General features: G+C 42.5%; 1 long non-coding RNA gene across 1 annotated transcript; it reads left to right on the forward strand.

Annotated features, from left to right (window-relative positions):
* Positions 1 to 29,981: 29,981 nt before the first annotated feature.
* Positions 29,982 to 46,511, forward strand: LOC140707701 (uncharacterized). The gene is made up of 3 exons (XR_012087885.2): positions 29,982 to 30,156; positions 31,264 to 32,770; positions 38,639 to 46,511. It is a non-coding gene; the product is annotated as an uncharacterized LOC140707701 (long non-coding RNA).
* Positions 46,512 to 72,089: the final 25,578 nt, after the last annotated feature.

Raw genomic sequence — 72,089 nt, forward strand, 5'->3', positions numbered from 1 at the left:
CAGAAATGAAACTAATTTTATAAAGCACATGTGAAATGCCCACAGTATGTTATCTACTCCTTAATCATGGGTTGTGAAGTCAATTCTGACATGTGACAGCCCTTTTCAAGGTTTTCTAGGTAGAGAGAATTCAGAAGTGCTTTATCACTCCCTTTCTCTGGGGGCCTCATGGGACTGTGTAGGTTACGGGAAAGGCACACCGGCTGGCTTTACTCACAGGATGTACAGTGGGGAATTGAATTACCAACCTCTGGCTTTTCATGCACGTACCTAAAACACTGAGCCAGCCAGCCAGCTACTGAAGTGTTAAAAAAACCCAACCCTTTCTCATCAATTAAATAAAGTAAGAACAACAACAAAAGATTTCCAGGATAGCAGCATTAGTTTTGCAGCACAATAATACTAATGAATTCTTTGGCAATGGGAGACACTGGAAAAGTTACTTTTTAGAACTAAAGCACCCCAAATTCCCCACCCACCATGCCCACACTGAATCAGGAATCTGGGAGGTGTAGTGCAAAATTTAACTTTTGCAAGATCTTGCTTTAAACTCACAGATAGAGATTGGGTTGCCGTCTATAAAACCTTACACAAAATAAAACGTTAAATACCCTGAAAAGTCATTATGGAGTTCTCTGATCTTAAAAGGCAAAGTAGAGTCAAGCATAAAATAATTCCAATTCTGCATTTTAATTTGTTGCTATTTAGTCATTAAGTTGTTTCCAACTCATTGTGACCCCATAGACCAGAGCACACCAGGCCCTCCTGTCTTCCACTGCCTCCCGGAGTTTGGTGAAAGTCATGTTGGTAGCTTCGATGACACTGTCCAACCATCTCATCCTCTGTCGTCCCCTTCTCTTCCACTTTCCCAGCATCAGGGTCTTTTCCAGGGAGTCTTCTCTTCTCACGAGATGGCCAAAGTATTGGAGCCTCAGCTTCAGGATGTGTCCTTCCAGTGAGCACTCGGGGTTGATTTCCTTCAAAATGGATCAGTTTGTTCTCTTTGCAATCCAGGGGACTCTCAAGAGTCTCCTCCAGCACCACAATCCAAAAGCATCAATTCTTCTGCAGTCCACCTTCTTAATGGTCCAGCTCTCAGTTCCATGAATCGCTACTGGAAAAACCATAGTGTTGACTATGTGGACCTTTGTCAGCAAGGTGATGTCTCTGCTTCTTAAGATGCTGTCTAGGTTTGTCATCACTTTCCTCCCAAGAAGCAGGCGTCTTTTGATTTTGTGGCTGCTGTCACCTTCTGCAGTGATCATGGAGCCCAAGAAAGTAAAATCTGTCACTGCCTCCACATGCTTCTGCCTCCTCTGCATTTTAATAGCATTTGTTCTATCCCATTTGTCCATTGAGAGCAACAGGAGTTATCTCACATGATGTTATAGCTCAGTGGTTTAGGCATCTGGCTGCAGAGTCAGAGTTGGGAGTTCAATTCTCCCCCGGCCTCCTTAACAGGACTTGACAATCCATAGGGTCCCTTCCAGCGCTGCAGTTCTCAGATGATGATGAAGAAGAATTATAATTTGTAGCTTATGCAGTATTTTGGTTAAGTTTTTGCTCTAGGTGACCTTATCAACCGGTTCTGTTTTAAACATAGCTATTCTAAACAGATTGAGAAGGTAAGTCCTCTCCTTGCTGAAGTCCACATCAGTTCAGACAGTGGCTACAAGACAAATCAAATTCTCCCCCCCCCTGCCCCCATGCAGGATACTGAAAAGCATTTGATTAATGGAAAAGGGGTCTCTGAAACCGGAGTGGGGACATTTAATGTGCAACTCTTGCCAAAGAAGGCAAAGCTGGCATTCTGCCAGAGGGTTTTTTTTTTTTTTTTTTTTGGGTGGCTGCTCATCTGCATGTAAGGAAGGAAATTACAAACTGCACCCCCTCTTCAAGATGTAGTCCAACCTAGGCAGGACATCAGATGTGAGATAAGCAATATGTCCCCCTTCCCTTATTAAAATGGGACATGGTGGCGCTGCAGGCTAAACCGCAGAAGCCTTTGTGTGCTGCAGGGTCAGAAGACCAGCAGTTGTAAGATCGAATCCACGTGACAGAGTCAGCACCCGTTGCTTGTCCCAGCTGCCGCCAACCTAGTGGTTCGAAAGCATGCAAATGCAAGTAGATAAATAGGGACCACCTCGGTGGGAAGGTAACAGCGTTCCGTGTCTAGGTCGCACTGGCCATGTGACCACGGAAGATTGTCTTCGGACAAAACGCTGGCTCTATGGCTTGGAAACGGGGATGAGCACCGCCCCCTAGAGTCAAACACTATGCTTCCATTTGTGTTTCATTCATTTTCTAAAGTGGCTTAAAATCATATTATTTATAAATGTCCATAGGAATAGCCCTGCTAGTCTGTCCTCTGTTGCAGCAAAAACAAGAGTCTTGTGGCATCTTGTGAGAAGTTTCACCCAGCACTACCAAATGCTCCTGACTAGAGATGGGGACGAATATAAAAACAGATCAGTTTTTCAGATGAATATAGCTGATTCGTCATATGTTTATCGATCCGTATTTGTAAAATTTTAAATCAGGACGAATATGGCTTGACGAATATTTCCTCGGTTTTATTCATTGATTCATTCATATTCGTCTATATTCGTGACCTCTTTTGGGGGCCTCTTTGAGCTTGCTGGTGCCAGTTTAAAGCTCTGGCCGATCAGGACAGAGATCCTGGATTGGCATGTCTGGGAGCCAATAGCGCTGCGGAAAGGTGTATCTACTTTTAGAGACGCTTCAAATAAGCTTTTCCTGTCCGGCCATTCCCCACTTCTGTTCGTGCTCTCTGGAGTGAGAACAGTTACTGCTCGCTGGCTTGCTGTTGCTCTTGTGGTTTCATTTTTGCGGCAGCAAAGCAAAGACATATATTTTTCTTTGTCATCATCATTCATAAATCATCATCAACTTTACTGGGAATTTGGGGAGGGATTTCAGGTGGCTTAGACTACTTCTTCGGAAGGAAGGGCTTAATTTTATTTCATATTCTGGAGGCGTGTGTGTGTGTGTGTGTGTGTGTGTGTGTGTGTGTGTGTGTGTGTGTGTGTGTGTGTGTGTGTGTGTGTGTGTGTGTGTGTGTGTGTGTGTGTGTGAGAGAGATCCAGTGGTGGTGCAGGAAACTTGTCGTGTGACTCTGGAATCTCTTTTTTTATATATTCAGTTTTCAAAATTCATTTTAGAGAGGGAATTTGGTGGGTGGCTGGATCCATCATTCCTTTTTCTTCTAAAACTTGTTTGGGTGTGTGTGTGTATGTGTGTGTGACTTAGTTGGCAGGCCTTTTCTTTTTGGACTTTTTTGGCTTCTCTGCCACAGTGGGTTGGGGGGATTTTCCTAATTACAATATACTAAGGAGGGGCTTTGTTTAGGCAGGCGGTCACATTTCAGTAAAAGAATTACACCATCATCATTCTCAAAATATTTATTTATTTATTTATTTATTTATTTATTGGACTTATATACCGCCCCATAGCGCTACAAGCACTCTCCGGGCGGTTTACAATGTTTAATTATACAGGCTACACATTGCCCCCCCCCAGCAAGCTGGGTACTCATTTTACCGACCTCGGAAGGATGGAAGGCTGAGTCAACCTTGAGCCGGCTACCTGGGATTTGAACCCCAGGTCGTGAGCACAGTTTTAGCTGCAGTACAGCGTTTTAACCACTGCGCCACGAGGCTCACACACTCTCTGACCCTCTATTAGTTTCCTTCCTCGGTCTCCATTGCTTTATTTGTTTAGTTGGTTTGTTAGGCAGGCAGTAGAAAATGAAAGGATTTCTTCAGGGGCAATTCAAGGGGAAGAAGGCTGTGAAGCTACGCAGGCTAGGTAGCAGCACCGTCATCACGACCACCATGTGCACAACCATGTCTACGATGACCAGTGCCACTGTCCCTCCTCTGGTGGCCTTGCAGGCAGGCAGGGAACCAAAGCTTCCAGAGATGCCAAAAGAACTGCCACTCCTCTTCCTAGAGGAATCTAAGGAGTTACTAGTTTCCGAAGATCCCCAGTTCAATTTGGAACCAGTAACAGCAGGGCAGGCTTCACAGCCCACCCCACCCCTGTCCCCAGAGTCATCTGTTCCCTCCTCCCAGACCAGCAGCACCCCTGGGACCCCAGGCCAGCAGTCAGGGGCAGTCAGTGGATCCTCGTTTGGGCAAACATGTCAGAGGGGCCATGTGGGATCATTTCACAGCGCTCAGCGATGACCCACGGCTGGCACGCTGCAATACCTGCCTTGGGGTGGTCCGGAGGGGGTCAGACCCCAGGCATCTGTCCTCCACCACCCTCTGCCAACATCTGGAGAGGCACCACCCAAGGCTCCTGTCCAGGGAAGGCACTTCATGCCATCTGGGAGAGGGAAAAGAGCAGCTTTTCCATGGGAGGCAGGAGGGAGGCAGGAGGAGGCACCTCCTTTCAAAAGGGCAGCCACAGGGGTTTCTGGGGCCAGGAGCATGAGGCAGGCCATGCTCCACAAAGTGACATCCATTGGGACCACCATGATCCTCTGGCAGCGGTTGAAGGGCAAGGCCCAGCAGGTGGCCACTTGTCTTATTGCCAAGAAAATTGCCCTGCTCGGACTTCTACTGTCCATCATGGAATCCCAAGCCTTCCGCCAGTTGCTGCAGTTTTTTGCCCCCTGGTATGACCTCCCCTCACAGAGAACTCTCAGTTCTAGAGTGCTGCCCCCACTCTATGACTTTGTGAGGGAGGTAGCCCATGACCATTGTTCATGGCTACATGGGCTCAAGGTGCACTTCACAGCGGACCTGTGGAGCTGAGGTCAGCACGGCTACCTCCCACTGACAGCCAGAGGACTTGAGTAGTGGCAGGGCATCAGTGACAGAGCCACAGATCCATTCTGCTGCAGGCACGGCACATGGAAGCTCAGGCAACGAAGAGGAACATCGCCGATGAGTTCCTGTCCATGCTGCAGGAGTGGGCATCAGAGGGGGAGGTGACCTGTGGCCACATGGTCACAGATGCTGGGCGGAACATGTTGGCAGCATTGAACACAGCGGGCTTTGAGGGCATCATATGCATGGTGCACAAATTACACCTTGTGGTGCACGATGCCCTTGGCCTGGGCAGCCAGAGTGGGACGCAGGCACCCAGGAGACCCAGGCTCTCCTGTAACAATGCAGCCAACTGGTGGGACACTTCTCTTGCAGCCTGAAAGCTGCCAGTCAGCTGTGTGAAAGGCAGGAGGAGTTGGGTCAGGAGACCCACGTTCTCCTGACAGACCTGCCCACCAGGTGGAACTCCACCTATACCATGGTGTCCCGCCTGGTGGAGCAGGAGGCTGTTTTGGAGGACATCATGTTCTCCATGCCCATTCTACCCGGGGGGGAGAAAGGTGGACATCAGTGCCAGAGATTGGCTGGCCCTCTCCCAGATGGTGGAAGTGTTCAAGCCGTTTCTGGAAACCATGGATATCTTGTGTGGTTGTACGGCAAGCCTGGGGCAGGTCATCCCCCTGATTCATGCCCTCGATCGGTCCCTGGAGACTGCTGTGGCACCAGGATCCTCCCTCCTTCCATGGACCAGGGCTTTGGTGAAGAGGTTGCAGGCAGGCGTGCAGAAGCAACTCCATCCTGTCTACAGCAACAGAGCTTATCTCATGGCCTGCCTGCGTGATCCCTGAATCAAAGTGGGCTTGGCAGCACGCACCTCAGATCTCGAGGAGTGGAGAATGGAGCTCTTCACTGAGGTCCACAGGGTTTTGGGGGCACAACGCTTGCGTGGGGCGATGGGTTATGTAGTCCTGGCGGGCTGTTTGTTCCACCTTCTGCCTCCCTGATTGCCTGTTGGATTATGTAGTCCCGGCAGGCTAGGTTTTGCCAAACTCCTGCCTGGCACAAGTTAAACCAAATCAGCTGCAATCTGAAGCCAGGCAATATGGTGATGGGATGATGCGCAGACAGCCTTTGGGTGGGGCAGACCCAGGCCAGCCCTCTTGGCATCCAAGCCTGAACCATCTCTTGGCACACCCAGAGCCTGTCCTGGCACCCCCAAACGTGGCAAGATGGCCAGCCAGGCCTCTTGGCAGTGGGCCTGTCTCAGGCCCACCCAAAACTGGCAGACTGTTCATTCCAGCTTCCTATATATTCTATAGCCTCAGTAGATAGGCAGAATTTGAAAAAAAAAAAAAAACTATGGGAACTCAGCTCACCAGCAGCCCCATGGATTAGTAACACCTTGGACCCTATTCTCCTGCTGTTGTTGCTGCAGTTGTGCAACCTCAGTTGTCTCATGGGGGCAAATTTAAGTAACTTTGCAGGCAAATGTGATGTTGCAGAAGAAGAAGACCAGAGTCTCTGGTGGCTGCCTTTTGCCTCAGGGCTCCTATGGGGCCAAAAAGCCTGCTTTCTGGCTGGGAACTTCCTCAGTGCCTGATGGGGCAAAAAGTCAATAATGTTGCTGGCCATTTGAACAATCTCCTAATCCTGCAGCTTCTTCCAGTTCCAAAAGCTCTGTCTGCTCTTTTCCACCCAGACATGGCGCCATCACCCAGCTTCAGACTGCATAGCTCGTCTGGTTTTCAACCCGTGCCAAGGGGCCTGGCCTGTCTAAGCCCCCTCCCCAAAAAAACTCTGAGGGCTATCTTTATCATATCCGGGCGGTCTCAGCAGCTAAGCTGCAAGCAATCCCCAGCTTTCTAGTTCTAAACGAGCATCTTTCCTGCTCCCGTGTGCCAGAGTGCTGGATGGGGCAACACACTCTACTTTGCTGCTGCCAAATTACCTCCGTGCCCCAATGGGGTCCCAAAGCCTGTTTTCTGGCTGCCAACTACCCCAGTACCCAATGGGGCAAGACACGGTACTTTGCTGCTGCCAACTACCTCAGTGCCCGATGCGGCCAAAAAAGCCTGCTTTCAGTCCCATTCCAACTCAGTAGGTAGGCAGAAGTTGGGACAAACTACCCAAACGAATTAGCTCAGCTCACCAGCAGCCCCACAGATTAACTGCTGTAGTAGCAGCGCGGCCGGGCTCTGCCCCACCCAAAGCCTGTCTGCACATCACCCGAACGTGCCAAGAGGGTCATCTAACCCTCTTGGCTGGCACACCCAGAGCCAGTCCCGGCACCCCTGAACAAGCAAAGAGGGCTGTCCAACTTTCTTGGCAGACCCAGACTGAGCAGAAAGAAAAATGAATAAATAGTTGCTCTTGTACAACTAAAGTGTACAAGAGCAAAGTGTTGGGTGATGCTCATAATGTGCCAAGACAGAGGGCTGTCCAGCCATGTTGGCACACCCAAAGCCGGGCTCTGCCCCATCCAAGCCTGTTCAGGTATCAGTCCATTGCCCCATTGCAGGCTTCAGATTGCAGACCTGATCTGGTTTATTCCACCTGTGCCAAGAGAGCCGGCAGGTCCAAGCCCCCCAAAACCTCTGAGGGCTATCTTTGTTGTCATCACACAGTTGGCAATACTTTGCCAACACAGTCTACATTGCTGCTGCCATATTTAATGTGACGAGCATGACTGGACACGGAACGCCAAATTGGTTAGTAGTACCTCCCCAATGAGGTGGAGAAATTCATCTGATGGCATCATTGTTGCTGCTTATAAGTGTTGCTTGCCTCTTTTTTGTTTTCAAAACCAGACAACACACCTCCACGACCACCTTTTGCTAATCCCCAACCAGGCCTGTCCCTGCCCACCCAACGCCTGTCCAGGCGTCCCTGTACCAAGAGGGCTGACCTGTCTCAGCCCCCCCCCCCAAAAAAAAACATCCAAGAGCTATCTTTATCATATCCGGGTGGTCTCAGCAGCCAAGTTGCAAGCAATCCGCAGCTTTCTAGTTCTAAACAAGTATCTTTGTCACCCCATCGCCCAGCTTCAGATTGCAGAGCTGATCTGTTTCCGACAGCCCCACAGCCCTGTGGATTAATCACTGTTAGTAGCACCGACCCTATTCATCTGATGGTGCTGCTGGTGCTGTTGGAAGTTGCAAGCATCCTCAGTTGCCTCCTGGGGGCAAAAACCTTTCCTTTGTGAGCAAATCTGATGTTGCTGAAGAAGACCAGAGTCTGCTGTGCTGCCTTTTGCCTCTGTGCCCCCATGGGGCAAGACATGCCACTTTGCTGCTGCCAACTACCTCAGGGCCCGATGCGGCCAAAAAAGCCTGCTTGCCTGCTGCTTTTTCTCTCAGTGCCCGATGGGGCCAAAAGAGCCTATTTTCCTGCTGCCAACTTCCTCAGTGCCTGACGGAGCCAAACAGCCTGTTGTGCTGCCAAATACCTCTTTGCCTCAAGTCCTCCTGAGGGCAAACTCTACTTTACTGGCAGATGTAATGTTGTGCTGAGCTGAAGACAAACTCAATGCCTCATGTATGCCTCTGCCAAAGGGACCTCTCATTCTGCTGGGGTTAAATATAACTTCTGTGCCGTGTTGTAAACTCTCCCGGGGGACCCAATTTGTGAGTGAATAACTCAGAGGTCCGATATCCAATCTTCACCAAAGTCGGCAGGCGTGTTGGGGAAAGACATAGGAAGCTCCGTTGTGATTCTGGATTCTCTAAGTACCTGGGGGGAGCCTTCCTGTGGGGTCCTCTTTGTGACTGTATAACTTGGGGGTCCATGATCCAATGTTCACCAATCTTTCAGGAGTTGTAGGAGAGTGTCTGAGGAAGCTTTCCTACAAACTTGGTGTCTCTAGGTTGTTGGGGGCCAATGTTATAGCCATTTAAAATGCAGATGAACCAACGGAACAACTCGTCAAAGAATATTCATATATTTGTATTCATTGATCCGTTAACCTTGATGAATAACGGATCAAAACAAATTGCCATTTTTAAAATTCATCCCCATCTCTACTCCTGACTTTGTCCAGAGTAGAAATCTATTGCACATTCCAGTACTCTCTGTTCTACCCTACCCAAACAATTCTTTCCAGATCTGTTTCCCCCGCCCTCCCTCCATCCCAGCACTTCGCTCCAGAAAAAAACTGTAACGTCTTGGGACTATCAGCTCCCAGAATCCCCCGGGTAACTGACTAACTGAGACACAACTGATCCAGTTATTTAAACTGGAAAATCAGAGATGCTTGTGCACATTTTGCATTTCTAAGTCTTACTCTTTTAGCAAGGGGATATAACTGCCACAATCCACTTGCCCACAAGGCCAATCAAGGTAGAATCAACCCAGTTTTTTCAGCTACAACTGCAGCAAGTGCTTGTGCAAAAAGTTACCCTGCCAAATAGCAATGTGCAAAGATATCATTCAAAATCAGATTTTAGAAAAGGTACTGATTTACAATACACATCCCAGGAATCTCCACCCTCACAGACGTGTTTGGTAGGAACACGAGACAGGGCTTTCTATGTCACTGCTCCCAGACTTTGGAACTCCCTCCCACAAGAAGCCAGACTGTCCCATCCCAGATGTCTTTCTACAAGCAGACAAAAAACTTTCTCTTCAGGCAAGCTTTCCGTTAGTGACTGGCTGCCTGAATGGGGTTCTGAAGTGGACTGTTGTACCTTACTGCATTTAATATGTTCTTTGGTGTTGCTTTTGTTTACCATTTTTTAGTGTGGTAACTGTTTGATCCTTTTTAGTTGTTTGTATACTCACTGTTTTTAGGTTTACATGTCACCCTTTAATAATGTAAGCCGCTTCAGATCCTCTTTAAGAAAAAAAAATGCAAGGTGGAAATATTTTAAATAGATAATGCGGGGGAGGAAAAGGATTGTCTGAAACCTTGCTGTGTAGTTGCATAAACAGCAAATTTTTAAATATGAAAAAGTTTTAGACATAAATTTTAGTCATGCAGTTCGGCATGCAAAAATAAAAACCCCAATGTCTACAGAGGTCTCTTAACTTACGACAACCCACATCTACCAGTTATGCCTTCTGTGAAACTGCGCAATTCTAGCCATTATAATTTAGACAAAAGTAGTGAGATTGGGAGTCCTTAACTGAAACACATACCTGACTTTGGCGTCAGGTCCCAGTCTGAACAGGGACAAAAGGGAACCAAGTGTATTGTGAACTTCACATTTTGACCGCAAGTTTTGAAGGATCCATACCCAGACTTTTTTTAAAAAAATTAAACAAGCTAAAGACAGTCTAAGACTGAAGAGTGCCCAAAAATATCAGGGCATATACCATACCAGAGGGGAATTCTGTTGATCTCAGTGTCTACGATACTGCTGTAAATACCCCTTCTTTTGTTCCAGTACAGCTCTAAAGAACAACAATGAAAGAAAAAGAAGTACAAAGAATGGGAGGCACCAAAGAGTGAATGCTACAGTGTTTTATTAATCCATGTGATTAATCCAGCATGCTGAGGAAGATTCTTTACAGAATCAAAACGTTCATGTTTTTGATCCACATGGATTAAGGAAATACTGTTGCGTTCACTCCTCAGTGCCTCCTCTGCTTTGTGCTTTCGTTTTTTATTCTTTAGAAACTTGCAGGGACAAAAGAAGGAGTACAGCAGCCTGGGGACTTTGACAACCACCCTCTTGCCCTCCCTTGCGCACATACATACGATGCGTCCAGAATTTTATGCCTGAGATTCAAGCCTGCCGCCTGCAATTTGCATCATTCCCTCAGAGCGATGCGAGGAGGCAACAAAAGCATTAAGAGGAACTGTTGTTGTGCTGAGGGGGACTGCCGACCGTACTTTGTGAAGTCATCAAACAACAATTATGAACAACAGCTAAGCTTTCAAAAGTGTTGGAAAATATGATAGGGCCGATCCAAATGTGTCTCTCCACCTTTCCAAGGGAGTTATTTTATTTTTGCATCTTCCTGATGGCCTGAAAAATTGCTATGACTTGGGGAGGGGTTGGATTTGGGCATGGAATTTTCCATTTTAGTACTTCAGCCAGTTGTGGTAGCTCACCTTTGCTTTTAAACTTGTTCTCCTCTGTTTAAAAAAAATCAAGTTTTACTGCTGTGGCAAACTAGCAGCCTCAATCTCTACCTTCTCTTCCAATCCAAGTCAATTCATTTCCACAATGTTCCTTGACGTTGCCTCTTTCACATTGTGCAAAGGTTGTCCCCATTCCCATGCAACAGCGTTATGGGAGCAGCTAGCTTCCCCAAAACAAGGTAGCATGAAGGATGCAGCTGTATCACAAAAGCAGCATCCTTCCTCAGCTGCTATGTTGACAAAAAATAGTTGGAACTGTGGGCAGCTAGATGGCCCAGATGTTTCCCCCGTGTGTGTTTTGAGATCTATATGTAGATTGGGACTTTTAGGCTTCCTTCTCCTTCTCTTCCCCCTCTTTCTCCTTTTGCTTCTGCTTCTGCTTAAAGAGATGGCTGCCAGCAGACCTGTACACAGAGAAACCAACACTAGCATCCTCTATAGATATGTTCAGGGTTCTTTATGCATGAAGCCATGAAATTAATAGTAACTTCTGTTTTATATTTTAAAACCAATCTCTTAATCCTCAATAATCAAAGCTCAATGTTAAGCTACTGAACCCTAGTAGTTAAATATAAACTAATTCTAACACAAATGGTCCCAGACTGGGGTGTGGGGGGAAGCAGAATAGTTGCAACTGCTTTCCTAAATGGTGGTGGGGCTATATTTGAGGATAGGGGTTGAAATATCTTTTTCAAAAGTGACTGATCCTTGTTTTTAGAGTAGCACTCTCAAAGGGCACCAAATGTTTTAAGACTGATTTAAGCCCCTTCTATTCTAAAATTAAACTATCATTAAAATGATCATGAGTTACAACCGCCGACCAAAAGGCACAAAGTTATAAAAAGACTATTTGCCCTACCCTATCAATCTGTTAATCTCTAGAATCATAAAAACTCTTGGCTGTTGCACAGTTCTGTACCTGAACTGCACCGTGAAATGTAGAATCTTGCTTCAGTGAAAGAAGTTCAGCACAGACCAGTTTTCCGAGCATGAATTGAGCATCAGGAGAAGACAAAAGTAGCTAAACGCAACTGTATATATGAATGCATCAGCAACAAAGTGATTAATACTCAAGTAACCATGGAAGTAGGAACAAAGAATGGAAAAGATACATATGAATGTACCCCATAGATGTCTCCTTGGCAGGAAAAAGAAATGAAGCAGTGTTTTCACTACTCTATCAGATAACAAAGCCCTGAAACATCAATACAACTTTAAGAGCATGATTAAGTCATCGCTATTGAAAAAAATGCAAAACATGTACTTAACTGTAACAGTGGGATGATCAGCCTCTTCATTTCAACAGGACTACAGCACTTACTGCCCTTATTCATAAAAGGAGGAGGAGGAGGAGGAGACCAAGTATCTGTCCCAAGGAGCTTACCTTAAATTGCAATGAGGTACTTATAGGGAATCTGTCAAAATCCTAACAAGAATATGCCAACAAATATGGAAAACAAAACAACAGTCCACAGACTGGCACTGTTCAATATACATTCCAATCCTCAAGAAAGGAGATGCCAAGGAGTGCAGTAACTAACTATAGGAAGATTACTTTATTTCCCATGCAAGCAAAGTGATGCTCGAGGTGTTTCAATAAAGGTTTTTACCATATATTGAGCAAGAAATACTTGATGTTCAGGGCAGATTTTGAAAAGGATGAGGCACTCATGGTAGGCAAAAAACAAACAAAACAAAAACAAGCAGAAGGAAAGGTTGAACAAGCGCTGGCAGTGACACAGAGAAAAAGGTCTGGTGGGGACATGACTTTAGTGAGTAATATGGTATGCTAGAACTTTATGCACCTTAAAACCATTGTCAAGGTGATTTGTGGAAGGAAAGGCAGAGGAGAGTGGACTGTGATCTTACTGGTCAAGAAAGAGAAAGGTTGCACACTCTTGACATGGGGAGGTGGAAGAGAAAGAGTGAGTTTGTCTGAATTAATGACTGAGTGAGTGAAAATGAATTAATTGGAAAGAGAGTGAATGGATGAATGAAGACGATGGAGCCAGAATAAGGATGTCTCTGCAGACTCTTTGTCATTTTTGTCTGTGGACCTGCCAACAACAACCCCTTGACCTTCAAAATGTTACATGGCGCACTACAGGTGAATTCAAAGCAAGGCTTTATATGCTATATACTTCTTTCTTTCTCAACAAGGCAGACTTCCACATCACTAGAACAGTAAATATTGATCTTCTTGATGGACGGTACCCCTCGCAGTGTATGGGCAACTCGAGCATCTGCTTGTTACCATACGTTATCCCCTTTTGTCTGGAAATAAAGCCAAGTGGCATTATGTGCTATCGGCTTCACTTTGTAAACATTTAAGAGAAATACATTGCTCAGCACGAAAGATGACTGCTTTAGATTTCTTTTCTGAAGTAGTGTTTACCTTCAACCTACGCACACTCCTAGCACCTGTACTTTTCAGTTTTATGCTTGCCAAGCCCACAGTGGCTTCCTTTTTAAAAAAATTTAATTGTGCGCATGAGTTGCAGTGAAGAAGCAGAGTTTGTTTTAAGAAGAAGAAAATGGTGTACACTCATCAAGGCCACTTATGCATTGACAATCCAGGCATGCAATGTAGAGCACAGAGAGGATGCAACGGTACAACAGTATGGACTTCTCCAACACTTTCAGCCCCAAGCCCTGTTGTTCCCTGGTCTCTGGAGCAGGTTTTAACAAACAAGACTCCAGAATTTTTGTAATAGATTTTGTAGGGAGAGACAACCCAGCTGAAGAAAGAAGGTGCAGGTAAAGCCCTAGTTCTGTTTAACATAGGGGTACCATATTCTAGTCAGCTGCTAAATGTATGCTCATATCTAATGCAATCTCATTAGCAAGCACAAGAAATCACACTGTTTTGGGTTGTGGTGCAACACATACACAACAGATTTTCCTCCAGCCTGGTTGTTGTAGGCCTTTAGAAAAACTGCTAGGGGACAAGGATATTTCTCTGTCTTCTCTTCTTGTGGTGTTATGTAGTGTCAAACTGTTTCCACCACATGACAACCCTAAGAAATAATGACTTCCCAGACATCCTGTTGTTAACATCCTTGCTCAGGTCTTAGAAACTATAGGTTGAGGCTTCCTTTATTGAATAAATCCATCTCGTGTTTAGTCTTTCATCTGTCTTAGCGTTATTATTTTTTCCAACTAATTTTATCTCTCATGATATACCCAAAATACAATAGTCCCAATTTAATCAATTTAGCTTCTAGTGAGAGTTTCTGGCTTCATTTGTTCTACCATCAACTTAAGTCAAGTGAACTTTTTCTTTCTTTCACCTTTCTTCACTATCCAACTTTTGCATCCCTGCCTGGATACCATACTATAGCTTGTCCTCACCTTGGTCTGAAGGATCTCTTATTGTTCCATTCCTTTCCAAAATTCTGCCTACCTTTTGATTTCTCCCTCAAGTCTTAATCTTTCTCTTAAGGCTATTCAATTAGGATGTGAGAGTTTAAGATTTTTACAATTATCTTGAGAAGATTCTTAACCTAGAGATAGCATACACATAATTTAAATAGAAGTCAATCAATAAATGGTTGTTGTGGGTTTTTCAGGTTCTTTGCCGTGTTCTGAAGGTTGTTCTTCCTGACGTTTCACCAGTCTCTGTGGCCAGCATCTTCAGAGGACTGGAGTATGAACTCTGCACATGCTCTGTTGCTGTTTGTTGAGTATTTATAGCTGTGGAAAGAGCTTTTGTCTTTTTTTCAGGAGATAGAGTGATCAGCGTGTTTTTTGTTGTGATAAGGGGGGAGAGATTATTTATCTGTTACTGGGAAGCCATTGAAATCCATAAACATCCACAGAACATCAACAGAACTTCAACAAAAGGGAAGAAGGCCTAAAACTAAACACGACTTGGCTCCCAATATGGAAAAATACAGCCTGTAAAAGGTCAACGAACTATACCCAACCACAAGGACCAGGGATCATTGCACACAAAGACTAGCTAACAACACCCATCAGTCACAGCCACAGATAATCTCTCCCCACTTATCACAAAAAAACATGCTGATCACCCTATCTCCTGAAAAAAGACAAAAGCTGTTCCCACAGCTATAAATACTCAACTATCCAACAAACAGCAACAGAGCATGGACAGAGTTCCTACTCCAGTCCTCTGAAGATGCCAGCCACAGAGACTGGTGAAACGTCAGGAAGAACAACCTTCAGAACACGGCCAAAGAGCCCAAAAAAACCACAACAACCATCAGATCCCGGCCATGAAAGCCTTCAAGAATACAATCAATAAATGATTGCTTCAATGTCTAGCATTAGCAGATAACACTTTTTCATCCATGCTGCTATCCTAAACTTAGCATTTGGAAATAATTCTTTACAATAATAACTGTTACCTCCACCAAATTGATTAGGGGGATTAAGGGAAGATAACATTACTTGGTTTATTTTTTAAAAACTGCAGTGATGCTGGTGGACTGCAGCTAGTGAGTAACTCTGTACATGTTAGTCAGTGATCGGGATTCAGGGAGTCCCTCACATTGTTCGTTTATATGGAATGTGGCTCTATGTGTTTTTTTCAGTTTGTAAACTTGTGCCATGGAGCAGCTCAGATTTGCCAGCACTTCCTGGAGTAGCTAAGCAACACGATGCTCCAGCAAATTCTAGGAATTTCTGGCTGCTGGTATATGTCGATTTATGACATTGGTGTGTCGCAGAACCTCCCATATTCAAAATAAACAACTACTCTGCAATTGTACACAACCCAATATACTCCAAGGTGTTTTGAGAAGTTAATTAAGTACCATCTGTGACTCAGAGGCAGAGTAGCACAACAACTACTATTCCATACTTTTGTGATCGTCATTTGCTTTTTTAAAGGGAAAACAGTCCTCTACCTGAAATGCTACCAAATTTGCCTATTGGAAGTGTTTTCCATTTGAAGGTCTGCCTAGTCCACGGATTCGAGAATAAAGAACCATAAGGACAATGGTCAGGGATGATTCCCAGTAAAGACTATTTGGACAACAGATTCACAAATCACCTGGTCATAGAATCCCAGAAAAGTGAAGTTGGAAGGGGCCTACAGGCCATCAAGTCCACCCCCCTGCTCAGTGCAGGAATACAATCGAAGAATATCTGCCTGGTGATTATCTGTGTTCTTCTTGAATGCCTCCAGTGTTGGAGCACTCACCAACTCCCGAGGTAACTGTTTCCACTGGCGTACTGCTCTAATAATTAGGATGTTTTCAAAATCTGGCTTCCTCTAACTTGAGCCCATTGTTGCATGTCAAGCACACTGGGATGATCAAGAACAGATCCTGCCCCTAACCCTTTCAAATATTTGTAAAGTGCTATCACATCACCCTTCCGTCTTCTTTTCTCAAGGCTAAACATGCCCAATTCTTTCAGCCTTTCCTCATAAGGCTTGGTTTCCAGCCCCCTGATCATCCTTGCTGCCCTCCTCTAAAGGCATTAGCCTTTTTTTGTAGCCACATCACACTCTTGGCTCATATTTAGCTTGTAATCTAGGACAATTCCAAGATCCTTCTCACTCGTAGTTTTGCTGAGCCAGGTATCCCCCATCTTGTAACTATGCAATTGGTTTCTTTTTCCGAGGTGCAGTACTTTGCACTTATTGCTGTTGAATTTCATTCTATTGCTTTTTGCCCAGTGCTCCCTCCTATCAAGGTCATTTTGAGGCAGAGTCTGGGAGAGGCTGGGCCGCATCAGATTTTCTGCCAAGCAGAGCAGGAGCCCAAGGAAGCCGACCAGGACTTTACTTAGCCTGGCTGGGGCTCCAAGGAGGAGAAGGAGGGGCGTGCAAGCCCTCGTTGCCGGCCACGACCCCCTCTGGCTCCTCCACTACCACCACCAACAGCAGCAGCAAGACGAAGAAGCGGAGAAGGGAGGGAGCGCTGGCAACCGCCTAGCTGGGAGGGAGGAGGGCACGACATAAAATTTTAAAACCCCTCACAGAATTGCCTTGCCAAAGGAGAAAAGCCCCCATCGGTACCCGTGAAATTAAATAGAACAGGGTGGCCATCCCCACATGTGTGCGCAGGTGCACGCAGGTGCACACACGCACACACAAACACACACACGGAGGTCCGGCAACCTTCCTCTGAGCCCCCCCCCCAAAAAGGCGCATTCAGCAGCAGCTATCCCCACCACGACAGAGGAGCAAATTTTGCAAGGCGAGCCCAGGCAGCCTCCAGAGCCAAGGCGGCTGAAGCAGGAGGAGGAGGAGGAGGAAGCACCACTGGGTGCTGAGGCGGCTGCTGGCCGGACTGGTGCTGGGGGTGCCGAGACAGAAAGAGAGCCAGAGAGCCACTTTCTTGGAAGAGGCGGCGGCAGCAGCTGCTGTTGGCGGTGCTGTTGGAGGCACTCTTTGAGGACAGGCTGGGAGCGAGCTCTGCTCTCAGGCATTGCTCGGTGGCAGCTCAGGCGCTCGGGGAAAAGGGCTGGCAGCGCACCTCCCTCACTGGCTCTCCCCCAAGACAGTGCCTCTTGCACCCTCCATCCAGAACTGCAGCCGGCAGAGAGGTGGGCCGGCTGGCAGGCTGCAGTTCCGGATGCAGGTTGCAAGAGGTGTTCTCTTGGGAGAGAGCCAGCGAGCGAGGTGAGGCTTTTTTTGACTCTTGACAGCAGAGGACACGTGGGTGCTTCAGGGGGGGCAGGCAAGGCAAGGGCCACAAACTATTGTCCGGCGGGCCGCAAATGGCCCCTGGGCCACATATTTGAGACCCCTGGTCTACAGCATTCTCTCTGTCTATCCGGGAGGTGACTTGATCAAAAAACAAGATCTAATTAGTTTGGCTGGATTTGTTCTTGACAAATCCTTGTTGGCTTCTAGTTATTACTGCATTGATTTCTAGGTGCTTGCAGAATGACCGCTTTACGATTTGTTCCAGAATTTTGCCTGTGATTGATGTCAAGCTGACTGGCCTGTAGTGGGTAGGGGGTTGGACTAGAAGACCGCCAAGGTCCCTTCCAACCCTACGACGATTCTGTCATTCTATGGTTCCCATCTCTGGGTCCCTCAGATGTTCTTGGACTACAACTGCCAGAAATCCTGGCAAGCACAGCAAGTGGTGAAGGCTTCTGGGAATTTTAGTCCAAGAACATGTGGAGACCCAAGGTTGGGAACCACTGCCCTAAGGCAATGTGGTTAGTGAGTGAGTACATCTCCTCTTACAGATTAACCTGCAATCTAGACCTGGCAGTGAAGCAAAGAGAGATTTAGAGTGAAGGAGGCACTTCAGAGTAGGTATACTGTTAAACCACAAGCTGCGGGACAGGGACAGACAGTGACCTGTAAATAGCATGGGCCATAATTTGACCTATTCTTTTCATTCCCCTTTCTGTCCTTTCTGAAATTGCAATGGAACAAAAGTAACATGCAATTCCTAGCTGTGAGAAATGTAGGAACACTTCATAAGGCAAAGATTACGCCTCAGCAGAGGGAAGATGAGAAAGAGGGAAAACTGCATTTAGATTTGTTAGCAAATGATATTCTTAGAGTCCTCTTTCCAGCTTGCTCCCACACTTTTCAACATTTCCGCTGACTCCTGGATAATATTTAGCAAAATGCCCCTTGTTCAGTTTTGGCACCCCAAAATTTAGGGTGCAGTTGGATCCACTTTAGTATTTATTTAGCATTGTTACTGAAGAAAGCAATGAGCTTTTGCCCTTCTGCTTCATGCTTTACCTTTCTTGGCCCATTAACAGCCTGTCTTAATTCAGCAGCATAAAATAGCAATATAGTTTCATTCAGTGTTAAGTAATAATTCCAGCCTGCCAATTCTAGCCTATGGTTAACCCTTGCCAGAGTTTCCTGAATATGAAGTACTTACAAGGGGTTCACCAGTCCCTTCTTCTGGAGGCTTCCAAGGACTGTAAAATTTGCTACACAGGCTTGTTATTATCACCCAGTGAGGTATGATAGGAATCGAATTCACCAACTCACTGAGCTATCCAGCCAGGCAAAATTTCTCACAAAAAAAATTGGGAATCGTTTTTCAGCCCTCTCCTCCTCACAAACAGTTAGATAGTCCTACCCCTTCTTTCCACTAGAAAATACTGAATATTCTCCCAGCCTCCACTGTTCTTTAAAAATTATATGTATATTGCGTATGTGAGGAGAATTTGAGGTCATTGTCACTTAGACCCTAAGCATGACTTTAGATCTGCACATGTTTCTAAAGGTTTCATTCTGCCTTGGGTCTTATCTTGTCCTTCTGTGATTTTTGTTGACTGGTTGGCCGATTTGTATAACAGAATCAATCCAGTGGGAGGCACAAAAATTGAAACAACTAAAATCAGACACATGAAACTCAGGTAAAACAGATGTCACAAAAGTATCATGCAGTGATTTAAGTAAACATAAAATCTTGCCCGCACGGCAATAATATCTATAACCTCTTGTTATTTTCAAAGTGGAACTTACATACAGTGGCCTCATTTTGCTTTTTCCAATGATGGTTGTATTCTGTTTACATGGAGTTTGGGCTAAGTCATCATAAATCCAATACCTCATTATTTCTTACAAAATACTTCACCCACATCAGATTGTTCTGTATGTAAACACCATACCAGTTCCCTAGCTTCTCCCTTCCCTAGCATTTCAGATTTCATTAGCCTATAAAACCAGGTTTATTTATTGGTAATAAAGTTAAGCCCATCAAACCACTGACCATGGAAACCAGATTTTGAAATAATTCAGATTTGTGTTTCTGTTCCTTCTAATTAAGGGTAATATCGGGAAGGACAGACAGTGGGTAGTATTGTTCAAGCACCATGGATTTAAGCAAGAAAATCTGATTATCAGCTCATGTCAGAAGCCAAATGATAATGCAGTTTAGCATTTGTTTGGGCTTTCTCTTTAGTCCAAAGATAATTACTGTTCGTTAAGTCTTACGTAAGTGTATCTAGTATCTATGGTCTTCAAGAGCATGAATAGTAAAAGGAACACAATGGGCAAAGAAGAATTATGAGATGTGGTATTTACATGGGGTTATTCCCTCGTGACTAATTTCATTAGCCAGAAAAAGTAAAACTTCATGTCAAAGTATAATTTGAAAAAGGCCAAGAAGTTAAACATGTCAAGTTCACTTGCACCATGTCCAGAGTTGCGATTTGTTTTTGTTACTTCACAAAAGCTGTACTTTAAATGTCATCTCAAAATGGAGATTTGAACCACACAACTCTCTTTAGATAGGACGATTGTGCTATAGCTCACCAGAAATCAGCTTTCACAACAAAAATTTCTGTATGATGAAGTGTATTATAGCTCCCACCAACTTCATCAGGTTTAGTACACAATCTGTATTTCAGTAATGTTGGCAGCACATCATTAATCATCTGTGACCTCATTTCCTTGGTAAGCGGAGAATAAGTCTTGTCAGTTACTCTTAGCCATTATAGATAAATGAAGGAGAATCATACAATCCTGGCATGTTAGCTTTGGAAGGCACCACAGGAGAACATATAGGCCCTCACCTGCTCTGCAAGTCTCTTCCACTGCTAGACACCTCTCTGTTACAAGATTTCCACTTGGTTTCACCCAAGCCAGTTCCCTGCAGTTTTCATCACAGCTGAGCCAAAGCTTCATTCCATTTGTGGGCGAAGAGAGCGTCAGGGAAAGAAAACTCTCCCAAATCTCTAGGGAGAGGTCAATACCCACACAACAGAAGAACTTAATTTATCATTGTTAGATGCGGTAACTGAGGTATTCCTCTTTTTAAAGAAAAGGCTTTGGGGGAAAAAACCTCAGTGCTACTCCAAGAGGATATAAGAAAATTTTGCTGGATCAGGCCAAAATCCTATCTAATCTGGTACTCTGTCCCCATAGTTTCCACATGTGTGTAAGAAGCCCATGAGTAGAGCAACACTTTCCCAACCAGTTGAACAACATATCCAAATGACCCTGGATGAGCTTGAGGTTAAGTTTGAGGTTGCCTCTGGTCAGTTCCTCTAACCCCATGTCTCCCAGAAGGCTCTTCTTGGCTTGAAACGTTCTAATTTTAGCCACTGATTCATGGTGTTTCATATTGAACATCTCTGACATCTGCATTTTCTCCTTTGTTTCACTGGCTGATAATATTTCTACCTTGGCCCTGCCAAATATTCTTGATATTTTGTGTTCTCCCTGCAACCAACTCTGGACAGGGGTCTAGCCACAGCATTCTGGACCCAGTGAAGTTTCAAAACACTTTCTAAAGGCAGCCCCATATAGACCACACTACAGTAATCCAAGCAGGATATAACTAAGACAGGTGTCTTATTTTGATCACGAAGGAATCTAAAAGAGGATTCTTAAGAAACCAGTGAGATCATTATCAAGAAACCATGAAAAATTGCCTTGCGTCCACCTGCAAGACTAACCCCAAAGCTGTACATATCATAGGAGCTGCTTCTTCATTATACTGTATTTACATTCAGTACAATAACTACAAATGGTTACATCCACCTGCATACACAAGGGCATTTTATATGAGCAGGAGCTCTATGTGATTCATAGGGACTTTGCTAAACCTGACAGTTTCAGAACAAGTAGCCTCTTCAGATCTCCTGTAGTTCATTAGAAGAGGAAAAATGCCTCACTCAGAAAATTAGCTCGTGTGTGTGTGTGTGTGTGTGTGTGTGTGCGTGCATGCGTGCTATGAAGTGTTCTTGAGGAAAAGAATGTGCACAAAAAGTAGATGTACATTTTAAAACTGGAACAGCTAATGTGCATGTTTTAAGGTAAATAATTATTAATGTATTCTCAAAGGCTTTGACGGCCGGGATCTGATGGTTGTTGTGGGTTTTTCGGGTTCTTTGGCCGCGTTCTGAAGGTTGTTCAGAACACGGCCAAAGAACCCAAAAAACCCACAACAACCAAAATAATTATTATTTTGGATTAAGTGATTTTAAAGCATTTCAATTACTGAATTTAATTCTATTGTAATGCTTTTTATTGCCTTTTAATCTTCTGTTGTTTGGAGCTGTTCTGTAAGTTGACCTGGGTCCCAAAACTGGGAGAACGGTAGCATATGAAAGCAATAAATACGTTAATAAAAGAATTATAAATATGATCCTGTTGAGAATGAATCATTGCTGAGTGCCTTTACTTTCAAGGCGCCGAGACAAGGAGCTCTCTGGTACTTCCTTGAAGAAGTATAATTCAGCAAGATGAATGGGAATTTCCATTTGCCTAAAGGCAATACTCAACAAGTAAGAGATCCCACATTGGTGCACTGTTATGTGAACAGCCGAAGAGTCAAGCCAGACATGTCCATATCCCTAAACTGCGGGGGGGGGGGGGTTTACAGGTTGCACAGAGTACCTGTCTGTGCACAGTAGCATTGCTAGTGACAGCCTTTTCAGGCATATACATGTTCAGCACATCAAGGTTGCACACAAGAGCAAAGTCAGCAGTCACATAGTTGCGTTCCCATGCATGTGAAGAACGACTACAGGAGTGATGGCAGCAAACGCAGAGGAAATTCCCAGGGCTCAGGGGATCTCTGTGTAAACTCTGGGTCAGCAGACCATCCAGCAGTAGTAGCAGGGGCAAGTTCTACAGGAGAGTGGGCTTGCAGCGAAGGTGAGCTGGAAAAACTCCAAATTCAGATAGCAATCTGTTTTCATGAGGGTTTCCTTTCTCAAAGCATCTGGCCCCGGAGATGCCATTTTTGGTGAATTAGCTGCCTAACTTTGCCAAGGTGGGAAGTGTGAAAACTTTATTTTCTAAATGGTTTTGTTATTGTATCCCTGAAATATCGACTAATTTTTAACTGCATCACACTTTGAAGATAAATGAAAATTAAAATACATGGACGGAGATCATTTTCTCATCCCCCGTCCTCTCTCGAGGGATATATAGACTCATAATACTAGAGGTTTAAGAAGATTTGAGTTCTTAAAGAGAGTGTTTAACAGAGGCACTTTGGGAGAATTCTGGGTGTTGATATACAAAAAGGGGGGAACCCCCCCCTTCAAGCACCTTTGCTGTAATCTGTGAATTGTGGATTATAAATTAAAACTGCCCCTGGCCAAATTTGGATTTACAATTGGATGTGTTAAGTGAAAGTTTGGACCTGGACTGACCCATTTAACATGAAGACTGACTGATCGATGGTTTTACTGTTCTAAAGCTCATGACTGAATTTGGAGTACAGGAAGAAAAAAAATGTATTTGGTGGATGTGGTGTGAAGTGGAGAGAAGATAGAAGCAGAGACGGGCCTGCTGAATTTATAAGAAGCGGTATCAAAGTGTCTGAACTTTTTAAAAGAAAGTGTTATCTTGCAATAAATCTATACCCATGAAACAGAAATGACAGCCTTTAGTCAATGTACAAGTCCATCAAAATTAAGAATGCAAGATTCTTTTAAAAATTATATGCAGGAGTTCCAAATGAACATTATCAGTCAATTTAAGAATCAGATTAAAGCCCAGACTCTGGAAATTAAGGCGGCAACTTCAGGGTTTAAGGAGGATGTGAAACGGAATATTCAGTAGGAAGACCATTTCACCAAAGCAGTGGGAGCATCAGGAAAAGAGACTTTAGAATCAAGACTGAAGGAAGATAAAATAATGGGCTTTTATGAGAGGAAGACCCAGGTGGATTAGTTGTGGGTTTATACTAATGAGAAGATTATTCAAAAAAATTATATTTGTTTTTTAGAAGAGAATTCAGAGAAGGAAAGTGTGAAAGCAGTGATGATGGAAGGGGTACAAAATCTGTTCTTTAATTTAGGCATATATGATTGGATTCAAATGTGGAATGATAATTATAAATGCATTAAATCACTCAATTTGAGAGAAAATGTTTTAAAGATTTTCTATAGATGGCACATCAAAACTGGCAAAAAGGATGTTAGAGATTAATTCAGGTTAAAAATATTGTCAGGAACTTCAGATTCTCTTTTGTATAGGTGGTGATAAGTGACAAAGTAAAACGATTTCGGAGATATATAGTAAACATATGTAGTTATAAATATTTATAGTTATATGGTTGATCTGGGTTTAAAATGGGATAGCTTGTTATAGATATTATCTGAGAATTTGAGAAGTTATGTTAAAGAAAACTGAAAAATGTTTTATGATTGAGCCCAGAAATAAACATGAGTAGAGAATATAACATAGGTTAAAGATTTTAGTACTGTAACACAGTTATGGAGTCAAGATTATATATTAGAGATTGTACTATGGTAAGCATCTCCCTGTGTGTATGTTTTGTATGTGTTGTTTGTTTGTCTGTTATATAATAATAATAATAATAATAATAATAATAATAATAATAATAATAATAATAATAATAATAATAATAATAATAATAATAATAATAATAATAATAATAATAATATAAAAAGAATGACTACGTAATGTTGTACGCCGCCCAGAAGCCACTGGCAATGGTGCGGCTAAAAAATATTGTAAATAAATAAATAAATAATAAATAAGACCCGCGAGTACCTGTGTTTCTGGCATATTTTACAGGTGCTGAACAAATGTTTATGATTGGGTTCTAATAGTCATGTTGCATTGCTGGAACTGCTCCTGCCAGTAGGCCTAGAAGGGACTGATCCCCTCTATCCGTCTCACGCACACCCTATCCGTCCACTGCAGCTTATATGCACCCTCAAAACCTGCTCTGACACTGATTCTAAGAAACATGGGAAGTTGGAGGAGAGGAGAGAAGTTCTTCTGTGCTAGAATAAGGGTTGACAACCTGGGCAGGTTGAAGGGACAAATTTTCTGCCCCCAGAATACTTCACATCACATGCTACCAAAACAATCCTAAAATAGCTGAAAGCAATTGGAAGTCCAGTACATTTATGTGTCAAACAATCCATACTTTGCTCACCTCTGTTAAGTACTAGTACAACCCTAAGGTAAAGGTAAAGGTAAAGGTAAAGGTAAAGGTAGAGGTTCCCCTTGACAATTTTTGTCCAGTCGTGTTCGACTCTAGGGGGCGGTTCTCATCCCCGTTTCCAAGCCATAGAGTCAGCGTTTTGTCCGAAGACAATCTTCTGTGGTCACATGGCCAGTGCGACTTAGACACGGAACGCTGTTACCTTCCCACTGAGGTGGTCCCTATTTATCTACTCGCATTTGCATGCTTTCGAACCGCTAGGTTGGCGGGAGCTGGGACAAGCAACGATTCGATCTTACGACTGCTTGGTCTTCTGACCCTGCAGCACAGGCTTCTGCGGTTTAGCCCACAGCGCCACCACGTCCTTGGAGTTGGTCATTTGTCTTTCAATCCATCTGATCTAAACCGGTCTCTGCTAGATTCTTTAAACTCATATTCCTCACAAAACCAGCTGAAGGCTGCTTTAAGCAAATAGAAGAATAATGTCGAAACAAAGGGCCAAAGGGAAGAAGATTAAACATGCCTCCCCATTTCAAGGAAAGCAAATTAATTAGTCAGCAGAAACTCCTCCATGCCACTCTGTAACCTGGCATATTACCATGCACAAAATGAAATAATGGGCTTCTACAGTGCCAAGAATCTAACCTGAGATGAAAGAGTTGATTTTGGACACTTGTCTTTTTTAAGACACAAGCTTTTGGCACAGTAATTCCCAATAGCTTTTCTTAATAAAACCAACTTCCTTAGCAGTGCAACAAAAAGGACCTTCATTAAAAAAAAAAAAGGAAAATGTATTCATATACCTGTATGTTTTTATCAAGCACTGCCAATTGTTGTGTGCTTTATTGTTTGCACTTCTTCGGTCAAGTTCTTTAAAAAGTACAAATAAAGGGAATTTAAATGCTGTGGCAAAGCTACTTGTGTTGCATGTTTGAACACCTGCTCCTTTTCATCAGTAATTATGCTCTCTGATGAGTAATGTATCTAAAATTCTGTAATCTGTCTCGAAAAGTATTTGTGCTAATGCCACAAATGAGTCGCAAGATGTCTGCTTTTGCCATTGGAGAGGGAATATAAATTTAACAAAAATGTTTCCAGTAATAGATCATGAGGTGGGTGAGTGCCAGATAGGTGAAGAGGGCTTTGGAATAGCTCTCCTGCACTCAATCTCTCTCTCTTTTCCTCCCCCCTCACTCTCTCTCTCTCTCTTGCTCTCATTAATACACACACACACACACACACACACACACACACACACACACACACATGAGTGTGCCTCCCTGGACTAGGTCTTGGGATAGCTACTTACACAGCTGACTAAAAGTCCTAGTCAATTACTTACTAGACATGGTCATCTTTTATGTGTCTGTTCTGGTTTGTGTGTGTGTTTTAATTTCAGCTATAGAAAGGGGTGTCAGGTTTCACAACCATAGCGCTCAGGAATGGAGGGGTGAATTTCTCCTTGTGTCCTGACAAAACAGCTGTTATCTCCAGGAAGAAAATAGATCAGGTTCTGCCAGGTGGGTAGCATGTGGGGGGAGCATCAACCACTCCCGTCCATCCTGCATAGTCTCTCCATCAAATACTATATATATATATATCTTTTAAATATCAATGTACCAATAGGACATGTATAAATAGGAGTAGGCAGATGCTTTGTGGGCTTGTAGGTTTGTGAGCCATTCATTGTGGTTTTATTTGAAGGCGAATGGAGCAATCCTAAATGGGATTGAGGAGATATGGGGCTGTAGATCTTCCACTGCCTTGTCAGTTGGCACAAACTTCACTTAGAATTCAGCAAAGCTTATAAAAGTTACTGTTTGGACTGCACTTCCTCATATCTCCAGCCAATATGACCAGTGCCCATGCCATCGGGGGTTTCTGAGTGCCCCCAATCAAAAAGCCACTATTCCAAGCTTTTCTTTTCACCCAGCACATCTCTACATTCACAGGCTCACCCCTGCCATTGACTGCAGTGGTGGGAAATGAACTATTCCAATCCTATAGCTTATGTCAATGACCAGCCTGGATCTGACCAGAATGGAGCCACTTGGGATCCCTGGCATCCAAAGCCAGCTTCTCCCTTTCAAAGAGGTGGCAGAAGGACTTCCCAGTGGCAACTTCCCATTTACTCAGGCACAGTAAGAACATACTCTGTGCCAGAGCTGGCCCTCCCAGTGGCATTCTTCTCAGCTAGCACAGAGCACCGTTCTCACAATCTCCGGCCATCAGTGATACAGAAAGATAATCTTGACAATGCCCATGAAGTTGGAGCCCTCTGTATATAAGGCTCTTCCGCACAGAAAGGTGCTCTCACAAAAGCAGCAGTTCAAAATGGGAAGTGCGATCAGCGTAGAATTTGCTTCTAGAGATGTGCACTGTATTCTAACACAAAAGGCAGAAATGTGAAGAAACAGACCAAAGTGATTCTGGGCTGACGATTCTGGGCTGACTACAAGCAAAGCAAAGAGCCACTGGTGGACCAACACCAGTAAGGGTTTCTTCATCGTCATTCAACATTCATGTTGTTAAATTTTTTTTAGCAAAACAAACAGCAACTAGTACCATAATAATAATCTCAGAATTGCAGAGCTGGAATAGACCCTATGGATAATAAAGTCCAGCCCCTTTCAAAAAAGGACAGAATAGGATTGAATGTCCAGTCTAAACCACTGTGCTGTCTAGCAGTTGAAGAAAATGGAAACTGAAAAGACCAAGTTACAGGGGCCAAAGAAGAAGATGAATAACAGTAGCGCTCTCCAAAGAAGCCCAAGATTTCCTCCCCATACTCCAGCCACTGAAGCACTAGAGCTGTGATTCCCAATCTTGGGTCTCCAGAAGCTTTCAGAACAAGCTGTGCTGGCCGGAATTCCTGGGAGATGTAGTCCAAGAACATCTTGGGACCCAAGGATGGGAACCACTGCACTAGAGGAGGATAGGTAGTAATGCAGAGATGAGAATTCTCTTCTGGTTTGTTTGTTTTCCTAGCTGTGAACACGCTGGCTGAAAAACCATCTCCCTCCCTTCTAAGAGCTCCTGCAAAGTTCTGCCCTTGCCTTGTTCACATTTATAAATCCAATGCGTGTGCTTCCTGTGTTTGTGAAGGAAATTCAGCATAAGACGGAACACTGCAGGGCAAATCGTTTATTGCAGTTAATGTGAAAGAAAAGCAATTTGAACCTTGAATGTCTGAGACCAACAGCCAATTTCATCCCTCCAATAAAGCCGACTAGGTCATGAAATATAAGCGATAGAAGAGAAAAACATTTGTGAAGAGCAGATGATTATACCTGTATCTCCCTACCCCAAGGCCAGTTCCTCCTCCTCCTAGGTCATAGTGTTAATCCTGGCCTGTAGAGGCTAAAGCAAATTCTGTGAATTCTCATACCTAGACTATTATGTATGCATGCCTATGAATGATACGAATTGTGCCATCTCTTGACGTATAGGAAGGTTCTTCTTTAAGGTCAATAATTCTCCAATGCTCATTCATGAACAAAAGAGGGAAGGGGATGATCAGATGATATGATATTTCCACTCCCTCATTGATTTTTTTCTTCATTGTGGCGGTGAATAAATCACTAGATTTATTTTTTTGCACAAATCTGGAAACATGAAATACCATCACTGACCCAAAAAAGAATTGTATTGAAGTGTCAACACACAGGTAGCAGGCAGGTTGGCCCCACTCTGTGGGCCCTTTATTCAGGCACGGACCCAAATGGGGACATTGTGGACACTACTAAAACTATAAATTCATGTGGCTTTTCCTTGCCATTATTTCTTACAGTATCAACGATAGTTGATTCGCTTGGAACTACTGGTAGATGTCTCAAAGTCACTTTCCATCATTCTAACCATGGAACCACACTGGGGCTCCATCACAGGTTTATCTGCTCAGTATATTTGACTCTGACTGTTACCAGTTTTCTAACTTCTTAGAGAGTGGCTTTTCTTGCTGCTTGAACACACCACAAACTAAACTTGGTGTCTTCTGTAAATGAGCCATTTCACTCAATGTGACTTTCTGAAGACAGTCACTGTTCAAAGTGATAGATCCAGACCAGCATGGAACTCTCTAAATTCATATAAAAATACTTCTCATTTGGACTGGAAGTTTTTTTCCACCTTTCCATTGATGTGCGTCATTTCCTGTAATTTTTACAGAAAATGTCCACATTGGTAAGACGTTAAACACCCCTGGAGAATCCCTTATGCAAATACAACATACAATAAAATTGGTCAGTTGATGTTGCAGGCGAGATGAAAGGCAATGGAACAACAAGTTAGAGACATATGTTGGCTGACTACTGAGCACTTTGAGAAAGAGGAAAAGATGCACTGTTCTCAAGAAAGTATCGCAAATGGAGTGCATAGGCTAAGAATCATATTAATGTTCTGACAATAAAACCAGATATTACTGAGGACAGACTTGCATATGCATGACGTTTGTGAGAAAATTATATTAAATTACAATGTTAGAGATTATATAGTGTGTGTATTGTTTTATACACCAGAGATAATTGACTAATGCCTATAGAGGCTCCAGAAATGGGTACACTGCCAGTTCAGCAGTCTGTGCCAGTTCATTTATCAGATGATCAGGTGTTCAGCACTTCCTAGTTCTGCCTCCTTCGGTGTGTAGCCACTCAGAGGGAGCACCCAGAGGAGGCAGGGCACGGAAGCCAGGGCGCAGCCTCTGAATGTGTGCCCACTGAAGGAGGTGGGGCTGGGAAGCACCAAACTCCTGTTTGGTCAGTAAACAAACAGATACGAATCCACAAACAAATTGGTTTATCCCAATCTCTACTTTGCACTAATCTCCCACCACCCAAACTGATGCAGCCAAATCATCACAAATGAGATTCTTTAAACATTTAAAGAAATGAAATCTATGAAAATAACCTTTTTTCCCCCCAGTTCTTTCCAAAAACTTTATGGTGACTTTCAATATTTCCATGTCATGTCCAAATCTTTCAAATATAACATACGAGTGTAGAAACACAACCCTATAATGTAAATCCAGAAACCGCAAACATCTCCCAACCAGCTTCCACCAAGAGTTGTGCTAGTTGTCATCCAAAACAGTGACACTACTATGCTCGCATAAATCTAGTTAAGGTGGCATTAGCCCAAGAAAACAGGGAGCAATTTTAATGTCCAGTTAAACAGACACACACACAAACACACATGAGTAAGAAGTTTCATAAGCATTTCCAAGGACTTTGTTCAGGCACTAAAACGATGACATCCCTGCTTTATCCATCAACAGATACCATTCAGAATCATAGAATCATGGAACTGGAAGGGGCTTATAAGGCCATCGAGTCCAACTCCCTGCTCAATGCAGGAATACAACACTTCCAAAAAGAAAATGGACATAGATAGACTAAATGTACAGATCTGAAGAAAGAGGTGGCAGATATGAATGAAGATGCTTCTCAAGGTACCCTTGGTCCCTGTTTGCTTACTCCCCTTGCATGCTCAATTGATGGTAGGAGGGTGGAGTTGTACTATTGCAGTGGGGATGAGGGGAAGCTTAAAACCAACCGAACCAACCCTTTCCTACCATAGCAAATTCCTTAATTTAACTCTGTGCTGTTTGAAGATGGAGAACATGCACTCCCTACCTAGTTTCTTCACACCATGTATAATTTGATAACCCTATATCACTTTTTTTTCTTTTCCCTAAACAAAGAAACAAATCACGTGTTATAACCTCTTCTACCAGGGAAAGTTGGAACCTTGCCTTGACTAAGATGAAGATGCTTTACAAGAGAATAATTTGTAGAAAGGGAAGCACTTCAAAGTGTCTTCTTGTTATGTAAGTGGATTTGATGCACTTATACCTGGTGGGAAAATCATGCCCTATTTTTTCCCCTCGTATCTCATTCTCTGTAGCCAATTTGCCTTGCATGGTACTATAGAAGTAACCTTCCTTAACCCTATGCTACAATTTTATCCCATTTTATTCTTTATAAGATATGTATTTTATTCTTTGGAGAGAATCATTTCTCCCAAAAAAACCAAAAACAAATGGTTAGTAGGATCCATCCTCAATAATTTGCTTCTCATCCTGTCCAGCATATATTTTTATCTTAGCACTTAACACACTGCTCAGTGGGTGGGTGGAAAGGACATGCTGGAATCTCAGTTTTGATTATAGCTAGGCCACGAGTTATCAAAATTTGTCATGGAGAGGCACTTGAGCTCAAGAAAATCATATTTCACCCTTCATTCCAAATGTTACACAAAGAAAGAAATGAAAGGGTTCGCCTCTATGAGGTCCTGCAAATGCTACTAAGAGACAGCAGAGAATGCAGTACAGAAGGGCAATGTAATCATCAAGATTTAAAGGTCTGCAATCTTATACATACAGAGTCAGAAATAAGGCCACTGAATGGGAGGTGGAGCAAGACAGAACAATCCTGAATTAGGGCAGGAATTGAGAGTGAAAATACAGGTATCCAGTGTAACTGCAGGAGTCACATTGTTAATGATCATACTTTGAAAATGGGACTCTTATGTTGTGTTTCTCTTTTTTGTTGTTTAGTCGTTTAGTCGTGTCCGACTCTTTGTGACCCCATGGACCAGAGCACACCAGGCCCTCCTGTCTTCCACTGCCTCCCGGAATTGGGTCAAATTCATGTTGGTCGCTTTGATGACACTGTCCAACCATCTCATCCTCTGTCGTCCCCTTCTCCTCTTGCCTTCACACTTTCCCAACATCAGCGTCTTTTCCAGGGAGTCTTCTTTTCTCATGAGACAGCCAAAGTATTGGAGCCTCATCTTCAGGATCTGTCTTTTGGCATTTGTGTTGGTCATAGAGTTCAAGGGCTAAATGGGCATTCAGTGAATGCAGCTGTCAAATCCCTTGGCAAATGAAACGCAGAGTGACTCCTCTCTGCAACTGTGTTGCTTCACATCAATCAGGGAAGAAAATATCTCATCATTTCACAAGGCTTTTCAACCTATGACATCCTTGATTTTCCACACGCACACACCCCCAGATGACAACAATGGGATCAGAACATTAAGTGACATCAGCTCCAAGGTTGGTGCAGTTGTTGGGTCCTCAGATCAGGCCTGCCAGGTCCTCCGATGTTCTTGGAATAAAATTCCCAGAAGCCTTCACCACTAGCCATGCTGGCCAGGATTTCTGGGAGATGTAGTCCAAAAGCCTCTGGGGACCCAAGGCTGGGAACCACTGTCTGGGAACCACTGTTCTAGAGTTTACACCAGGGTTGGTAAATATGTAACCAGTGGACTGTAATTCCCTTTGTAGGCATTTTTGCACTCAAAGCACCCACTGCTCTCCCAGCCCCTCACCAACAAAAAAAGTTCCCTTCTGCCCTCTAGAGAGTGCAGAGAGCAATTTTACTACAATTTGAGTGATTTATATGCCATACATTCACATTTGCACATATATACATATTGGCCACCAGAGGGTGCAATGAGCTTTTTCAGTTTAAAAAACGCCATTGTTGTTATTGTGGTTAAACTTGTTTTTCAATTAACAACAACCCATAGTAAGAAACTCTACAGAACTAACCAATGTTTTGGAGCAGTTTCTTAAAAACTCAAAATATTGCAACTATTGCCCTCTTTGGCCACACCCTCTTTTCTAGCTCCTCCCCCTTACGAGTACAGCCCTTAGGCTGCATGCAAATGTGAAGAATGGCTCCTGGTCCATTTGAGGTCATCCATTCTTGGTTTAGAGTAAGCAACACTATTTTCCAGAATGAAAAGGCACCAATTGTCCAAAGACATCTTTCCACGGGGTTTTGCATGATAAAGGTGGTTTTAATTTTGGGGTTTGTTTGCATCTGTGAGTTAGGCATCTGGCTGCAGAGTCAGAGAGAAGAAGGAGAAGAATTGCAGGATCCCGGGGGCAGTCCCAGAAAAAGGGAATGGAAAGCCACTTCTGCATACTCTGTGCCTAAAAAACTCTGGAAAAGATTGCCATATATCAGAACCAACTTGATGGCATGCAATTATTATTATTGTTAAGGAATTCTTCTGAACAAAGCAGGACTGAGCATTTTAAAAGTGTTATTTAGGTATGTGTTGTTATGCTTATTTTAATTTGGCCGGTGTAATTGTCCATATTTTTTCTCTCTCTATGCCTCTGTGTTATTGTCTTTCTGTAACATCCAGCGTGGTCCTTAGATATTTGTTTAGTCTTTGCACATAACAGTGTGCACTAGTTTGTGTTTGCTGTTGTTATACTACAAGCCACACCTGTGTAGGAAATGTACTTTGTATGTTTTTCAGAAATTAACTTCATTCTCCCCAGTCACCAACAGGTGACACCAGAGAGTATTTTGACTAATGTATACAGTACTTTTAAACCATAGGTTCTCCTAAGACATACAAGCAGCAGATACAGCAAAAATGTTTTCCAAACAAAATTCTGATTAATTCTGATTATTATTAGGTTATTGTCCAGCCTGTGTTCTGTTTTTTGGGTCCTTATATGAACATGTTTTATTAAAAGAGAGCTTTAAACATTAAGCACTCTTATATTCTGGAAACAATTTATGAACTATAAATGACACCCCTTTTTCTCAGTAATATGGTGGCACTGCTTCTTGAGCAGCTGCTATGGGAAAGGAACTGCAGGTTAGGAACAAAAGCATAATTTCCAAAATTTTAAGTTAACCTGACTGCAGACTAGAGACAGGTAAGTCACAATAAGGAAAATAAGGTACAGTATTATAATCAGCAAAAGGAGAAAAACATACTCAAAGCAACCAAGGACTTCAGACGTTCATTGTTAACCATTAACCCAATTTTATAATGAATATGGCATTAGGTATTCATTAACAATCATTTGTGTTTACATGGGCTTGTGGCTGTACAATAGGGACTGATAAATGAAAGCAATGAAATGAGGGAATTTGGGATACTTATAAAGCAATTTAACTAGTTTGCCAGTAATTACATATTGTCACCTAATCAAGTAGGTTTGGGGAAAGCATGAAGAGACAGGCAGGAAACTAAGGGTACATAGTCTGTAAAAAGAATACAAAGAGCTTTGTAACCACTTTGAATATGGAGAAAGGCAGCCACAAGTATGGTATTAATGGCAAAAAGAGTACATTTCTCCCTCTTTGTGTGTGTGTGTGTGTGTGTGTGTGTGTTTTGAAGGGAACAGGGCTCCAACCTGTGTGTTAATAAAGAAGGCAACAGGGTTCCAGCTAGTGAAAAAAAATAACTAAACAACTTTGGTCATTAAGAAGCCTTTGAGTTAAGGATGGAGTGCAAACAGGTGGTGTGTTACAGGGTTAATGTTTTTGTTTGCTAAAGAAGGCCCTGCTCAAGGGTCTGCCTTCTTGGGCCTACCTGAATAAATGAAGCCACCTAGCAAATTAAATGTGCAAAACAGGGGAAGGATGAAATGGGTGAAGCTCGGTTTACAATTATCAGGACACATTCTCCCTAATGAGCTGGTAACTGGATCCCTCTGGGATCAGGTAGGAAGGGGGTGTGCTGTTTACTCATTGTGCCTGCCAAAACAGGGCCTCACACATCCTATAGGATACAAACTGGGCATGTGTTTTAAAGAGTTAATGCAAAGCGGATGCATATATTTTCCCCCCAGTACATATTTATTGATGGGGACAGGAATTCTTATCATTTGGAACCAGGCAAAACCTCATCTAACTCAATCCACTTCCAAAGGGCAGGAAACAGTTGCATCCAATCTGGCCCCTTCCCCACATATAATCTGTTCCAGATTATAAAGAAATAAAGTTCCAGAAAATAAAGAAATAAAGAGAAGAGATCAGCATCTGGAGAATTCAAACAGAGGACACAAGCATGAATATATTAAGAACCCTAGGAGCAAGGGAAGGGTCCCAACTAGCACAGTTTGGAATAGTTACACTTAGTCGACAAAAGCGCAAAATCCCGCAGCTAGCAGAACTGGTGGCCACCCTGGATAAAGGCACTCTATAGTCCATGAACAGCTACTCAAAATTCTAATCTAGTCCAGCGTTCTGGTTCCAAAAAGCTGCCTGGATCTACCTTTATAAGCTTGTCTAAATTTTTATGATCTTGGAAGAGGGTTTCCCGCCCCCCAGTCTAACCACATGAGAGAAGGACTTCTTGGTAGCTGCTCCCAAACTTTGGAATCCCATATTGGGAGCGCCCCTGCCCTTGTTGTCCTTCTGCCATCAGGCTAAATATTGTAATTTAATTAAAATTAAATTTAGTTAGTTCTAAATTTAAATTAAAGTCTGTTAGTTCTGTTCAGAAGAAGCATGACACAAATTCCATCAAGTCAAGGAATCATCTTAGACATTCTCTGAGTGTACTGAATTGTGTGATTCATTGTGCTTCAGATAATATTTACATCCCTTTCTTAATCTGAGCCAATCTGCCTGTAAAAGCAGCTCTAGTTGTGTTACGCAATCATATAATCCCAGCAGGATTTTAGCCAACATGTTTTTTTTTAGCTACAGTGGCCAAAATCCTATTAGTTAGGCCTGCAAGCATAATGTAAGCGGTGTAATTGGCAAATTGCCGTAAGTTACAAGATCTACACAGCATTATCTTTTGCATGTTGAGCAGAGATGGGCATGAACCACTGGTTTGGTGGTTTCTGCTGCTTCGTTTACAGGCCAAAGAGGTGTCCGGCACTTCCCAGCCCCACCTCCTCCAAAAGGTACCCACTCAGAGGCAAAGCCGCAGCTTCCCTGCCCTACTTCCTCCAGGCACTGTCTCTGAGTGGTCACCCACTGGAGGAGGCGGGGCTCGGAAGTGCCAAACACACCTGCTCAGCCAATAAAAGAACCAGCGTGAATCGCCCAACCAGCAGTTTCTGCCCATCTCTCATGCTGAGTCAAGCGAATAATGTCCACACTATGTAATTTGCAGCTATTGATTACAAGTTAGGCTGTTTACATTACACCAGCATAAAGTAACAATAGAATTGTGACCATTGTTTTTTAAATATATACTGCAAGCTGCCTTAGGACCCACAAGGGAGAAAGGGAGGTTAAAATAAAATAAAATAAGCAAAACAGATGCTTCTGGGGAAACCTCTAATAAATGCATGAATATGAAATCTTCTTTTGCTCTGACGTCCTAAAATGGTACACAGTGGCATAGTGACTCTGATCCTGGATGCCCCATTTCAATAATACCAACTGACAGCCTTACCTAATGCCATTTTAAAGCCTTCTAACCCTGTGCCACAACATCTTGTGGCAGTGAATGCCAGGAATGTATCAGGCATTATGTGAAGGATTCCTTGTGTATGTTCTGAATTTATTGCCAATTCATTTTTACAGAGCCACCGTACCATAAGAGAGGGTTTGCTCAAGCTAGATACGAGGGGAAGGTCTTCTGACTGTAAAATAAGCAAATGAAATCCAGACTTCCAGAACTCCTAACAGGGCCTTCTTGGTGGTGGTACCTCCACTGACACCAGCATTGCTTTACTATTGGTGCCAGTCAAAGCTAACTCCTTTCCATCAGGTCCTTTGGGCTAATATAGCTGAACAATTTGCAATGTGCTGGGTGATAAGAGAAAAAATGAAGCCAGAAAAGAAGGTGGCAAAAAGAGGGTGGAGAGAGGGGTGCCAGGAAAAGAGACAGAGGGATACAAAAAGAGGGTGGTCAGTTTGGGTTTTGATCTGTGCTTCCAGTAAGCTACACACACTACCAGTACAGTGGACCCTCGACTTACAGACGGCTCGACTTACAGACTTTTCGAGTTACAGACTTCTCTGGCTGCAAAATTTAGATTCGACTTGCAGCCAGAGAATCGACCTACAGACCAGAAAAAAACCAAAATAGAATAAAAATAGAATAAAAACCACTGGTTATGGGATTAATCAGTTTTCAGTGCATTGTAGGTCAATGGAGATTCGACTTACAGACTTTTCAACTTGCAGTCACCATTCCAATATGGATTAATTCCTTAAGTAGAGGGTCCACTGTATAAGGTTCTGAACTGGAAGATGATTGCCCCCTTGTGGCACAGAAGAAGATATTGCAGGATTTGAGATGGTTTCAGTATCAGTTTTTCTGCTCATGCCAGCAGATGAGATTAACAGTAGATTACAGTAGAACCCCCATATCCACAGAGAATCGGTTCCAAGCCTCCCTGAAGATGTTGAAAAATGTGGATTATGGCAAACACTGTTTTAGTAGTGAACATGATACATAGCACAGTCTCTGGCTCCCTTTTGTGGCCAGTTCTGGTAACTTCACCTTTAGAAATATATATATTGCTAGGCTTTTTCTTTTAATATTTTCAGACCATGGATAAGTGAATCCATGGACTCTAATCTCACAGATCAGGAGGTTATACTGTATAAGTGCACGGCAAATTATACTAAAATATGAAGGCAGAACATGCCATAAGGATAATAGTCCCTGTGGAGAATGCAGCCTAGAGACCACTTCTAACCAGTCTGTGCTGGGAGTGCAGCTCTGGGAGCAGAAGCATGAGCCAGGCCCATGTACTGCTTAAGAAGTGACATGTGCAAGTCAGTACAATGGAGGATGAACAAACTTAATAAGTGACATTAGATGGCTGCCTTCTTTGTATTTTACTGTGCCTCAGTTCATAAGTGCATCTTTATCAACCACCTTCCAAGTCCAGTCCATTTAAATGAAGCAATAGCTGATAGTGGGATTTGTTTCACAATAAAACATTCTGCCCCTTTTGTTGTTGCTGTTCCTTCTACCTGCTGCAGATGAATCCTAACTCTTCTAGAATTTCTTCAACAACAATTATTTAATCATTGCAGAAGGTGGAAGTGATGGTGGGGTGGACTGGCAGCTGTTTTATCCTGTTTACTCTTATGCACATACTTTAAAATCTTAAGCAGGTTTCGTTTCACACATCAGGAATTTCCCTCTTGGTCCTCCAAATTCTGCATAAGATGAGGGTCCATAGAGGAGATGGTGGAGATTCATCCCCAGGCACCCAATCCACTAATGGGAGGTTGTTCCCAGTGGCAGAGTCCAAGCTCTGCCTGCTGAAGGTCCTTGGGTTCAGTCCTCAGCATTGCCAGATAGGGAAGAATTGTGCTTGAAATCCTGAACTGCCACTGCCAGTCAATATCAACAATATTAGGTTCAGTAGCACCGTGTTCTGACTAAGTCCTAGGCTGTTTCCTGTGTTCCACCATTTCCTGAAAGTCTGTAGCAATCAACAGAATGGGACTTAGCATCAGACAAATTACACAGGGTGATGCTGTAAGGTTTAGCTAAACATTCCTCTAGAAGTAAATGTATTTTTTCACGAAGGCTTTCACGGCCGGTATCTAATGGTTGTTCTGGGTTTTTCGGGCTCTTTGGCCGTGTTCTGAAGTTTGTTCTTCCTAACGTTTCGCCAGTCTCTGTGGCTGGCATCTTTGGAATACAGCACTGTGCTGTCCTCCAAAGATGCTGGCTACAGAGACTGGCGAAACGTTAGGAAGAACAAACTTCAGAACATGGCCCAAGAGCCCGAAAAACCCACAACAACCATTAAATCTTCTTTTATTACAATGGTAGTTCTATGTACACTTGCATAAGATTAGCCTGTTTCCTGGCCTTTGCACCCAAGAGTAAGTTCTGAATAGACATGCATATGGTTGCATCATCAGTCATTTAAATATGTACTTCATGCAGGTTGGAATTACTCCCAAAACATGTATGGCTCCTAAACAAATATGTTAGGCTAAACAAACAAATATCCTCTTATATTCGTCTAGGCTTATTTTCTGCCTTCATTTTAAGTTAACTGGCAGCATGATTTTGGTAACAAACATAACAAGCCGCACTGCACATTGGTTCAAATGTCTGGTTCTTGTCTGAGTAATGCTTTCAGTGCAATAAAAGCACACAAAGATGTCTCCAAATATCTGAATGAAGAGCCACTTTCTGTTGTTGTTTTTTTAAGCCCCTTTTCCTTTCTTTCTCCACAGCGTGAAGAGAACCACAGTGGGAAATATAAGGGGACCTGAGACTGCAGCTAAAGAAAAGCATGAATCCTGAACTAACATATGCCAACTTTTCTTCTGGGAACAAAAGCTGCATCTTGGTTTTCTCCTAACCAGCAAACATCAAGCAATGAAAGTGCAAGCTTTTCAGCTACCAATGTTAGCAAGGAAATTCAATTGTGTTTAATTAAGTTCTTGCCAAGAGAAACTGCACGCTTTTCCAGCCAAGGAGGTTATCGGAGGTCAGATCCCTGCAATGACTTTGTGACCTCTGAAAGGCCAAATAAAAGGTAGCAGCTCCCCTGCTGGCAAGATGGGCTTCCCGGTTTGTTTCCTCCTCTTTTGGCTTTAATTTAATAGCAATCAGCACAATATGGCTGCTTTTCTTCAAACAATGGGATGGGCAGAAGTTAGATTTACAGCGCAGCAAGAAAGAAGTCAGAAAACAACGGAGGCTCCCTGTGATTCTCCAGCGACAATGGGGACATCACTTTGATAACCATAAATAACTTGCAAATCTACTTAAGATTCATTGTTGTCAAAAGCTGACAGATGTGCACAGTTTAAAGTTTGAAGTAACCTTCTGGATTCTCTGTTGTACATGATTCTTGTTTTTATCATTCAAAAAAAAAAATACAGCCAGTTAGCACAAACTATGTTATACATGTTATTTCTGCAACTTTCTAATAAGTTGTGTATTTATTTGTTAAAAGAAGAGTAAGTTAGAGGAGAAAGTAAATAAGAGTCACAAAATCCCTACATACAGCTGAAATGACTAGGTCATGATTCATAGTTTTTGTCAACTTTGTTTGCTTCTTCAGATATTTCTAACCCAGTCTATATCAATAGATATCAGGGCAGGATACAGCCAATAAAATAAAAAAATAAATAAATCACAAGACAACGGCTTTAGCACAGTTGTAAACATTTTAAAACACCTCAAGGTGGCTTAACAAGTCAAAGAAAACTAAAACTAGCAACGTGAAGGATTGGACCCTCTCAGATGACCAATGCTTTGGTGAACGATTACATTGTAACCTGCTGTGGAATTGAAGGCAATGTTGGAGCTGGTCCGGCTTCTGAAGGGAGGGCATCTCACCCATCAGAGCTCTACATCTGGGAAAGCCCTTCCCCCATCTCCTCATAATACAATACAATACAATAGGCATCCTTCAGTCTCGAGAGACTATGGTAACGTGCTCTGCATGGAGGTCTTGGAACAGCTTCTAATGTGGCTGAGAAGGCCAATACGAGATTGACCATCCCTTCTACACTGAGGACAAATACAATCTGTACCCCGTCTAGCTCCCTGATTTTTCGTGACTGCCTCTTTGCCTCGGCCTGCTGGACAAGGGTCTCTTCAAATTGGGAGAGGCCGTGATGCACCGCCTGCCTCCAGGCTGAACACTCAGATATCAGGGTTTCCCATCTGTTGAGATCCATTTCCAAGGCCTTCAGATCCCGCTTGCAGATATCCTTGTATCGTAGCTGTGGTCTCCCTCTGGGGCACTTTCACTGCACTAATTCTCCATACAGGAGATCCTTTGGAATCCGACCATCAGCCATTCTTACAACATGCCCAAGCCAACGGAGACGTCGCTGTTTCAGTAATGTATACATGCTAAAAATTCCAGCTCGATCTAGGACTACTCTATTTGGAACTTTGTCCTGCCAGGTGATACCAAAAATGTGTCAGAGGCAACACATATGGAATGTGCATGAAGGGTCCAGGACTCGCTGCAGTACAGGAGTGTGCTCAGGACACAGGCTCTGTAGACCTGGATCTTGGTGTACATGGGCCAGGGCATGGACTCAGCTCCCTCTATTACCATCTCCATGCAAGAATTGGAGGTTGTCCATGAATTTGTCTACCTTGGCTCAACGATCTCTGACACTCCTCATAATGTACCACTCTCAATGGTGGGACACATTGGAGAACATCCAGCAGATCAGGTGGTTATAATATGGGGAGAGGCTGTCCCACAAATGTCTGCCACCCAGCAATGATGGGAACTGGAAGAGACCCCACAAATACACAAAATTTGGAAAAGGGTAGTGGTTGTTTCTTTAACTATAGCTCCTCATAGTCCCTAGTCAGCACAGTAGGGCTCCAAACACTAAGCCCTATAGCTCCAAACCCCATTGGGAAAAGACACCATTCTGTGAAAAAAAAAACAGTAAAACACTTTAATGGCATATTAAAGACTTGATCATTTTTATTCTGCATAAAATTTCATGCATGGCAGGCCTTCATCAGATGCATCATCTACCCAAAGACTCTTTGTTGTTTTTGCTGCATAAGAGCAAAAGCTCTTAGCAGAGAGACAGGGTTTTCTCTGAAATCAAAGGCAGGAGGGAACTGTTGGTTAGTGCTGAACAGACTGACAATCACCCCCAAACCAAAAAAGTCCCTCCTAGCCACAGCTTCTACAGGCAGCATTCAAGCTTATTTAAAGAAACCTCCAAGTCCCTCTGACTTCAGTTAGACTTATTAGCAGGCAAGTCTGAATTAGACATGGGATATTCGTATTCATACCCCTGGGGTGACGGATATGAATATCAGCACCATAGATGCCTGGGAAAACTGGACCCTCTCTCCCTGAACCAGCAAGTCCACTTGCGGCTGGCCACGCAGTGTGCACAGCCAGTGTCGATCTCTGGGAAGCAGTCCAGCCTGCACTTCCCCATCTCCCCACACAGTCAACCACTCAATAGCTGAGCAGGGAGACTTATCATCCTGCCTTCTCACCAGAGTGGTCAGCTGTGCGGAGAGGCAGAGAAGTGCTGGGTGGGGTGCTTCCTGATTGATGTGACAAGAACAATGCTGGAGATGTGTGCCACGTGGTGAGTGGTAAGTAGACTGCTGGTTCGAAGGGTGTGTGTCTGGTTTTCCCAGGCACCTGTGGTGCTGATATTCGCATTCATATCTCCAAGGATACAAAGACAAATATCCTATGTCTAGTCTGAATAGGGTTGTTTTCTCTGAGAAAACTAGATAGGAAACAGCCACCCATTCCTTTATTGGTTTTCCCCACAGTTCTCTTTTCCCACTTACTGTAGAACACGACCTTGCTGGAGGAATGCGAGAGAAGACACATTATCATTTGGTGGTGTTAGCAGATTTCTCTCTGTTCCATTTCACAGCATTTGGATTTTGGGGTATCATGTGGTCCTCTTTTGTTCCCTGGACTTTTTGACAGGAATCCACCAACCTATAGCCACCCAGAAGTTTTGAGACTGAGATTTTATCACCATGAAGAAACACAAAGCTATTACTTTGATTTCTACTTACTGTAGGGTCCTCTTCCAGCGCTGCAGCTTTAAGATGATGACCATCAGCATTATGATTTAATCCAGGGAGTCTGTAGAACAACTGGAAGCAACTTTGAAATGAATCAAGGCAAACAAACTGAAGGTCACTCCTGGTGCAGCAATGTAAGCAATATGTCTTAGGGCACCCAACACAAGCCATTAACATTCATGCTGGCTGGTGCTCAAACAGGGGAAAAGTTCCCGTCTTCCTATTTGGCCTACAGTCCCTAGAACATCTTGGCCAGTATGGCCAGAATTAACAGGTTTTCTCCTTGTGTAAAAGCTTCTGTGTCATTATATAATATCTTTTCAATAGCGTGCTTTGGTTTTTTGATCATCATCATGTTATTAGAATACCCCACATCTGAGTGCTGCATCAACTACATACAGATTTATTCCTCTGTTTAGCACTAGTTTACTAGTATGACAGCTTGCCACTGTCTATGTTCCTTCATATATAGTGAAGACACACTCAATCCAAGTGTAGTTGTAGCAATTTTCTGGTTATATTAGCTTAAACTTTAAATAGGCATGGTGACAGACAATAAATTGTAAGAGATAAACAATAACAAGCGGAATAGGTTATGTTTAACAGCCGGTCTTTTATTTCCAGATCCTCATGTTTATAATATGTATAAAGAGCAATTGCTTTCTAAAGCTAGATAATCTTAGCTTGACTAATACAAAAGCCAAATTATATAATCTCCCAGTATAGCTCCAAAGGCCATGTTTCTGGATTTCACTTCCAGCCAAATCAAATGGCATTAAAGAACCACTTTATTTCTTTCGTCCAAAATGCTGGGATACAGGAAACATTTGCCTGTCTTTGCTCTCTGATACATGATATTCAAGGAAACACACCTCCCATTTCCATGGGCTGTATTGGAGCAATCACTATAGCTCCTAGCTCCAAAACATGCTGTCTCTGAAGATTCAACAAGAAACAAATTGCAGCCTGGAAGATGATGAGATGTGTTTCCCCCCCCCTCTTTATTTTATATCCTGCTATGCGCAATATCTTCTGTGCACATAAATGCAAATGCAAAAGCAACTGCTGGCATAGAGAGGTCTTGGAAATTTCAGTGGGGAAGAGACTGAATCTGTTCTGGGTTGTCATCCAGCTATCCAAAGCTATCCAAGATACTAGCCCCCATCCATGAAATAGCTTCAGTGTCATAAATGCTCCTGGAAAGTTTGTACTAAAACCTGGAGTGGATTCACCATCTTCTGCAAAATCAGAGTCACTGGTTTCCACTGAATTCTGCATACAAGGAGCAGCCACTCTCCTGCAAGTGGCCACCAACTGCCTCTGAAGGCAGAGACACACAAAAGGACATTGCAGTCACTTTCTTAAAAGGCACTGAATTGCCATTCTAAAGCATCTGTATCAGAACTTAGCATGGATTTGCTTGCTTGCTTGCTTGTATATTAGTTTAAGACATACATATTTTGCTTTATACCTTGAGATCTCAGGGTGGACTAATCATGTGATATCAAGTCAATTCCAATTTACAGCAACCCTTTCCAGGGTTTTCTAGGTAGAGAATACACAAAAGTAGTTTACCATTCCCTTCTTCTGGGGGTGTCCTGGGACTCTGCACCTTGCCCAAGTTGACAAAAATGGGCTCTACTTGCAGGAAGCACAACAGAGAATCAAACATCCCAGCCTCTAGCTCTGCAGCCTGATACCTCAACCACTGAGCTATTCAGCCAGCCAGGGCCAGGTACACCAAGAGAAACAATATGAACTAATTCAATAACATACTTTTCTGTGTATAAGATGATACTTTTGTATAAAATCTTTAGACTAAAAAAACTGAGGGGCATTTTATAGACAAAAGCAAGCTGAGGAGAGAACAAAACGGCCCATACCTTGCCTCTGCAAACAGGCTTCCTTCAGTCATGAGGCTTAGCTTCCTACATTCAGGAGACTTAGTTTCCTCCAGTCATGAGCCTTATGTAACTGATGTCAGCTGATGCTGTACAAACCAATTGGAACACACCTCGTTGGAGGTGGATCCTGTAGGCAGTGCTCAGACTCAACAGGGACTTGTAATGCCCAAGTATTTTGAGCCCAGAGGCTGAATACTCAAAGCTATATTTTCTTAATTCTGGGTTAGAAAAGGGGAGGGGATCTTATACACGGGGGCGTCTTATAGACAGAAAAAGATGGTACTTCAAAATAATTGAAAACAATTTTTAAAAATACATTGAAACAACATTAGTAGAGAAGTCTCAACAGTCTATTAAAGCCATGATCCTTCGTCCCCAAAGGCTTTGGTGGATTCTCATGTTTAAACAGCACTGAAATAAGGTTAGTGTCAGCACTGCTTAGGACTCTAGGGACAGAGCATTCCACAACTGAGGTACTACAGCCTCCCTTACATCTCCATACAATGGATCATTCTCTATGGTAGATCATAGAGTAACTCTTCAGGATGAAAGAACCCCAGCATATCTTAGTGATTGGGCAGGTGTCTGTAGGGAGAAGTGGTAGGCCTCAAGCCATTTTGGGCTGTACAAGTCGAACTGGGAGATTACCAGCTACTGACTATGGGCAGTTTGTCCCTATCCAGAAATGATACTTGGGGAGCTGATCAAAGTACATCATGGCATCAGCCTTCTCTTCACAAAGGGTGGATACAGTAGGGAATACGTTTCTGGAATGTACATGGTACATGTTGCTTACCTTATGTACCCAGTGGTTTAATGTTGTTCCACATGCAATAATTCCATAAAATTAAAAATTCATTTACCAGGAAGAAGAGATTTGGCTTATGTGTTTTTCACCAATATATACAGTAGGTTTTGTGGGGTTTTATGTTGTGGGCCACACATTTTAACTATCTGAGCAGTCAGCTGCTATTGCAAGTCGTATGCCTCAGTAACAAACTTATCTTCTCATCTAATCCTTCTTCAAATGAGGACTTCACTGCTGCAGTTTTGCTATAGCAGGATAAATAGCGGTCGTAGAGCAGCTAGACTTGTCCTGGGGAGCTGCAGAACTACTTCTACATAATCTTTGTACAGAACTGCTCAGTATTGATTTTCAGAATATCCATTCAGTCATGTAACCTATAAAATCAACTAAGAGACTGAGACTGATAAGGAAATCTCTACCAAAAATTATGTAAAGGACACAGAAACCTACAAGGAACCAAATTCAAAAAGCAGTAGATGGGATTATTTAACAAAATAATATTTATGACTTATGACAGTTAAATAACTGCCCAGAGTAGAGCCTTGGTCTAAATGGGCAGGATAGAAATCCAATAACTAAATAAATAAAAATAAATAAATAACATTTCCATCTCCTAAACTGTAAGAAGATGAGGGAAAGAAAGTGTTCTGCTCTAGCATTTTTTAAATAAAAGGCAAGCACACCACTAGCTATTTCTAACCATTTGCTTTGCATTTCTTTTTCTGCAAATGTACATTACATTTTTTTTCAAAGTCAATGCTTTAATGAAAGAAATCCTTAACCTGTGCTTAGCACAGGAAAATAGGGAGCGGAGCAGACATTAAAATCACAAAGATTATACTGTTTGTTCTCTGACAAATCCATGTCTGGGTGATTAAAATTACACCTAAAACCCTGAGTTGCATCTGGTAAGAAAAGAAAAGATGCTATGTTCCTCATATTCGAAGCAGAATTACAGATTCTGGGAACATGAGGGAGGAAGGAGGGGCAAAACCCCTTTAAAACAATGTTACTAAAATAGGCCAGATTATCTGGGTCACTTAGTACTGTGTATTTTCTCCTGTAGCATTTCATAGTAGCTACTGTTGCCAAGGAAGGGTTGATCTTCTCATTATGTATGTTTGTCTTTCACATCAGAGTTAGCTCTTTTCTTTCTGTACCCTAGAACTGTACAGAAATAAGAAGTAAGGAATGAAGCCTCCACCACCGCCACATTATTGCACAAATACCTACAAAGCAGAGGGAGGGACCCTTGCAGTTCATGGGGTCAGTCTTCTAATCATGGATGCACTTGCTCCAGCAGACCCCTATCTTTTGTAACTGGGTCAAAGCCAAGACCTCTGCTGAGTATCCTCAGTGAAGAATTAACAAGTGTGACAATTTGCGATCTGTCCCCCTAAGGCCCCTGGTCCCGTCTGTTTGAATGCGGTAAATAGAGACATCTGGATAGAGGCCTTTCAGTCAGTAATTGAAAATGAACATGGATCAAGTTCTGGCCTCTTGTATTCATAAATCTTGAGGCTTAATTACATTAAAAGGGAATCTAGGTCCCAGCTCTATGGAGACGGCAGATTCTATCAGGCGCTCCAGTCATGAATCCTTAAAAGAAGCATTTTTTTTGTGAGCTCTCGCTCAGCGTGGCAAGATGAGAAATTTGCAGACGGCTTTGGAAGTCCTGATTTATTTTATTTTATTTTATTTTAAAGCTGCTTAACTCCTTATTATGCACACATTCATTTTACATTTTTACTACCCGAAATTCAGACTCTTGAGAAAGTGATATATATTATATTTTAATCTTTTTTAAATGGCACATGGAAGCTGGAATAGGATAAAAAGCAAAAACCTTGGACTACAAGGAACTACTTTTGCCCACCTGTGAAGAAAGTGAAAATTGTTCTGCTAATTCCTCCAAATATCCCGTTTTAGCTGGACTGACACATTTTCGGAACTACATCCAAAGAACACTACCTAAAATTTACCAGTCTTTCTTCTTTCCTCTTATTTCTTCCCTTCCTCCTTCTGTCTTTCTGTCCCCTCTCCCTTTCTTTCTTTGAGTTGCAGCGGCTATGAAAATTAAGAGCAGACTTTAAGAATTTAATGCCTAGCAAGCTGAGATACACTATTCTGTTTTGGATCCCAAAATCTTAGGGTGATGCAAAAATAAAGAATTGGAAGAAGAAGAATAACAAGAACTAGATAACTGTAGTCTTACTCTTGCTGTGGTTCCATCCATGCAGAAAATAAGGGTATGATCACATGGGGAAATAGATCCCAATGTGGACCACTTATGAAGCAGTCTGGTGTGACCTATGTCCTGGTGATCACACAACACACAGGGAAATATATTCCAGCGTGGCCATATCTGTACCCAGGCTAGATCTTTTTGGTCAAGCTATAGGGCTTCTATTTTTTAGGGCTGAGCTGAAGCAATTCCCTGACAGACAGAAGGATCACTTTAAGGGAGATTATTCCCATTAAAGCAACCCTTTCCGATGCAATCAGGCATGCACTTTTGCAGCTGTCTGATCACAGCCTTAGATGTCATAATGGCTGTCTCGAGTTTGAATGCTGCTAATCTAAATAATGATTGTGTGCTGCTTCCAAACCAATGTCCCAGGTTCTTCAGCCCATATATTATTTTCCTTCCTGAACTTTTTCCCTCTCATCTATTTTACCTTGAACAACAATTTGTAAACAACCTGAATCGTTCATTTCGCGTAACATGGCCAAAGTATTATAGTTTTCTGCACTTTAAATGTTTTCTGATATTTGGTCTTGATTTACTTTAATACATCCAAGAAATCATTAGAATTTTGAAGATTTTTATCCCTTTTTAAAATCATGGCCTGTGTTAAAAGTCCATAATTCCATGGCGTACAATAGAATTAAGAACACCTACCACCATACAATAGTCTTTCTCAATGCCAACGATATGTTTTTTATTACACATTATGTTTCCTCACTTTAAGGAAGCTGCTCCAGGCCCTCTTTATTCATTCTGAATTTTATTTCATGGCTATGATACTACTGTTCATTCAACTAAATTCCAAGATTATTCTCTTGGCCCAAACTGTCCCCACTTTCATTTTGGATCTTCTATGGCATTGCTTGGGATGCCTGCTTTTTATTGATTATCATGAGCATGGTTTTCTTATCAGTAATTATTTACTACTTACATTGAATTTATGAAGCTTTGTAGACCATCTAAACTGACACCTAGGAATATTCCACCAATATCAGGTGTTGTCAACCCCTCCATCGGCAATTATACTGTCATTTGAATCACCAAGTTATTCTCGAAATATGTTCCATGGGTATAAATTGCAAAGCAGTAATAAGAGTACAGTATATTGTTTATCACACTTTTCTCTATAGATCTGTGTCCTCTTTCATCCAATCTTTTACTGAAGATTTTCCCATTTATATGAATATCTCTTGAATGAAGGCTTTTGTTTCCAACATCTCTATCAGCTTGCTGTGCCAGACTTCATCAAAGACTTTATCACAGTCCACAAATCAAGCATGCACTGTATATCTGCATTCATGTCACGCCTCCCCAATTTCATATATGCAGAAGAGTAGCATGTGCACTGTATGGCCAAATAAAGGGCATACAGATTGGTGCCAACCCACCTTGTACCTTTTAGAAGATATTCCAGTCCACTCTGTCTCCAAGTCCATGATTTTATCTCAGCATCTAGATCTCTGTTTCAAAAAACACAGAGAGAGACACATTCTTGCAGATGAGGAGGAAATGTAAATGATCTGGGGAGTTAGGACGTGCCCTAGTTGTATGACCTATCCATTCAAAGATGTAATTTGTATCTGGCTTAATTCAGCTCCTGCCTTCCTCTGTCCATTCTCTACCCCTTTTTGGGCTCTTCCAGTGACAGATTTTAGCCTGCAAGGGTTTCTACCAGCACAACAGGATTTAGAATTATAGGATTGTGAAGTTGGAAGGGACCCTAAGTGTCATCTAGTTCAGCTCTGTGCGGAAGCAGGGAATCTACTGCTTAAGCAACCTCTGCTTAAAAACCTAAATTGAAGGAGAATTCATTATCTTCTCATATTATGAATCCATTGCTCTGGAGTCAGACAGAACAAGCTTGTTTCACCTTGCACATGACAGCCCTTCAAATATTTGAATACGGGAATCTAGTCACTTCTTAGTCTTCTCTCATCTAAGCTAAAAACATCCAGTTCCCTCAACTATTCTTCCTACTATTTAGTTTATAAACCTTTCATCATTCCGGTCACCCTCTTTTGGACATGTCCTAATTTCTCAATATCTTTCTTAAACTTTGGTGCCCAGGATTGGACATAAAATTTCCAGGTGAGCTTTGATCAAAGCAGAGTAGACAGGCAACTAATACTTCTCTTGATCTGGGCACTGCACTTTCTGCCAGGATAAAGGAATTTTACTGGTAGGTTGCCTATGAACACATGCTTGTTGCTACATGCTTAGGCAAGGTTTTCCATTATTTCATTTGAGCCCACAACCATAATCCCTTCTTTCTGTGCACACACACAAACTCATCTACCTACATGCATAATCCTGCTTTGCTCTTCTTTGTTCCCCCGCTTTCTTCGCACCAATTCCCAAAAACAGAATATCTGATTGATTGATTGATTGATTGATTGATTGATTGATTGATTGATTGATTGATTGATTGATTGATTGATTGATTGATTGATTGATTGATTGATTGAAACCTCTATACCGCCACGTTAGTGCAAACACTCTCTGGGCAGTTCACAATGCCGTCAAGTCATCACAACAATCAAACAGTACAAAATTACAATATACAATAAATAAAATAGAATACAATAAAAATTCTGTTACTAGCTCAATAAAGCTGCAGGTAAATAGAATTAAACTAATTTAAACATCTCAAAATAATGGTTACAAGCTAATGAAAGGTAGCTTTACATAATTTCATTTTCTTTCCTGAAAACTAAGAGGGATGGTGCCTGATGAAACTTTGTAGGAAGCTTGTTCCAGACAGAAGGTGCTTGATGTTAGCTCTTTTGGTCTCCTTATATGTCACAATTTTTAATATCAAGGACAGTGGGGACTGGGTAAGACAGGTAGCTATTTTGTGGCAGAGATGTTCTGACAAGTATCAAGGTCCTAAATAATTATGGGATTTACAGGTCAAAAGCCATTAGATTTAAAACAACAACAACGTGATGTTAAGAAATATATTCCATGGGTAAGTGTAGGGGGAGAAGCATTTCCTTTATTTCACAGCTTTCTCTCCCAGTCTCAGCTCATTCAGACTTAAGTTACAGTTTCTGGAATATGGAATCCCAAGACACTAGTTCCCGGGGGGGGGGGGAGAGAGAGAAAGAGATGTTTGCAGTGAAAGGACTGGAGTAAAACTTAAGGAGATTGATACACACATTCACAGACACAGACACACACCACCACCACCACCACCAACAACAACAACAACAACAACAACAACAACCAAACAAACAACAAACAAATGTGGATGAGTGCACCCACTGTGACATGTTCATGTGAGTTGTCCCTTGCCATTCAGAGCACAAACTCTGTATGCATTATTTTTGTGTAGGGCACCTATATGATGAAACAATAGCCACTAATTTTAAACTCAGCATCACATCCCAAGGCTAGCCAAGCTCTCCAGCATCCCCATATGGAGCATGGTGATTGTACAAAGGAACATCCCTCTGTGAGCAGCTGTTTGTGCATAGGACCTCTGTGGGACTAAGACACCAAGTATAGACAAGATTTGTTTGTTTGTTTGTTTGTTCATTTATTTAAAAAAAACTACCCTGCCTTTCTCCTTAACAAGGACCCAAGGCAGCTTGCATCATTCATTATACAACCATATTTAAAGCTAAAAACAGTAAATATGCAAATATTAAAAAGTATCAGACAAATATCATAGTAAAAGATGGTAAACAAAAGCAACACCAAAGACTCTTTCAAAGCAGTAAGGCACAACCATTAAAAAACCCCACTCGGGCAGCCAGTCACTCAGGGGAAGCTTATCTGAAGAGAAAGGTCTTTGCCTGCTTGTGGAAGGATAGCAAAGAGGGGGCCAGTCTGGCCTCCTGTGGGAGGGAGTTCCAAAGTTTGGGAGTAGCAATAGGGAAAGCCTTCTACCATGGGACGCTTTTCCTGGTTAGAGGCTCTCCTCTCTTCTTTCCTGGATTTGGGGCCGAAGACTAAGCAAATGAGAGGGCTCCTGCAGGACATGTGATGAACTTTGCCAGTGCAAACCCTCCTGAGGCAAGCAGAAAAGCACTGCCCTCACCTGCCATCTTGGCTATCTCGTGCCCACCACCACAGTGTCACCTTTGCACACCCATGAGAATCAACAACGGGGCGTCTGTGCCTTCTTTCTCCTCACTGTCCCCCACATTCATGGAGTGGCCATTTCTTGTCTACCTTTCTGCATAATGCAGCCAGGCCCGAAGTGGTCATGTTGTGGAGATGGCAGGAAGAAGAAGAGACTGCTGGCAGCAGGGGCAGGAGAGGGCTCAGGCCGTCTGCTCAGGCAACAGAGAGTGTGAAGCAGTGACCACCCCAGCACGCTATTACCTGAGGCAAGGGATTACTTTTTTAAGTACCTTTTTTTTTTTACAATGTAACAAATTATTTATAATACTGCTACTAATCTATGCAGAAAAATGTCCTTGAATGTTTGGAGGGGATTGCACAGAATTGGTGTCCCTCAAGAAATTACTGTTTCCTGTTATAAATATAAACAGTCCAAATGTACTATTGTTTTTTTTTTTAACCAAAATCTGTTTATCCAAAACACTTTTATGAAACTTTGGGAACTTTCTTAGTTACAAACAATTATGAAAACAATGTCTAATACTGAATTAAAAGCTAACGGGGAAAAAAAGGGTGACAAGAAGTAGTTACACAAGGAGGATGAAAGTGTGAAGAAGTAACAAGAATATTTCCAATAATTAAACAATTTAAAATAAGTCTGTAAACAAAACATAAAATGTGTCTGATCTGGTAACAAAAGTGGGTAGCTTTAAACCTAGATATTTCCGGGCCAAAACCTGGTGCCAGGGTGTAGGTGCTTCTGATGTCATAGGGACAGGGCAGGAAAGTTTGAAGGACCTGAACGTGCTTCTAGGATGTCCAATTTTGCAAGTGGACACAAGGGAAATCTGGACAAATGGGACTATCTCTCCTGTGAAACCCCTTGAAGTATTGGATAGATGGTTAGGGGACGAGGAGGAGTTCTCGAAAGCAATAGAGGCCAAGTGGCAACAACAGAGCCACAGCAGCAAGAGAACCAGGCGTTGTGTTCTGTCCTTCTGGCAACTTCCTCACTGCACCTCATGGGAGAGCTGGCTCTGTGTTTCCCCATCAGTATGCTTTAGGCCCTTAGTAAGTATATCTTACCCTTCGATCCTGTGAAGAATATGGTTTTGCTTTGCTGGTTTCCTGTGACACAATCAGACCTGGGGGTACAGTTCAAATTGAGGCAAGTCCACAATAAGGAAGAAGACCATTTATAAGAGTCCTACAACCCAGATCCAACAGCTTTAATCATTAGAGGCTCTGCTGCTTTACGCCCCCCCACCAAAAAAAAAAAAAGAAAAAGAAAAGAAAAAGAAAAAAGACAGACAAAAGTAATTGCCCAGCATCACTATTCCCAAACCCTAAACTCTTTACACACTATTCAGTAGCCCAGAAAGCTTTTGTGTGTGTCTCTGTCTTTATATTCTTGTGGAAGCGAGCTCGCTTCCTCTCCTGTGGAACCACATCATTTCAGAAAGCCGTCTTCCATTGAGGGGACAATTGTCTTCTATAGAGATGAGAAACAAATACCCATGACCTGGGTCACTTTGCCCCAGCAGGCTTTTGCTGCGGCTTCCTCTGCGCAGCTACAACAAAGTCTGGCAGCAGTCAATCCTGCCAGCCCACACTGAGCCACCACAGAGAGGCCTGCTATTTACCCTTCCTATTAATCTGTCAGGGTCCTAGTCAAACACGTAAAACAATATGGTGTGTGCATATCTTGATTAGCCATTGCTAAGTAACTGAGGGGAGACACGAAGCAACAGAAAACCATCCCACATACTAGAACACACAGCATTCTGAGATATAAAATGTTTGCTCAGTTACTTGTCAGATTAGAGATGGGACAAGCCAGTGGGTTTCTTCTCAGGAAACCAACATCAGCCATATTTTCTGGGACAGGAAATGAATGCATAGCCTCAAACATGTCATGAGGAGAAATTTTGACATGCCTATAACACCCTGGTTCCTATACCAGCAGCCCCCAATTCCAACCCATAACATTTCCACGTGTTGTGTGTTCTGCAACAGCTTGTCCTCCACTGTATGTGTTTGTTCAGTTAGTTAATTACATGCTTAGAAAAACTTAATTTAAAATGTACCTCTACAGCTGCAAGGTACAGGATGTTGCCTTATACTTGGCTGACTACTGGCCCTCCCATAGCAGAGTTTTGGTTCTTCGATACCAGGATCAGGCATGCTATGGACCACATGCAAGCCCCAACCTGCTTCAGCAGCCTAGCAGACCCCTTCCCACCCACTACCACAGCAGAGTTCAACACAGTACCAGCAAAATCCAGTAGCGCTGCAGCAGAGAGACCCACATTCAAAACAAGTCAGGCAGGCAGGAAGCACAAGGCTTGTTAGATCATTAAGGATTTTTTTTTTTTTGCTTTTTTTTGGTGCAAAGAAATGTTTGTTGGGGGGAAAGTGTGCTCTTTTCTCTCTCAGTATGCAATGTTTCACACAAACTACAAGGTTTTCATGCAAAAACAGGGCCAGAAATGCAAAAAAAAAGCCCCAAACTATTTAGAATCTCCTTCGAGGGGAGAAAACATTTGACATTTTTCACCCTCACCTATGAGAGTGAAATAAATATATATGTCTGTAGTATAAATGCAGCTTGAAGGAGTTTATGGTTTAAAAAATAAGCACAGCAACTGTATTTCTTGTCTCCAAAATCGCAAGAGGCATCCGTGGCCCTTGTTTGGCTCTGTTTCATATCAACTTCAGGCAGTTTATGGAATGATGAGAGTTGTCGTTCAGCAACATTAGTTGGTGTCTCCCCCCTCCTTCTGTCTTAGAACATTCTTCCACAGATCCAGACATAATTTCTTACCAGAAGACTTCTGCCCTGCTCTTTGTAAATTTTGTACCCTGCCTAAACAAATGTTCTGCCACTTTGCACACCTATCTCCTCCTTTTATCCCTGCAGTAATCCTGTAAGATAGGCAGGCTGGGAGACATTGACTACTGTATGGTCATTTTCTAAGCTAAAAGGGGAATAAGAACCCAGATGCCTTCAGTCGAAGATGATGTCCTTCTTGATGGATAGCCTCTAGTGCTAGGAATCAAAAGGCCTTGTACAACTATTCCAATTTTGCCTCTTTAATGAAGTGTTTGTCTTTTCCTGTCTGTCTCTCATTCTCCTTCTCTCCCTCTCTCCCCCTCTCTCTCCCTCTCTGTGTGTTTGTGTGTGTGTATGTGTGTGTGTGTGTGAGAGAGAGAGAGAGAAGAGAGAGAGAGATTTAAAAATCTGATTTAAAAACAATTACTCTGGAAGCACCAACACTTTAACCACTGAATGCCTCTGTATTGTCTCTTACGCATTGTTTTAGTAGGGAGTGTTGACAGTTCTGACCAATTATGTAGGGTTAACATACCATTAAAAAGCCACACCACTCACACTCAGCCCCGCAGCCTCCATTTTGGGATTACAGAGACCTTCCTTACAATATTTGAATAGGATGACTTGAATTTTCACTTCACATCCCAACTATTGTAACATCAGCGTAACATAGCATGCTGTAGGATTGAAAACTTCATCTTTTCAATGGTATATCGCTAGCTCAAGGCGCTATCCAACTCTGCTTCTTTTAGTTTACTCATGGGGCACATGGCTAAGTTAATTTTTTATATGCATATAATCGAAACAGGCAGCTTCCTGTCTCTTGTCTGAATTCAAATGATTCTACTATGAAATCTCAAGCAAGCATGTTTGATGTTCCCTGCCATATTAAAAGCCCTTGAGAAGAGACCCCCTGGTGAAAAGGTTGAATTTGGTAAGTGTCTGATTCAGAACAATATGCTTTATTACTAGTAATTACTAATTATAATAATAACATGATTTGCTGTGTTTTTAAAGCTGGAATAAAGAGTCATGCTGATTTCAACAAGCTGCCAAACTAGAGCCTTGCAAACACACACACACACATAAAAAAAAAACAGTGTGTATAATCCCTTCCTTTGTGACCTTCATAAACAGAAGATTCTCCTTCCAGACAATCATAAAATAGCAGGATTTTTGTTCTGGTAAATGGTGTCTTGACCTGCAGCTTTTAAAAGCCATATAATAGTCCAAGTCAGACCTCATGCCATGCTAAATTACAACATCACTTTCCACAATAAATTTCCCTTCATTTATTTATTTATTTCTCACTTCACTTCTAATGCCAGATACCTCTGTGATGTGATGCAGACCTTTATAAAATCTTAAAATGCCCTGGAAGAATGAAAGAGAGAGAAGGAAATCTCATCTCAAGAGAAGCTATTCTGACAGTACAAACTACAAAGGAAATTACAAGTGTTTCTCCCGAACAGGTATTTACGAAGCAATATCTAATCACATTTCTTTATTACAATTATACAACAGTTACCTCACAATCTAATCATCTGTTCTGAAAGAGATTAAGCGCTTGCAAGCAGACCTAATGTTTTTCCTACCTTTTGAAATACTAGTGTCTGCTCCCATGTCATGTAGAATCTCAACACATTGTTGGTCTAAAGTAGGGTTCAGAAAAGTGGAGCCTCAGTGGACCTACACTGACCCTCGTGAATATTTCCCAACCCATATAGGGGGGCTCTAAATGCCCATGGTGCTCTTCTGGGCCCCCAGTGCATCATCAACATTGTCCCTTAATCCCTTCCTTCCCAAATTCAACTGGTAATTTCTAGTTTCTAAGATGAAAGACCTAAATTTTAGCCCTAATACATGCCCAGGGAGAGACAAATTTATGTTTAAACGATAAGATGTCCTAAATGTATGTGGAGATAAAAGTTAAGGCAACCAAAAACACATATTTTCCCCAGGATACTAGGGTTGCAGCAATGTCATTCAGAGGGAATATAGGCCTCCAAAATGTAAGGGAAAGCCAAAATGGCCTGTAGTCCCTCAGAAATCACTCCCACCCCATTCAGTGCAACTTGACCCAATCAAGTTGCACTGAATGCATTTTGGACTGTTGTCCATCAGCACCAACTAATAAGGTTAGTGGAAAGGAAAGGTGGTGATGAATAATGCAAAGAAAGGGGGAAAGAAGAGGAAGATGAGGAATAAAAAAATAAAATGCCTCCCCTCTGCTCCTGGGTTGTTCCCATCTCCTAGAAAAATTTAGGATGGGCAGGGAAAAGAGGTGGCAGGGGTGGCCACCGTTGCTTCTCCCACCACTGTCTCACTTCTTCCTTCTATTCTTCCATGAGATAACCATGAAGTCTCGCTTGCAATGGGGCTGGCAAACAACAAGCCTTCCTCCTACCACCTCTCCTCTCTCCTCTGGCAGAAGAGAGACAACAACAACACATAGAGAGAAAGAGAGAGAGAGAGAGAGAGAGAGAGAGAGAGTGAACTAGCACGGTGACATAGAAATGGCGAGCAATTTCCCACAGCAGAGAGTGTACATTGGGCACATTCATAAAACCGCAAGTTTTAATTGAGTTTTAAAAAACATAAAAGCATGAGTCCAGGGGTGAAGAAATTGAGTTTTTTGTTTTTGACATCATGGAGAGACCTTTTAAAAAGTAAATTAAAACTTGCTAGACCTGGTTCAAATCTCGTTTCTAGAGTAAATATAACCAAGCCCTAAGTGTCTACTACTCGTATTGCAGGGAATAGACTGAACTGCCTTTTGAATTCCTTCCAGCTTTATAGTTGTATGATAGTAGGATCATGGAAGTTGTAAGAGGGCATTCCTGAACTCTTCATACCTAAGACAGTGGTGGCCTGCCTCTATAGAGGCATATTAATGTTCTAGTCTTAAACACAGTTTACTCTAGTTCTAAGTGCACTGAGGAGCAGATGTCACAGAATTAAGTCGCATTGAGCTCTATGGGGCTGACTTCCTACTAAGTGTATGCTTAGATTGCACTGTAAGCGTATCTATATCTCAACTTCTAAGAACTTCATTTCTTAATGGTCAATTAAAGGTATTATCTGTTCCTGTATTTGCATTGTTTCCACAACTATGCAGCCTGTTCCTGATCTTTCCTATATCTGAACTGTAATTTATAGATCAGTATTTTCCATGTCAACACCTTGTGTTGGTGGTTTATGTGGCAATAAATACTAAAATATAACACATTGTGGAACATGTTCTCAGATACGACAAAAAGGATCCAATCTTTTGAAATACCTTTGCAGCGAGGGGGAGAAACCCCTTTCATTTTGCATCTGAATTACCCTCTTCTCAAGCTGTTCCCTTCCTAGTTCATAAAACTGCTAACTTGAAGTTGAAAAAGCTCTGTTGTGCCCAGCCAAGAAAGGCTGCGTATCCCGAAACAATTGCTGCTTCGTACTATTTATTTATTTATGTTTGTCTCCTTCAGCTCCCTCTTTGTCCACCACAGGTGTTTAGGAGGGCCCGATGCTTCGAGTGCATCCGAAAAGAGGTTAATGTGAAAGGGCTTTTTCTTTTTCTTTTCCACTTGTCCTAAAACTGCTCACAAAGTATCACGGGCATTACACCGATCACCATAAAAATCAAGGAACAAGTAGCTCTCTGTGAGTTGGCCCAGCAGCGCCACTATGACATGAATTGAGACAGCTTTGTGACCCTCTATTGTCCAGTCTTTATTCACAGAACCTGTTTCTTTTCACTTCTTTCTTGCATGCGTTTGTGTGTACATGCATGCATTTCACCCTTTTAAGGGAATAAAAGAGCTTTGGGGCCATTTCTATCTACTGTAAAATGGGACTTGGGGGAGAGTAAATTTATCTTTAAAAGCCATGCAGCAACTACTTGAGAAAACACTAGAGCCAGCTACTGTAAGTTATGGTCTCCCAGAGCCACCTGCCAACAAGTGCAGATACCGTAGCAAACTCTGCTCCTTAGGTTTCTGTCATTGCGGTTGCATCCATTGTACGGGATATTTCTTTTAAAATTTCTCATTTCTTTAATCAGCGCAAGGCTGTCCATGAATTTATGTGACAGCTATGAAGGTAGGATGCAAACTGTGAATAAGAGCAAACCATTGTCAAGCCATGCCTGCTGGTATAGTCACAGTTTGCTACTCAGCGGTGAATACTGAGCCCATCTTGATGAATTGGTGGAGAACAACGAAAGAGAATCCGTACGGCTTCAGAGCTGTCCAGATTTCCTTCATTTCCTAGTCCATATATGTTTAAATTAGAAGGGATCCCCCCCTCCTAAAAAAACCAAAACAAACAAACAAAAACCATCCCTGAAGGGCCAATTACTTTTCTTCTACTTTATCTTGGAGGAAGGGTTACTCATCCACTGTCCTGGTCAGTCTAAATTCCTGATCTTCACTGCCATGCAATTATGATATTTTGGACACAATTTGGTCTACAGGTTGTAAAGAGAACATTAAGGGAATAAAGGTTATAAAGAGAGGAGAATTGAATTCACCAAGGCAAACTGTACCATTAGGGCAGTGGTTCCCAATAGTATCTGGGGATCAAAGGTCGGGAACCTCTGCATTAGAGTGCCTGGACATAGGGAATGGGAATCATTAGAGTACCTGGTCATAAGGAATGGAGGGTCAAAGTCAGAGTGTCATAGAACAGACATCCTTAAAGAAAACCACAGGCTTGAGTTTACAGGAGCTGAGCAGGGCAGTTTAAGGATTTGAAAAGATTGAAGGATACACTGAAAACAACTTGAGAAGAATTTAATATCGACCCTGTCAGTTGGGAAGCTCTCACTCAAAAACCTGGAGCGCCTGGTGAAAGGCAGTCAAACAACAGGCTAAATAATTTGAAATAAAAAGAATCAAGGATACACAAAGAAAGATAAAAGTAGCAAGCAAGGATGTGACATCTCAGCAGCCCAACAAGCCCAGGATCAGCTAACTAGCCCCTGCTGCTTCTCTGTCTTCTGGGCTCATGTATGGCTCAGTTTGCATGTCATCAGTGTGCCAATTCCAGAGAAGACTCCCTGGAAAAGCCCCTGATGTTGGGAAAGTGTGAAGGCAAGAGGAGAAGGGGACGACAGAGGACGAGATGGTTGGACAGTGTCATCGAAGCAACCAACATGAATCTGACCAAATTCCGGGAGGCAGTGGAAGACAGGAGGGTCTGGCATGCTGTGGTCCATGGGGTCACGAAGAGTCGGACATGACTGAACAACTGAACGATGAGTGTGCCAGTGCTCAAGCTTAACTATTTACGTCTGCTGCTGCTTCCTTGGTGACTCTGAATCTGATGATGGTCTTCTTCGAAAATGAACCATCAGCTGTCATATACTATATGGTGAAGTGGGGTGAGAGAGGATATTGTCATCATCTGTTCTGCTTCAGGCAGCCAAATAGTTTTGTCTAGTTCTGACCAGAAGCACTCTTCCATATTTGCAAACACCTCTGTTTCAATATTTGTCATAACCTCCTTTTCTCTGTGGCTGATACTCCACCTTGGACACCTTGACTTGGGCCAAGGAGCTGCAAGTGGTGGTTTGGCTCTGTCTCAGGGAACAGCATGGGTTGGGGAGGGGCAGCTTCCTGGCTTCCTCCTCCTTTTTCTGTCACAAGTGTTTCTTTATGTAGCAATGCTGAAAGGGATGCTTCCAGGTTTTATTACTCTCCCCCCCCCTTCTTGTACTGATAATTCCCTATTAGGATAAATGAGGAGAGAACATGCTGTGTAATGTAGGCCAGTTAGGCAGTGGTGGGGCAAGGAGAGGGACTGGAGAAAGACAAGGAGCTCAAGTGAGAAAACTCAAAGGCCAACACTGCATCCGAAGAATGGAAAAGGAGCAATATGATCAATATGGTTTCTTTGTCAGGCCTCGCTTACCTCGGTGGGAGACCATCTGCTCCCTGTCAATGGATCACCTGCTTGTCTGGCTTGTTGGCTGGGCAACCAGAGGGTGGAGGGATTAAGCAGAGTGAGGGAGCTTTTGCAGCGGTTGGGTGGAGGGGAGGGGAGGGCCTGTTTTGTTCCCTCTCAGTGTGCTGGAAAAGATGGAAGGGGGGAAAGGACCAGCAGCATGAAAACCCAAAGAGAAGGCAGAGCAAAACTTAGTTGACAGCCTCTCTTACTCACTTCACCTTAATAAAAGCCACCAGGCCGCAGGGCTCATGAGGAGAGTGAGGGGTTCCTCCCGTTGCTCACATTTCTCATCCACACTCCTTGTGGAGCTTCTGTTGAAATGTTAAACTATTACCCGACACAAGGAAGGAAGGAAGGAAGGAAGGAAGGAAGGAAGGAAGGAAGGAAGGAAGGAAGGAAGGAAGGAAGGAAGGAAGGAAGGAAGGAAGGAAGGAAGGAAGGAAGGAAGGAAGGAAGGAAGGAAGGAAGGAAGGAAGGAAGGAGGGAAGGAAAGGAAGAAAGAAAGAAAGAAAGAAAGAAAGAAAGAAAGAAAGAAAGAAAGAAAGAAAGAAAGAAAGAAAGAAAGAAAGAAAGAAAGAAAGAAAGGGACTCCTGTGACATGAGGACAACAAACATCCAGTCAAAATATTTTTGGCCTAAGAGCCTGGTTTGGAACAGGAGGCACATGACTTAAGAAAGCCAAGCCTATCTCCTGCCTTCCGATCTTTGAAAAGGTAGTTTTCAAAATGTTACGAGTTTCTTAAATTCTTTATAATTTAAGAAAAAAGATCACTGCCTCTATAGAGCAATAATAACAATAATGTGCTTTCAGGTTAATTCCAAGTCCTGGCAATCCGTGTCCAGAATTTTCTAAATATAGTGTACTCAGAACTGGCTTACCATTCTTTCTTCTGGTGGTACTCTGAGATTGTGCAGGATCCCCAAGGCTATACAAACAGACTCTCCTCGCAGGATGCACAGTAGAAAATCAAAATCTGAATCTCTAGCTCCAAAGCCAGGTGTCCAACTCCCTGGGCTATACAGCCAGCTAAACAAAAATCAAATAATTTTAAAAAGAAAACAGTGATTCTGAAATATAAACTAGGGAAAATGTCGGTCTGCTGCTTTACCTCGTGCATGTTTACTTATAATTCAATCCCATTACATTCAGGGAAATTTGCTCCCAAACCGTCCATAGAATTGCACATTAGGTTAGCATATTTAGCCCATTATAGAATGGGCCATGCAGTGCACTGAAGATTGAAAACACTCCTATGCAAGGTTTCATGGCCTACAGTCAGGACCAGTCGAATGTATTTTGCTGCCAGAGGTGGCATAGCAAATGCCACCCACCAAAGAGTCAAGGTTCATCATACTCATACCTAGCCAAGTTGCCACCTGTTACAGAATAGCTGACAAGTATATCTCCACATGCTGGGCAGTAAAAGTATAATAATAACAGATTAAATAGCTAATAATTTGTTATCATTTCATATTATTCAGAATCTACTGCCAGATGTACCTGCCGTACTCTGCCTAATGGTAGGGTCAGTCCTATCTATAGGCCTCTTAATAATTACCTGGCTTTTTAGGTGATCCCAGATCTCCTGAGTCCTTGCCTAACTATCTACTGCAACATAATGGCTCTTGCGATTGGGCTAGTTAATTCATATTTTACATAGTTTTCCTGGACCCCTCAGCTCCTTGCCCTTGATACAGTTCAGACTGGATTCAACCATTATGGCCACCTCTCTGGGTACTGTTACCCAGATTTGATTCCCAATGCTTCTATAAAACTAACCCTCCTTCCCAATTATTTCTTTAATTGTATAAGAATCTAAGACAGGAACTACTTATTGATGAATTAACTGATTCAGCATGTATTTTGGCTGCTTTGCTCTTTCTGTAAAACTAAAACTAATACTTTTAAAAGAAAAATCCATTGAATGCAATGAAGCTGACTTGCAAATAAACATGTTAGGATTGGACTTTTAAAAAATCAAGGCAGACTCTGAATAATATTAAATTGAAAAGTGTTGCATCTGCAAACTCTGCCGGAGAGGGATGTGTTAAATTAAATTGCATTCCGGCATAAATCATACTCAGTTGCTTTGCACAGTGTTGAGAAAAAAAAGAGATCATAGCCTGTGAGAGTGGAGGGTATGTTGGAGGTGTATGGTGTTTTTGTTTGTTTTTGTTTTGTTTTTGTTTTTTTGCTTGCCCTTGTTTTGTTTTGGCCATATGTTTCATTCACTGTAGAGTAGCTTTCTTTGTCCAGAACCTTCCATCCTCCTTGCTGAGGATGTGGGAGTTGTAGTCCAAACACATCTAGATAGTTGGTTGGTGGAGACAGTGTTTCCTCATCTGGAGCTTGGGACCTGACTGCTTTATATACAACAACCATGTACATGATCTTTGAGCTGTGGCAAATAAGTTTCCCAGTGTTTATCAAACTCATAATAATTTATGGGATGCATAATAAAACAAAGCAAGAGACAAAACAAAACTATATACTTAAGAGTAACAGATTTGTTTCACCATGGATTAAAATCCACTTTGTCAGACATGAGGAGTACAAATATTTAAGCCCTATGTTTAAATACACTATACACATAGTTGAAAGGGAGTGGTCAAGGTGAAATGGGATACAGAAAATGATAAACTGGTAATAAACTTTCAAACTGTGATTACAAAAACTGGTGATAGGAAGTATTTTTTTGTGTATAAGATGCCTCTATGTATAAGACACACACACATACCATTTTTCTAGCCCAAAATTAAGAAATCTAAGCGGGACTTAGCAAAGGAAGGGGGAAAGCAGAGATCAAAGTGCTTTGATCCCTGGTTTCCCTCCTCCACTTTCTTGTGAAGAAAGTGGAGGGGGAAAGCACTTTCTTTGCAAGAATGTGGAGGGGGAAAGCAAGGATCAAAGCACTTTGATTCCCTTCCCCCTTCCTTACTTCCTTGTATAAGACAATTTTTAATCTAAAGATTTTAGACAAAAGTTTCATTTTATACACAGAAAAATACAGTATAATTAACTAATGCTAAACATGTGCAGATGGAATGAAATACAATACTTTTGAAATGAAGAAGCAAGGATTCCTATAATGAAAAGAGAGTTACTTATGCTAAAGCAGGCTTTTTACTGAAACAATTTAGTTGTACACCAATCTGTTATGAAAACCAGATCATTCTTAAGATACATATAATGTGCTAAAATATCCGGATCTCTGTTTTAGCCTTAGTTGCAGACTGGAACATTTGGATACATTTAAGTTCAGCCACCTCTCTCTCAAATCTTTCAAGTTCCCTTTTTTCCCAATAGCCAGTTTGGAAGTCATCCTCCTGGTGTACCTTGGAAAAGCAAACCCAGCTTGCTAGCTGGACAGTTCTAATCCAAATTAGAAACTTTTCCAAATTCTGGCCCTTAGTATATCTCTTTTCACATCTTCTTTGCATAACTGACGGCTTGCTTGTCCCCTTGTAAATCTTTTTTATTGCTGTTATATGCTGTCACCTTCATATAGTGACCCTCTGAAATAGTGGCCTTCAAAAACTACAGTAGCTATAACAACTATGAATTAATGACTTTTTAATTACAATAAACCTCATCTCTGCAGCATATGCATCATATTCCTCCTTTTGAGCAGAATGCAAGTGTCATTGATTTTACCATCCAGACCAATGATTAATTACATTTTCTGAATATTACACAGAATGTTAGTCTTTCAGACTTGAACAAAAGGGGTTAATGAAATGTTGGTGTACGCTTTTACAGGGGTTTCTTCTCTGGCCCAGGGAATAACAGCAAAATGAACCACTGTCCATTTGCTTTGAAACAACATGAAATAGCTGAATGTGCTGTCAGGTCAATTCTGACTGATGGAGACCCTTTTCAGGATTTTCCATGTAGAGAGTACTCAGAAGTGGTTTATCCTTCCCATCTTCTTGGAGCATCCTGGGATAATGCAGCTTGACCATGAGGTATGCAAACAGGAAAACCTCTGCTTACAGTACAGTCACACCTCAAAGATGTGCCAACTGTAGTATGGTTGGAATGGCCAGGATCGTCTTGTGCCAGTTCAACAGCCCTTATGCCAGCAGAAATCCTTTTTGTTGGCTGATCTCAGAAAGTAGCTGGCAGAAGGATGTGCCTGCACACCTGACATGTTGGCTAAGATCATCCAGCTAAAGAGCGGGAGAAGGGGCAGGATGAGAGAGAAGTTGAGTTATGCCAGATCCAAACCATCTTTAGCCCAAGGATACCTCTAATAATTCTACACAAAGGTAGGCCAAGGTGATGGAAGTCCTAAGTACTTTCCAATATCCTTACGTTGGGAGATGTTTGGTTTCAGCAGAGATTAATATGGCCTTGTATTAGTTAAAATGAATCTCAGCCATTGTAATCAGTTACAATATAGCCTAATACACCATACCTTCCATTGGTGCACAGCTGATTTGTTTAGTCGTTTAGTCGTGTCCGACTCTTCGTGACCCCATGGACCAGAGCACGCCAGGCCCTCCTGTCTTCTACTGCCTCCCGGAGTTGTGTCAGGTTCATGTTGGTTGCTTCGCAGACACTGTCCAGCCATCTCATCCTCGGTCGTCCCCTTCTCCTCTTGCCATCACACTTTCCCAACATCAGGGTCTTTTCCAGGGAGTCTTTTCTTCTCATTAGATGGCCAAAGTACTGGAGCCTCAGCTTCAGGATCTGTCCTTCCAGTGAGCACTCAGGGTTGATTTCCTTTAGAACTGATAGGTTTGTTCTCCTTGCAGTCCAGGGGATTCTCAAGAGCCTCCTCCAGCACCACAATTCAAAGGCATCAATTCTTCGGCGGTCTGCTTTCTTTATGGTCCAGCTCTCACTTCCATACATCACGACAGGAAAAACCATAGCTTTGACTATTCGGACTTTTGTTGGCAAGGTGATGTCTCTGCTTTTCAAGATGCTGTCCAGATTTGTCATCGCTTTCCTCCCAAGAAGAAGGCGCCTTTTAATTTCAGGGCTGCTGTCTCCATCTGCAGTGATCAGCACAGCTGATAAACATATGGAAATCCAGATGTCTTCAGAGTACAACTTCCTTGAACTCCAGAGTCAATGGCGAAGCATGGTAGGAGTTGCAATCTAAAAGCATCAGGAGGGCACACATTCCCCAGGCCTGCAGGAGCAGAATCTCTCTGCGCAGTTTGCAAAATCATGGTAAAACCTAGAATTTTGAAAAGTCCTGTTCACAGATGAATAACAGCAGTAACGAGTGCTATAGAAATAATGTGCAATACACTGAAATGGAGCAAAATGTTTTAGTGGCAAATAGCCCTGAATTTTATCATTGTTGCTGCTGTTGATGCAAAACTATTTATGTTTTTCTGGAAGTAAAGGACATTGGTTGTTTACTGTACATATGCTAAATCAATTTCCATGAATCAAGCCACGGGTCTGGAAAATAATTTTAATTTTAAACAGAACAGGTTAAATAGAACTATCAGGCATGAAGCTAGGAATGGAAAAAGGGAAAGTGAATACACTTCTGAATACCACTTAGAAAGATAATTATGTGATTGTGCTGGATTTTGTTATGCTTTCCAGCACACTGGAGCTTAGTTAAAGTATGAGGATGCAATGCTCAACACACAACCTCCAGTTCATCTGGTTCCTGTTTCCCAAGAAGTTGTCAAAACATGTAAATGTCTAGGAGGAAGTATAATTTTAATATGAGAAACACAATTTCTAAATGTACCTTCTATATTTTAAAAACTCAACTACCCTCAGAACAATTCTTTTCACACGAGCATTAAAGCATGGTGAACTAATACAGGCCAGTGTTCAGAGCAGGATCATTTCATTATCCAGAGCACGCTAACTCACTTTTTAACTCCGTTGTGTCTCACGGCATCTTTTGCCTCTTTCACAGCAGAACTTGGGGAAGTTACTTTCCTCTATTACAGCTCCCAGAGTATACCATCTAGTGTGATTGATGCCTGTGTTAGCTCAGGATTTCGGAAGTAGTCTAGAAGTAATTTTTCCAAGCTGCATTTCACATTTAGGATCATATACAGTATGTTATAAACTAGAGGGATGTGGTGGCGCTGTGGGCTAAACCGCAGAAGCCTGTGCTGCAGGGTCAGAAGACCAAGCAGTCGTAAGATCGAATCCACACGACGGAGTGAGCGCCTGTCACTTGTCCCAGCTCCCGCCAACCTAGCGGTTCGAAAGCATGCAAATGCAAGTACAGTAGATAAATAGGGACCACCTCGGTGGTCCGTGTCTAAGTCGCACTGGCCATGTGATCACGGAAGATTGTCTTCGGACAAAACGCTGGCTCTATGGCTTGGAAACGGGGATGAGCACTGCCCCCTAGAGTCAAACACGACTGGACAAAAAAAATTGTCAAGGGGAACTTTTACCTTTACCTATGTTATAAACTGATGAATTTGTAGCTTTTCCAGTCTATGGTAACTTCAACAACTCTTAGAATTTAGAATGGTAAAATCTGAGCCACAAATTATGTTGCAGCATTTCAGTGGAATGTAATGGGGGTGATGGAATCATATATATGTTCAGAATAAGACTATTAGTTTAAATTGAAACAGAATCACTGGACCATAGTCACTCAAGAAGCTACATATATGGCTAAGAGGATATTTAAACCTATGTCTCCACAGTCTTTTCCTGATTCTCCGACTAGGGCAGAGCTGGAAAATCTTACTTTTTTTTTTGTTCTACAATTTCCACATACCCCAGCCAGCATAAGCAATAATCATGCTGGCTAAGGTATTCTGGGACTACAGTTCAAGAAGATAACTTATCCCATGTCTGCTGCAGAGATGGGCAGACTTTATACTAGAATGTCAAGCATGGAGCGAGGCAGAAAATAGTGCTTCAAGGACATATAATTGAGGCACAAGGGAGCACAGGTTCAGCCTGGGAATTGGTTTTCAGTGGCAGAACTATTGCTCACATGCAGATCTGTCCCCAAGCTTGCTTAATGTTGTCAGCCTAATTTAGAAGTGGAGACTGAATTTTGCTATCAGTATTGAAACAGTCTTGCTGATCACTCAGAGATCTACCAGCAAGATCTTGATGAACCTCTGTACTAGCGCACACATGTGGCAGCTGTTGACTTCTTGTGAATCTGCTCCAAGCTTCTGTTTGAACTTCACAGGAGCTACACAAAAAAATAGTTCAGCAACTTGGATGCTTACTTTAAAAGTTTGGACAAAAAGCCAGAATGGACTCCAAGAACATTACAGTGAACAGCTTTTCCTGGTCCATACACAGATTAGTCTCCAACCCTTTTACTTGTAGCATGCAGGCAGCAATGAACAGAACAGCTCGCTGAGAAGTTATGTCACACATACAGCTTGGAAATGCTACTTTTTCTGACTGCAGGTCCCAGAATTCCTTAGTCAGCATGACATGACCTTAAGATTCAAGTATTCAAATAACAAATAGCTTACATTATTCTCTTGGTACTTCTGCAATGATCCTCCTTCCCCACTCTATGTTTGATGATGACTTCCCTACTCTACTTTTAACTTCTGCTCTTCTACCACCACCACCACCCCAGGCTACATTGTGTTAGACTGTGGCCTTCCTTAAGGGATGCATTAGGTTGCTCTCCTATTTATGTAACCTTGCAATTCCTGGTCAAGCTGACTTGACAAGTTACACATTGACACAGACACTGATAAAGACAGCTTAATACACAGCTTTAGAAGCCAGGAACAGAAAATAGTTGCAAGGAGACCTGCTTTTACATCTGAAAGGAGTGAATGGCTTCTTTGTTTCTGTGTGCATGTCCTTGTATTAACAGGAGCCTGAGTGGCCCAAGATACTTTGCTCCCTGAGGTGGAGCAGCTAAGAGTACCTCATATGACCCAACTAAGTCAAGGGGATGGCACCCAAAGCCAGTTGGGTAATTGTGGCACATGAAGCAGAAAATGCCCCTCAAAATCTCTCTGTGATCCTAAAAGCAGTGTGACATAATGTTGGATGGTAATGTGGAAGGCCTAGATTTAACTACCAAGCTAGCTGTGAAATTTACTACCCTGTTCCCCTGAAAATAAGCCCTACCCCCAAAATAAGCCCCAGTTAAGTGAAACCTCACCCTCCCACATTACGCAGCAACCAGAAGATGACATGACTCTATTAGAATAAATGCAGATTTTTGTACATGAAAAAAAAAATTAAACATCGCCTGAAAATACGCAAGTAAGCAAGCAAGCAAAATAAGTGTATTGCATGGCACACAGGCCATTGCGACATAAATCAGATAAAACAATATAGAACAATATAAAGAATATAATATAGTCCATTACAATATAAGACAATACAATATTAAAAGCCATTTAGAATCAAATCAAATTGATTTCTGTTATGGCACAAAGTTTTAATAAGCTCTAATGAGTATTTTTGAGCAAAAATTAAAATAAGATCCTATCTTATTTTTGGGGAAACATGGTAGTTGAACTTGCTCTCTCTCTCAGCCTGGCCTACCTCAGCCCCATATGCTACCCTGAGCTCATCAAAAGAAAGGTGGACTGTGAATAAAAGAAATAAAAGAGCAATTAATAATGGGAAAGCAACAACATGCTTTTAAAATATGCTCCCTAGGCAACTGCCTCACTCTACCTCATGAAAGGACTTGCCCTGGATAGGAGGAAAGGGCCACCACTAATCTCCATGCATTTAACTTAGAACTACGTAACAGTAAATATGCAGAGACAGGGAAAATTACTTTTTTAGACTGCAGTTCCCAGAATATCCCAGGTGAACACATCTGGGTCACCATACCAGAGAATCAAACACTTGTTCACATCCAACAACATTATCCCCTTCTAATTAAGTTTCTCAATGTTCTTCTCCCCCTTCAGTCTGAGAATGTTCATAAAGACATGGGCACACTCTGCTGTTTTAGTGGTTCGTACTGGTTCATTTACCGGCCAAGCGAGTGTTCAGTGGTTCCCAAGTCTGCCACTTCCAGTGGGTGTCCACTCAGAGGCACCACCCTGGATTCCCTGCCCTGCGTCCTCTGGGTTCTACCTCTGAGTAGGTGCCCACCAGAGGTTTTAGGACTGGGAAGCACCGAACAGCTGTTTGTATGATAAATCAAATCAGCACGAACCACCAAACTGACAGTTTGTGTCCATCTCTGTTTCACAAAACAGAGGTGAATTTTGGGCCTGAGGTGAATTTTGGGCAACAGCTGCCACCCCCTCCTCATGCTAGACTCAGATTTGGGAGGTCCAGGTCGACGTCCCCAGTCAAGTTATGAAACTCCCTGGGTGACTTTGGGCCAACGACTGTCCGTCAGTCTAGTTTCCCTCACAGAATTGTTACTGTGTGGATAAAAAGTGGAGTAGGAACCACGTATGCCACCTTGAACAGATAAAATGTAATGAATAAATATTCCTGCTTTTCCTCCAAGTAGATCAAAATATTGTAAAGGGTTCCCTTTACCATTTTTATCCCACCCAGGAGAGAGAGAGAGACAGAGAGAGAGAGAGAGAGCACACTTAGTTTCCTTTAAGAAAGACACCATTTGTCTGCAGTTGGGGGATTTGAGTCTTGCAGAAGCCTTTTATTCCATTGAAATCTCTCCCCTGCTCTGCACCATTCAGCACTTGAGCCCCAGGAAAGGTTAACAAGCACAGCAGCCACTGTTTGTGAGGAGTGGGAAAGTGCCATGTGCTGCCTCGGTTTCTTTTCAATGGACGCAAGGCCTCTCTTTTTTTGGTCTTTAGACTGGCGTGGGACAAGGCCTGAATGCCGCTCGTGCTGAGGAACTTGGCAGCACTTTTACATTCCTGGCAGAGAAAGGAATCCCGACGTCACCAGTTTATACCTGTGTTGTGCTAAAAGGAACAAAAATGAATTATTCATAACCCGGGAATGTTTGAGGTATAATTGAGCACATGCAAACAAGCGAGTGCTGCAACAAAATATTGCAGCGTGCCATGCTAGGATGCTCCACTCTCTGCCATTAACTCCATCCTGATTTTTGTTTTCATTTCGTCTCCCTAATGATTAGTCAGTGGCTACTGATCACATGCAGTCATCACTGGGCTTTTGAAGCAGGCAAGTGCACTAGCACCAAAATGTGGGTTTGGATTTCGGAATTACAGCTCTTCGGATTCAAAATTCAGAATTTTCCTGTCACCCTTCACCCTTGGGGAACCTCTGGCAACCCCAGTCAGGAGACACTGCCCCCACTGCCCTTGGTGCTAGAGTGTCTTTAAGTTTAGTTCCTCCAAAAATCACTCCAGGATGCCTGAAAAATAGGTTTCACTTTCACTTTGCTTGCTGTTGGCAACCCCTTGTCCAAACCTGAATTGGACAGTTCCAAATACTTGTAATAATAATTCCTACTATTCTTCCTATAGATTAGAAAGCAAAAGGTTTCTGCTTGCTAGAAAAATAGTCGGAACTATCTGAATATGGCATTATTTGGTGAATTCCAAATATTTCTGAATCTGAATGCACATCCCTATTTTGAAGGTTCCTTGCCTAATTAATTTTTTTTACCTTAAGATTTCAGAGAGTACCTCTGTAAAATGTAAGGTTTTCCATGCCTACTGATATATGTCTCTTTTTAATGGGTTGTACCATTTTTGCTACAGCCTGAACTTGCTCAGAAATACTGAAACTAAGGCTGGGGAACCTTCTCAGTGTTGGCAAACTATGACTCTCACACATGTTGCCATAGACCAGGACGGCTGCAGCTGAGAGAACATGGAGTCAGACACATAATGGGGGGGGCACAAATTCCCCAGCACAGGGACAGACAGACCTGCCAATGTTGGTCTCTCCAAATTTCTCATTCTTCTGCTTTGTAATACATTCTATCCTATTTCTATCCTATACCAAAGTTGGCAACTTTTTAAAAAGTTTGTCCATAAATTATATACATTTAATGCACGTTTCTCCTAATATTTTTCTATCACATACCCTTTTGCCTAATATACACATTTTTTCAGCAATTTTCTTCTTATATAGCACTTGTTATGTGTTCCCACCACTATGCTAATATATTATCTGGGCACACTGTGATTTAATACACCCGTTTCTGTATGCTTGTGGGGCAGGGGAGGTCAAAAAACTTCATTACTAATTCTGAAAAGTGTGAATATTGAAGAACAACAGCGTCCCAGTTCGCGTATTCATTCATGGAGTGTGAAAATAGCTAAGTTCTTAGCAAAGTGCAAATTGAACAAAACTTTACCCCATCTGTTGGTAGAATCTGTTGGTTGCTTGCAACTTCCAACAGCACCAGCAGCACCATCAGATGAACAGAGTCGGTGCTACTAACAGTGATTAATCCACAGGGCTGAGGGGCTGTCGGAAACAGATCAGCTCCGCAATCTGAAGCTGGGTGATGGGGTGACAAAGATACTCGTTTAGAACTAGAAAGCTGCGGATTGCTTGCAACTTGGCTGCTGAGACCATGATAAAGATAGCCCTTGGAGGTTTGGGGGGGGGGCTTAGACAGGCAGCCCCCCTTGGCATGGGTTGAAAACCAAACGAGCTCTGCAATCTGAACCCAGGCGATGGGGCAATGGGGCCACGCCTGGACAGGCTTTGGGTGGGGCGGAGCAGACAGACCTTTTGGAATGTAGCCCAAGTGGAAGTTGCTGCAGGATTAGGAAATGGTTCAAATGGCCAGCAACATTGTTGACTTTTTGCCCCATCAGGCACTGAAGACGTTCGCAGCTGGAAAGCAGGCTTTTTGGCCCCATCGGGGCACTGAGGCGAAAGGCAGCCATTGGAGACTCTAGTCTTCTTCTTCTGCAACATCACATTTGTCTGCAAAGTTACTTAGGTTTTACTTAAGTTTGTCCCCAGGAGGCAACTGAGGTTGTCAAATCAGCAGCAACTGCAGAAGAATAGGGTCTGACTGCAAGGTGCTACTAACGGTGGTTAATCAGGGTGGCCGCTGGGCTTCTTGAGTGGAAGGTCAGCAGTTTGAATCCATGAGCTCCTGTGGCTTGTCCCAGATTTTGCCAACCTACTCAGGCAGTAGCCTGAGTGGACTTTGGAGCACCGTGTTGGCATGGGATGGCCGGACAGGCTCGGGGGGGGGGGGCAGAGGAAAAGGAAGAGGTAGAGGCAAAAGAAAGCAAGCAGACTCTTGCTTCTTCAGTGCAAAGGTGATCCAGTTTGCCCCCAGGAGTCAACTGAGGTTGCACAACTGCAGCAACAACAGCAGGAGAATAGGGTCCAAAGTTAAACCACAGGGCTGCTGGTGAGCTGAGCTCTCGTAGTTTGTTCCAAGTTCTGCCTACCTTCTGAGGCTGTAGAATAGCTAGGAAGCTGGAATGAACAGTCTGCCAGTTTTGGGTGGGCATGAGACAGGCCCTC

This window comes from Pogona vitticeps, chromosome 5, assembly GCF_051106095.1.
Source record: "Pogona vitticeps strain Pit_001003342236 chromosome 5, PviZW2.1, whole genome shotgun sequence".
Classification (NCBI taxonomy): Eukaryota; Metazoa; Chordata; class Lepidosauria; order Squamata; family Agamidae; genus Pogona; species Pogona vitticeps.